A 72,089-nucleotide genomic window follows, 5' to 3' on the forward strand; every position below is an offset into this window, starting at 1 on the left:
ATATAATTCTTCACATAAAGAGAGTTTGAAAAATCTAGTTCAAAGTGTAAAAGAGTATGAAGGAAATATCTCTTCGCCTTCTGACTCAGAAGAAGTGAACAAGTATGTATATGAAAAATAGATAGCAGTTCCAATGGCTCAGATGACAATATAGGAAGGCACTCCTTTTATGGAGGTTATTAGTTGTAAATTGTCATTTTGAACAATGTAAATATATAATTATGGAAGTTTTTTAATCATAAATTATGCATTTTATATATTTTATCACTTTTTAATTAGTAGGATGTTGTGCGACTATTAGTTTTTCGATGTTAGAAATACCTTTTTTCGGGATTACGGTGAAATAGCGAAATGAATGTGATTTCCTAAAAAGGGATGCGATGCTGTTTCCGAATGGGTGAAGGATATGACGAACAATGGGTTGTGGTTGTCATCCACAATCGATCGTGGTTCGCATGCACATTGGATTGTGGTCTTGATGAACAATGTATTAATACTGTACATGGGTTGTATAACGTGGTTGCCAACCCCGATCCATATACCGTGAAAACCAAGATCTATGTAACATGAGAACCACGCTCCATATAAGCGGACAAGCACGACCCGTCTAACGTAACAACCATGACCCATATAACATGACAACCACGACCCAAACGGGTTAGGCCTTGCAATAAGGGTTCTGGTTTGGAATTGGCCTACGAAGGGTAATTTGAAACCCAAGTACCACTCTTATATGACAACCACGACCTTGTCGCGTCATCGTGGTTCACATGCACAATTGAACGTGGTTGTCATGCAATTTGGATCGTGTTTACGATGAACAATGGATCGTAGTTGTTTATGGGAAGTTGATTCATCTAATATATATGTTTAATGGGATTTTGTGAAAAAAGAAGAATGTGGCGCTGTTTCCCGAGGGTGCACTGAATCCGAAGGGAAATGGTCATGGATATGACAAATAATGGGTTGTGGTTATCTTCCACAATCCATCTTCGATAAATCTAAGGTTGGAGAATGAGATGGGTCGTAATTGTCCGTGAATAATTCGAAGTTGTATTGCACTTATGCTCGTGGCTGTCAGCCACGTTTGTTAACATGCACAATGGATCGTTGTTGTACATGTGTAGTTGAACGTGGATGAAAAAAATGATCGATATATCGTGACAACCACGACCCCTGTAACACTAGAACAACAATACATATCATCTTACAACCACGATCTGTCGAACATCATAACCACGACCCGGTTGAGTCGAAAACCACGGTCCATAACAACAGCGCCATAGTCTGTATGACAACCACGAAACTGTTATGTGATCTAATCTCGTGGTTCACGTGCATGTTAGATCGTGGTTATTGTCCACGTAGGTTCTTGGTTCACAACGACGACCCTAATCCGGTCCCCTGAAAAACCTACACGATATGTGTACACGGCATGGCTCATATGGATCGTGCTTATGTGTTTCGTCCATGGCGTACATAATCCATATAACATGATAAACACGACCTATATAACATGACAAACACTACCCATATAACATGACAAACACTACTCATATAACATGGGACTACGACCCAAGCAACCCATGACCCATATAACATGAAAAATCATGAGGCATATAACATAAAACCCATGACCCACTGCTTAGTGACAGGTGTTCTTCTTACAATCACGATCCATGTAACACAATCATGATCACACGGAACAATCATTGTTGTCATACACATTGGGTTGTGATTCCCAATCACTATCGATGTGGAAGATAACCACGACCCTTTGTTCGTCCCATCCACGACCATTCCCTTAGAATTTAGCGCAACCCTCCGGAAATAGTGCCACATTCTTCTTCCTCATGATATCACACTAAAGTCGTTACTTCTCCGTAATCTACTAGGTACCGTGAGTGACCCTTCGTTATCTGTGCGATCGTACCAAATCAGAGCGACCCTTCGAAATCGGCGCCTTGACCATTGAATGGCCAGCCTATAAGAGTGGTACTTTGGTGATACTTCTACAAGCCAATTCATGCATTTCTTTGCTCTGTCATTCAAAATAATGGAGCAGATATTCTTCGAAGGAACCATAAAGCCCCTATTGCGTTCCTCCTTTATTTGTGATCCCTTCTCTTTCCTCAGGGACGTTCACGATCTTCCTAAAGCTCAACAGCCTCCACAGGAAGTGCTGAAGACAATTTCTGAACTCCGCCAAATCGACAATTTCAATGGGTACCCAGCCATCAAAAAAATGTTAATTGGTTCGTGGCTTTTTTTAATGTAGAGAAAGTCAGAACAATGGTGTTATGTTCCTTATTGTATGTTAAATGGGTCGTGGCTTGCATGCTACATGTGGCGCTTACTCCGGATGCTCGCTCTAAATCCAAATGAAAGGGTCGTCGTTTTTAACCACTAAAGATGAGAGTGATTTTTAGTTAAATCAGTCGTGATTGTCTTACAATGTTCGTAGTTTATTTGTTAAATCGGTCATGACTGTCTTACAATGGATCCTGATTTTCAGTTTATATGGTTCGTGGTTTGTAATGTAGTATGAGATGTATTTGTCATGTTAGATCGGTCGTGGCTGTCCTACTATAAACAATTCTCTTCAACGTGCACCCAGTGATGTTTGGTCATGGTTTGCATGGCAGATTGGTCGTAAGGATGACATGGGTCATGTTTCACATGAATAATGGGTCGTTACTGTCACAGCATATGGGTCATTGTTCTCATTTGACAAGAACGATCCACTATTCATTATAACCATGACACAACACAATAGACAATCATCACTCATTATTGATCAAAGTTTCATGGGTCGTGGTATCGTTTGATATGGGTCATTGTTGTAATGTTATATATGTCTTGGTTTTGATGAAATTTAGATCCTGAATGTAAGTATCAGAGGGTCGTGGTTGTCTTCTTATACCGATTATGGTTTTCGTGTAATATGTTTCGTAATTGATGGGAAGCATTGATCGTAGTTGTCATTTGATATGGTAAGATCTTAGTTTCTTGCACTGATTTTTTGCACTACCGATCTACAACCATGATCATTATATCATGAAAACCATGACCTATTGTAGTTGTACACTATTTCCATCTTTGTGTTCGTGGCTTAGATGCATAAAGGCCCGTGATTATCATCCATGTTGGGTCATGGTTGACATGGAACATGGGTCGTGATTGTCATTGGATTGGTCTTGGATGTCATGATACATGGATCTTGAAATGGATTGATACATAGGTCGTTGTTGTCATTTTATTTTATTCGTGTTATACGTGAAACAATGGTGGTAGTTGATCTGGATCATGGTTGTTATGTTAAATTGGTCATGGTTCGCTGTTGTAATTGTTCGTGGTTGTCGTCCATGTTGGATCGTCGCAAACAACAACGATCTTATGAGAAACACGACCCATAGAACACAACAACCACGGTCCACCAGTCATGAGTGACACGACCCGTTGTTAAGCTCACCTTTTCCTCTATGGGTCATGGTTCAAATGCACAATAATTCATGGATCATGATTAACACGGTCCAAGGTTCATGTTTCATGAAGTATGTATATTACAATTCAAATGACAATATCGCAAACAATGTAAAATATAAACTAACATATTAAGTCATCATCAGCCTCAACCTCAGCTAGCAGGGATGAAAGTGCATCGACGCCGATTGTGACCTATTCGTTTGCATCTATAACATTTGGGTGTTGTCCCATCTTCTGTGGGCCGTGGCTGTGAATCATGGTAGTAATGCTATATGGGTCATAGTTATGCTAACATAGATCACAATAACAACCACAATATCGTTGTTGTAATTATTCATCAATATTTTATTTTATTTTGTTAAAAACTGAGTGTAGATATATTGTCATCTTACCCATCATCAAATATTTGGGACTACGATTCCCTAGTTGAATCACCACCATGGTCTGAAAAATCATAGATTAAGCGTGGTTTGTGTGGCGCAAAGTTTGTAAACAATATTAATCGGTTTCGGTTACACTTGTCATGTCGAGGTGGTGATGCAAAACCCTGCCCCAATGCCCACAAGGATGTTTGAAATCTTTTTCAAGCCCTGTTAGATTCGAATAGAAAATCTTCCACTTCATCCAAACCATCTGCTTCTGGATATAGTACACGAATTGCATCCACAAGAGATGCAGAGGAGGATGCCAGATTAAAAGCTTTGGAGGAAGAACAATTCCAACTCGCCTTAAAATGCAGTATGGAAGAAGTTTCTAGACTTCAGCGATATTTGAATCAAAGACAACATGATGTTGACGCCAGATCGAGTACGACAAACAAGAAGAAGAAAAAGAGTAACAAATTCAAATTCCTGACCCGTCTTAATGAATTTTATAGGGCATTGGGTACTACATACAATTCTTTGATAAAGAGAGTTTGAAAAATCTATTTCAAAGTGTAAAAAAGCACGAAGGAAATATCTCTTTGCCTTCTGACTCAGAGGAAGTGAACCAATGTGTAATTGAAAAAATAGATAGCAGTTCCGATGGATCAGATGACAATACAGGAAGGCACTCCTCTTATGGAGGTTATTAGTTGTAATTTGTCAGTTTGAACAATGTAATTATGTAATTATCAAAGTTTTTTAATCATAAATTATGGATTTTATATATTTTATCGCTTTGTTCAACTTCGAATTCTAATTGACAATCGATCGAATTGAAATTCAAATGAATCTCAATTTATAACTCGAACTCAGCTCAAAGCTCGAACCTGTAACTCGTTACTCGGCTCGAAAACCTGCTCGAACTCGGCTCAAATTCGATCATCGTTGGTTTACCTAATGGTTGTTATGTTACATGGATCGTGGTTGTTACGTTATATGAGTCAGGGATGTCATAACATAAAACCACGACACATATAAAGTAACAACCCCAACCCATATAACATGGTTCATGGTTCTCGTGTTATATTGGTCATGGTTAGGATGTCATTTGGGTCGTCATTCAAATTCCTCTTTTCATCAATCTACAACCCAGCGTTGGATGATAACCACGATCCAACGTGGATAAAAACACGATCCAATATGCATGTGAATTACGATATAACATGGAAGATAACCAGGACCAATTATTGGTCATATCCATAACCATTCCCTGCAGATTGAGAGCGATCCTCCGAAAACATCGCCACAGTCTACCTTTTCAGGAGAGGACATTAATTCGTTACTTCCCCGCAATCTACTAGGTACCGAGCGCGATCCTTCGGAATCCCCGCGACCGTTCAGAATCAGTGCGCCCCTTCGGAATCAACACCTTGACTATTGAATGACCACCCTATAAGAGCGGTACTTTTTCCACAAACCAATCCAAATCTTATTGCAACACCTTTCACTTTAATGTATTTTCTTTGCTCTTCCATTCAAAATAATGGAAGAGAAAGTGGAAGAAGACATCAATTCCCTATCGCCTCCTTCCTTCAATGGTGATTTCGTCTCTTTCCACAAGGATTTGATGATTTTCCTACCGCTCAACCGCCTCCATGGGAAGTTCTGAAGACGATCTTCGCAGCTCTTTCAACCCTTTGTAATCAGCGCACCACATGATAATAACTGTTTCCCATACAACATGACACCATGACCGCTATAACATGACAATGAGGACCATAATCACAACATAATAGGAAATACAGTCTCTTCAATGGGACCTAGCCAGTTGAAAAACACTGGCGAGAATGTCTTGTTTAAGCCTGACCTTCTCAACAGAGTTTTAGATCAAGCTAAAACAAGACATTCTCGACAGAGTTTTTCCGTTGGCTTCGTACCCGTTGTAGAGATCTGCTCTTCAGATTATCACTATGAATATAGTCGTGGTTGTCATGTTAAATCTGTCGTGGTTATCATCTTGGAAAGGAAGTAGTCCGATGATTCATTCACCATCGTTGTCATGTTAAATGGGTCGGGGCTTGCTTGTGGCATTTATTGCGAAGGGTCGTGGTGAATCCAAAGGGAATGGTCATGCTGAATCCGAATGGAAAGTCATAGTTATTAACTAGTGATGATAAGAGGAGGAGGATGATAATATCCCCATTTGCAAGCTTAAGTGGGAGAGTCTTGTGCATCACTGAGCTCCTCTTCTGGTAGTAACTGTGTTATATGGATTGTACTTGTCATGGATTGCTGTTTTAATACTATACTGGTCATGATTTTCATGTTATATTGGTCCTTGTTTGTAATTTTACATGGCAGTATACACTAATAATGTTATGAGATTATAAGGATCGTGGTTGTCAGCCGATATTGGTCGTGGTTTGAATGACAAAAGGGTCGTGAAGGTGATATGGGTTGTTGTTGTTTGCTTAATTCGTGTGGTGTGACCAGCCTATATGAGTCATGGTTGATGTGTTATATTGTTCGTGCTTGTCATGTTATGTGGGTCGGGTTTGTTACCCTACATGGCTTATCTCTATCTGCTGATTTCATGTGGTGTGTTACACCTGATATGCTGGTCACACCATAGGAAAATCTGCCGACAACTAAGGAAATGCATCGTACGACTCACATAACATGACAACAACTACCATTTAACACTAGAAAATGACCCATATAACGTAACAAATACGACCCATATAAATGGGTCGTGGTTCTCGTCTTATATGCGTCGTGGTTATCATTCTCCTTTACTCCGATCCACGATCCAGGGTTAGATGACAACCACGATCCAATTGGATAAAACCACGATCCACTATGTATAAAACCACTAACAAAACTTGTCTTATTGCAACACCTAATGCATTTTTTTCGATTGCTTTACTCTTTAAATCGAAATAATGAAGGAGATATTCAAAGAAGGCAACGACTCCATCTCGCTTTCTTCCTTCACGGGTGATCCCTTCCCTTTCGTTAATGATCTCCACGAAGCTCCACTGCCTCCGTAAGAAGTTCTGAAGACAATTTTTGAGCTCCGGCAACATGACAATTTCAATAGGCACCCAGCCAACACGATCCAGTGTGGATGACGACCACGTTTCAACGAGTGTGAAAACCACAGTCCGTTGTTCTTGTGTACCACGCGATCCAACGACAGGGTCGTGGTTGACATACATAATGGATTGTGTTTTCCAACAACTATCCATTATGCATTACATCACCACCCAATGTTCATCACATCCACGAACAATCGAGTTTGTCGTGGTTGGCATGGGTCGTGGTTCTAATGCTACACGGGTCATGGTTGTAATGATATATGGATCGTTCTGGCATTATACATTTAACCACCCATATACAACAACGATCCATTGTGATGTCAACCAACCTGGCTGACAAGCATGATCCAATGTGCATCTGAGTCATGATCACAGAACGGGGTCATTGCTGTCATGCAAACTTGGCGATGGTTTCCAGTGAGGATGGATTGTGGATGTTAATCACGATACATTGGTCGTCATATCCATGACCCATCTCATTCACTGAATTATAATAGAAAATATTTAGAAGAAACATCAAATACACCAATCCATCCAGTATTTAATTATTAACAAAAAATTTGACTCTCTTCGGTGGTCTACACATCGTCTCAGCCGCATTTTCTGACTTCGTGAACTGCAAACAATCGTATGCAATTGTCTTTCGAAATTTAGGAATGTCCTCCTACAGAAAAGGAACGAACTAATATTAAATCAAAGGATAGAGCAATAAAGATTTAATGTAGATGAATACACACACACACACACACACACACCACCCACGACCCACTGTGGCTGGAAACCACGATCCACTAGTGAGCTGGCTCATCCCAGCCTCAACGGTGGAGCTGTTAACCTGTTATAAACATGTATAGTATAAGACATTAGACTCATAGTGACTTGTTAAATATTAATCCAAAGGCAAACCACGTACATATTCTGCATGTGATATCCTATATCGTCAATATTGGATCGTAACGTCAACCACGACCCATATGGACGATAGACACGACCAATCACAAATGATAACAACGATCTGACCTTCACAATGACCACGATCAATCGTGGAACACAACTACCACCAAAATTCAATTTCATATACCTTTATTGCTTACATCTCCTCTTCAATATGCTTCATCTACTCATTTATATACACATTCTCTTCCCTGAGATTGCCCACTGATTGGACATGGGCCTGTCACAACGACCTGCACTGTATCATAACCACGACCCAAAGAGGGACACAACAACAATCACTAAGATTCAGGAAAACTTCAACTTCATATACCTGCATTCCCTGTATCTCCTTTCCAAAATGCTTCATCTGCTCTAGCAGCAAAGCAATCTCTATGCTTGGAGGGCTGGTTGAAGGGACATTGTCCTGTAATAAAATCATACACCGAAATGAGCCAAAACGGGACAGAACAATGACCAAATAAGATTCAGGATAAATTGATAACTTCAATTTCATGTACCCTCATTGCCTGAATCTCCTTCCTAAGTTGTTTCACCTGCTCTTGCAGTGAAGCATTCTCTCCTATGAGAGGGCTGATTGAAGCAAAGAATTTCTATAATGGAGTACTATATTATTATGTATTTCCCTTTAAAGAGTAACCACGACACATAGTTCATAGAAATCACGACCCATCTTACACAGAAACCACGACTCTCGGCTAAATCGTGGTTGCCACCAATGTTGGGTCATGTATCAACCACAACCCAATGTGCATGGTAGCCATGACCTTTACTAGATGGTAACAATGATCATATGTGGATGATAACCATGATCCATTTTTTAATTTACCTTCATTGACTGAAACTCAACTATTAGCTGATTCATCTGCCCCCGTAGTGAAGCAATGTCATCTTTGAGATGGCTCATCCCATCTTCAAAACATTTGAGATGGTCCATCCCATCATCAACAGTTGTTGTTGTTGTTGTTGTGTTGTTGACTTGTATTAAAATCATTATATAAGATAGTACATTCACAGAGACCTATTAACAAATAATAAAACAGGCCAATTTCACGTCTGTATTTTGTATTAATATTGTCTCTCAACGACTTCACTTCTTTGCGTAAAGAAGCATTATTCACCTTGAGGTTCTTTATTTCTCTGCCGAACTTTTCCTTTATTCCTTCCACTTCAGTGATAAGGAACTTAATCCGCTTATTAAATTTCTTTATTACGGATCTTGATTTCTTATTATCTTTCAATACTTTACTAATATATTCTTAGATGGAGGTTCTAACCTCAGCCCCCAATTCATTTCTCATTTTCATGAGGGAGGCTGTAAGATCAGCCTCCACTTTATTTCTTATTTCATCATCCTCCACTGCCGTTGTCACTGTCGTGGGTGCTGACCACTGAGCCTTGTCATTCATATAAGTCTCGTCAATTATACTCCTGACAACCTTGGTCTGTGCTTCTTCGACCGTCAGTTGAAGCTCTGAAGCTAGCATCACTTGCATGGGTAAAATTGATTTATTAATTATAAACATACTACATAATTAAAATATACTGTAGTTTAAATAACTCTTACCAGTACAGCTGTGAAGATGGCGGATAAGGGGCAGTATCTGCCTGCTTTCTTCAGATTCCAATTTAGGATTCGAGGAATCAATGTAGGCAGTCTTTTATCTGCCCATCCAATGTCACCAGTGAGTTTTGGGAACCGTTCGTAGGCCCAGATCTGCTCAAGATCAATTATCATGCATTACATATTGATTGACATGTATGGAGAAAAAAAATTCAAACTTAGATTATGACCCAGGACAACATTAACGTACTTACAGGGCAAACGCGCATCCGCATATGTTATATGATTTGGGGTACTGGCCAGTCACCTGAATAATGCCAAACGCAGCGTTAACCCCTTTCTTCAAATAATCATACCCCACGCTGCCCCAGGGATAGTTATTAAAATAATCCAAGTCATCGACCATGTCGATAAACGTATCAACACAGTTATTCTTTTGCGGAGAGGCAACTAATAGACTCTCAACGCAAATTATTAGAGCCAGCTTTACCGCGTCCATATGTTCATCTTTATTGGTGAGTGACAAATAGGCTTCTTTCAGTTCTTTTTTACTAACACTACTTGCTCTTAGGTAGGCCTCTCTAATACCTCTTCCTCCCTCTACTCTTTCAGCCTCGGCACGATCGTCACCGTCTATCCTAACTGGTCCAAACTTAAGACCCATTATTAAAGCAAAGTCAAGCTCAATAAATTTTATCTTAGTGTCCTGAACATCGAATTTCAGATCACCAACATGCCTTTGCATTAGGCAATGCATGATCTGGGAGTGTGACCTAAACCCAGTCAATGGAAAGTGAAGAAGAAATCCAAAGCAGCTGTCTCTAAATATATTGTCTATCAGGATTCTTCTCCATATCTACCATCATATACTCCAAAAAACTAACGGAGCACTTGGGAGAGACCCGTGCCTCTTCGAAGTCTAAGCATGTGGTCATCCTTGGCTTCCTTCGACCTACATTCCAATATGGTCATTGACTGTTAATCAATCAATAATAAGGTCTTGCAAAATCTAACGCGATCTTAATTGAACTATGTAGTTGATCACTAATGTAACCAATAAAGGGTCGTGGTTATCACGGGTTCTAAAGGATCGGGGTTGTCATGCTACACAGTTCGTTGTTGTCATCTATTCTGAGTCGAGGTCGACAGTCAAGACCACCCACCCATAATGTGATCCATGATCCAATAGGCAAACTAACCACCCACCCACGATCATGTCAACACAATCCATTTGGGCATATTAACCACGATCACAACTCACCATACTCGTGATTGTCATGCTATACATATCGTTGTAGTCATATACATTAGGTCATGGTTCACATCCACTACCGACATAAACTATCCCTGTCAACCACGATCCATTGAGTTGTGGTTCACATCTACGACCCACATAACATGTGAGCCACGATCCACTGGGTGCATCAACAACGATCACAGCCACGAACGTGATTGTCATGCCATACAGATCGTTACTGTCGTCTACATTAAATCGTAACCACGATCATAGTTGTCATGCTATACGGTTTGTTATTGTCATCTATGTGGGCATAACCACGACCCATACAACATGACTACCATGACTCACAGCCCCGACCTAAGTAACATGTGAGCAATGATCCACTGTGCTTGTCAACCATGATCCACTGTGCCTGTCAACCACGATCCATTAGGCATATCAATCACGATCACAAACACGATCGTCGTTGTCATGTTATACATATCGTTGTAATCATATACATCGGGTCGTGGTTGATAGCCACTGCTCACGTAACATGTGAACAACGATATACTGTCACTGTCAACCATTACCTTGCTTTGCCATTTATAAGAACTGAGTTGCACTCAAATTGTATAGATGTACTCGCTGAGTGGCAATGGAGGGGCCCAGTGAAGAATATTCAAAACTAGTAAAAAAAAGGGGGGCGGGGGGTAGGGATAAAAAGTGAAGGGGTCTGAGAGAAGAAGCTCCAAGATAAATATATTTATAAATATATATACAATCGATGTTCCGTACGGGGACAAGCAGTTGCTTTACACTGTATATCTTCCAAGCTTGGACGTTTCTAAGTCACACCAAACTGCCTTCTCTCTTATCCGCACCATCCATTCTCTTTGTAACGACAAGAAACAGAATTACCCAAAGAATGATCAAAATATTTAAATCCAATGGACCACAACGGTTCAAACCAACAGGTTCCATAGAATTACATTATTTGTCATCTTTACGCAGTGTGGGCCATTGATGGCTCGATACATGTTGTTATTAAACTTATCAAAGGAATCCATCAGCCATGAACTATTCCAACGGATTAGATTAGATTTATGATGGGCCCATGGACTTGACCAAGATGATCAACGATTGATGTTATGCATTGGGAATCGTAAGCGAACCTTGCGCCTTTTACACACAATTTTAATGTATGTACATGCGACATATTTTTTCAGTACAAACTAAGATATGTGGGTTGGGGCCCACCGTGATGTTTGTGAGAAATCAACTGTCCATCTGTTTTTTTAGCTCAACCTAGGGCTTGGAACCATAAATGAACCGGATCTGAGACTCAAATGTGCTGAAAACGTGAGGATTGAACGTCCACAGTTGAAATATTTATGGGGCAACCGAAGTGTTGAGTCAGGATAATATTTGTGTTTTCAGTTCATCACACTAGGAATTACGTTATGAACGGTATGGATATATGGCATGTAAACATAACTGTGGACCCTAGGGAAGTTTCAACAGTTTGAATTTCCCTACCCACATTTTCCTTTAATGCTGTCTACCTGAGTCATGGATCTTGCTCACTTTTTGTCTCAAGCCCTATATTAAGTTCAAAAAAATGGATGAACGGGATAGATTTCTCACAAACATCAGGGTTGAGCCCAATTAGGATTCTAGCGAAGGAACTTCCTGTTAAAGGCTTTCGCAGGAAAGCACGCCCACACCGACCTTACCTTTTCATCATTACATCCTTTTTGCGTGTCAAGTGCATATTGGTCTGTAAAATTTAAATACACGATCCATATATCATGACTACAGTGATCCATATACAATGAAAACATGATCTAAATGGTCACGTTAACTACGACCCATTGAACATTAACATCACGACCATATAATATAATAACCATGATACAAAGTTGTGGGTCAAAGAATTGGGCATCAACACGGCCTCTTGAACATGGGTCGTGGTTGTGACGGAATATTGTTCGTGAGTTCTAGTAGACATGGCACATTCATGTCATGTTACATGAGTTGTGGTTTACATGTTAGAAGGGTCGTGATTGTAAGATGACATGGGTCGTGTAACAACCACGAGCTCATTAAGTGATAACCACGACCCATTATCACAACAACCATGAACCCATTAACATGACAACCACGACCCATTAACACGACAACCACGAACTCACTAACATGACAACCACGACCCAAACTTCATCATAAAACGACCGTTTCCCCATACCAAGAATGTTCTAGGAAAAGGAAAACTATTGTTCCCCATACAGAGAATGTAATGTAATATATTTACCAATGGAAAAGGACCATTTCCCTATACGAGGGTGTATCGATTTATCGAACCTTCTTGTAGAAAATTGCTATGAATTGCGAAGATCAAACATGGTATGGTGAGGGCTTTCGCAGTTAAGTGAAGGGAGCTTACTATAGAGCACACCTTAATCAAATTCATCTTAACCTTCCACAACGATAAACATGACCCTTCGTATACGACAACCACGATCCTTCACGTTGTTAACAAACTGTCACGCCCCAAACTCAAAAACCGGGCTCACAAAATTTTCGATCGCCGAATCCGGTGCTGACAGCCTTCGCAGTACCCCATTCTCGGCTCCCAGCATTCATATGCCAAATTCCGATCCTGGGATGCTACAAGGAGAATTTTTTTTTTTTACATTTAACTCATAATAAGCATAACCACAAGCATACCCAAATCACAAAGGCAACATCATCATCATATATCCACTAATATAAACATTTGAATACAATGCTGAAAGGAAAAATACATAAATCGAAAATCAAGCTCCAAAAGACCACTGCGCGCTCCAAGCTCAACACTGCTGCAACCTAACATCACCTTCACGCATCTTTCGTGCATAAGCTTATAGAAAGCTTAGAGGGTGGTGTAAGTGTGTGCATAAGGTAAGTGTCAATTATTCAATACAATGCCATCATCATACAATACCGAAAATACTGGTAATCCATAAATCGTACATTATCAGAATAAGCAGAAAGGCTGACAAGATCATGAATTATCAGAGTAAGTAGAAATACTGACAGGATCATAAATCATAAGATAACAGAGTAAGCAATATAGAACAGCTCTGCAAATAAGGAGTCATAAAAGCCAAATATCAGATGCCGAGGATGCGATGCAATATACAATTCTTGATGAATTCACAAATAGCGTCAACCGTATCTAGACCATATAAATGCAGAAACGCAGTAACCTAAAATGCCGTATGCCGCGAATGTCATGCAATATGCGTTGCAAATAGAATGATCATACTAGAGTGTGAAATCGGGATGATAGTATGTAATATCGCAGGCTATGGGGTTCATTACAAAGGGACTTCTATCCAAATCAGTCCCATACCTAAATTTGGATAGTCACACTCAATGTGGTAAACTCCTGATCTCAGGTTAGTTGCGCGCCTCAACCGAAATCCTGGCCATTGCGAAGGCACACGTAACAAATAGTTGCGCACCACTAACCCAAGTGGATAGTGAATGAATGAATTCATGAATGAGTATGTAACTCCTGCTCACTAAATCCACATATCAGTATAGTTCATCTTTGGGATCATCACCAGGGTTTAGTACACTCTAAATGGCACTGTCTCTCTCCTAGCAGCATAGTCCAAGTGAGCGTAAGAAACCTTACTATCCGCCTGGCCAATAGTCTGCCAATACCTATCTGGCACGTCGATAGCGGACCCATTCACGAGCTGGTCAAACTCAGCCTAGTAATGCCCCCTACCCTCGGGTGGGTAAGGCCACACCCCCTCCCAACCGACCACGACACAGTGGGAGACACGGCCTCCTGGTATTCGACACTCGGGCGCTCATGTATCCACTCGGTCTCGACATTGGGGAGTCTCCTGGCCTCAGAGGTTTAGGGATTTTCACCCAGGGACATCTATGGCGCCCGTATACTAGAACCAAACATTTCCGGTGTCCCATTTGGCCATCCACGATATGCCTGTGGAGGCTACGGCCTCGATGTCGCTAGGGCGTACAGTAATCATAATGCGAGATGCATGAGTCATACAATCCAGTCATGCATCAATCGTGCGCATACCGTGCACTCATGTGAGATAACCTCCGCCTATCAGGGAGTCTCATAACAACCTGCCCAATGACATATGCAATGGTCAACCATTTCTCATAACAAACATTCAGATGATGCGTATGGGCATGTATGATGATGCTATGCTGTCACATACTCATAATCGGTATCAACAACCGGCATCGACAATCGACCTCGACAATGTGGACATTTAACCAAATTGCCCCCAAGGAATGGCCCACATAGAGCCAAACATATAATGGACCCACGGCCTCACACTAAGGCCTGATATACAACACAGTGGGCCTTACTCAAGGCCACATATACATAACAGGTGGGCCCTGCTCATGGGCCTCAAATACATGACATGTGGGCCCTACACATGGGTCTCGAATACGTCAAATGGGTCATGCATCATGGGCCATGAATACATCACAATGGGCCTTTCTCATGAGCCTAACATACATCATAATGGGCTCCATAGCCTAGTCCTCAAATGTATCACAATGGGCCTCATCACATAAGCCTCATGTATATCACACATTGGGCCTTAAACACGGGCTGAATACACGTTACAGTGGGCCTCAAATACGGGCCGCATATACATTACATTGGGCCCTGACAATTGGAATCGGCAATCGGTCACGGTAATCGAAATCGGCAATCGGTCACGATAATCGGCCTCGATCGATAATCAGCTACGACCGATAATCAGTAATCGACCATGACAAATCAGAATCGGTAATCGGCCTGGATCGATAATCAGCTTTGATCGATAATCGGCAATCGGCAATCGGCCACGATAAATTAGAATGGGTAATCGGCCTCGATCGATAATCAGCCTCGATCAATAATCAGCAATCGGCCATGACAAATCAGAATAGGTAATCGGCCTCGATCGATAATCAGCTTCGATCGATAATTGGCAATCGACCACGACATATCAGAATCGGTAATTGGCGTCGATCGATAATCAGCCTCAATCGATAATCAGCCTCGATCGATAATCGGCAATCGGCCACAACAAATCAAATCGGTAATCGGCCTCGATCGATAATCAGCCTCGATCGATAATCGGCAATCGGCCACGACAAATCAGAATCGGTAATCGGCCTCGATCGATAATCAGCTTCGATCGATAATTGACAATCGACAATCGGCCACGATAAATCAGAATCGGTAATTGGCCTCGATCGATAATCGACATCGGTGAGAATGGGCCTAATAAGGCCTAAGGGAAGGTCACAATGTGGACATTAAACCATCATTGTCCATTAATGTGGCCATTTAACCAACATTGCTCCCCAGGGAGTGGCCCACATAGAGCCAAATATAATATATAGTGGGCCTATGGCCTCACACAATGGGCCAATACACATCACTTATGGGCCGCACGTAAATCACAATGAGCCTTGGCACATGGGCCATAAATACATCACTTCGGGCCTCATATACATCAAGTGGGCCGCATCAACGGGTCACACCAATGAGCCTCATAAACATCAAATGGGCCGCATCAACAGGTCGCACCAACGGGCCTCATAAACATCAAATGGGCCGCATCAACGGGTCGCACCAATGGGCCTCATAAACATCAAATGGGCCGCATCAACGGGTCGCACCAATGAGCCTCATAAACATCAAATGGGCCGCATCAATAGGTCGCACCAACGGGCCTCATAAACATCAAATGGGCCGCATCAACGGGTCGCACCAATGGGCCTCATAAACATCAAATGGGCCGCATCAATGGGTCGCACCAATGGGCCTTATAAACAACACGTCGGGCCACACTATTGCTAAAAATGAATCCTATCGCAAGATCATCCGGACCATGCTACAAATGGTAGTGGAGATAATGATTTCTACTGTTGAAATTCCATAAGGCCCACCATCACATTTCTTTCCCATCCAGTCTGTTCATAAGGTCACAAAGACCTGAATTTAGTGGGAAAAACAAATTTCATACTCATCCAAAACTTCTGTACTCCCAAAAAGGGGTTCAATGGTGGGCGTTCAATCTCCACTGGTCTTTGCAGTGTGGTCCACCTGATCAATGGCTGGACTTCATGCACCATCACGGTGTGGCCCGCCGGGATACATTTTGAGATCCAACCTATTCATAAGTTAACATAGTGATAGATGAAGTGAAAACAAATATCAATTTAATTGCAAGCTATTGTGGCCCTTAGAATTTGAATGGTGGATGTCACTGTCCTCACTACTGAAATGGTGGGGTCCACTGTCCAAATCATGATGGGGCACACAGCACCACCCAAACATTGTCCAGCACCATCCAACACTGTCTAGACGGTGTAGATGAAACAAATAAATCATGGTGTGGTGTCCACGGTCCAGATGGAGCCCGCTGAACTTGGTGAGTTCAATGCACCAGCTATATAGCTGACATGGGGCACGTCAGCCAATCAGCTCGGCACACCAAATACATAATATAAATATATTAATATAATACTATTATTATTATTAAAATACTAGGTCCAGTCCAGCGTCCAAACGCTGGACGTTTGGATGGACGGTTTTAAATGTAACAAATACATCAGCGGGCCCTACAAGACTGCTGACGTCATGGGGTCCTGATGGACGGCATGGATGAAGCACATACATCGCGGTGGGGTCCACGTACGTGGCCAGCACTTCAGCTGGGTAGACGGTGTAGGTATAACACATACAGGGTGGGTCTCACCCGTCCAAAATTTTTGGACGACGTGGATACAAACCATACATAACGGTGGCTCATCCAGCAGGTGGGTCCCACTTTCTAGACGATGGGGATGGATGCTAGCCGACCATTTGCACGGTAATACAGAGAAGTTAGGGGGTCCCACCTACTTGCTGACGTCAATACATCAGCCATATAGCTGGTGTATGGACGTCAGCCAATCATCTGCATCGTGGATAGTTACCACGTGGGCCCACAGCAATGTATTTTATTTATTATTTTTTTCATTATATATATATATATTTATTATTATTATTATTATTTTAATAATCAGCAGCATCCAGCGTCCCTGTCCAAGGCTGGACGGACGGCTAGATGTGGCTGGATGTATGCACGTATCATGGTGGGTCCACATGTAGGAGTGGCCCACTATAATGTTTATTAATATAATATATTATAATATATAATATTATATATACATAATATACAATAAATGTACATATGAAAATGTGGGTGTATGAATCTGTGCAACTGGCAGCGTCCATCGTCAGACACTGGACGGCTTGGAAAAAAAAGGGTACACGCCACTTGTAGGCCTCACACTAACGGTTTGGATGGCCATATGAAATAGGGCGGCCCCATGTCAGGTGGGCCACATTCTTGGATCAAGCTAATATTTGTGTTCTCCTTCTTTTGGGCCCATCCAAATGGACTATCATGTGGGCCAATTGGTGGACGGCACGGATAAACTACATACTTCATGGTGGGCCACATACACACACCATCCATACAAGAGAGAGAGAGAGAGAGAGCGAAAGAGAAAGAGAGAGAAACGGTGAGATGGAGGGACCCCACCACTATGGCCCCTCTCTACATTGCATACATCAATGTGGGTCCCACAACAAGTGGGCCCTAAAATTGAAATCGACGGTGGATCACCCACCTATGGCCTCCTTCTTTAGCTCCTTAGACTCCTTGGCTCCTAAGCTCATTCTTTAAGGGAGTGAGATGAATTTTGAAGGGTTGGATGGTTGGATGAGGGGTTAGGAAAATGAGTCCTATCTTGCATTCTTCTTTCCTTAGAGATTTCCTCTCATGGAAGCTTGGAATGGAATGAGATGGAGAGAGAGAGAGTGATGGGATGAAAATGGGTGGGTGGAATGGATGTTGTAAGAAAAGGATATGGATGGTATGGGCTTGTTTGAATTTTGGTAAAAGAGTGATGGGTAGGGAGAGAGAGAGTTTGACTTATGGGAAAAGAGAGAGTGGTCATTTGTACTTAAGATAGAGTGAGGTGGCATGGGGTATGGGTAATGTACTTGACTTGATAGATGTGACATGTTTAAGAGATTCTCTCGAAATTCGCAATGTGCGATGTTTTCCTCAAATTGAACACGAGCCTACATCTCCTGGCCCGGGTATTGCCTCGGCGCGTAATGCGTGACGTCAGAATCGTGGCGACAGCGCGGTCGTAATGGTACAAGTTTCGAGTCGAGCTGACTCCGATATACAAGACACGACTCAGGATCATACGCAAATGCCGATAACAGATCGCGGGTCGTCAGAATTTGACCGGGAGGGCTGCGAAAGCCTAGAGAATGGTATGATCTAAGATACGGGCCTTACACAAATGACCCAGACAAAGGATCGTTGTTGACAGTTTTCCTTTATCATGGTTTTCATGTAAATTTAACCCTGGTTAAGATGATATATGGATCATGGTTGTCAGAGTTACATGGGTCGTGGTGTCGGTTGCTATGGGTCCTAGTTTTCATGTTTTATGGATCGTTGTTGTCGTATTATACGGATCGTTATTGTCATGCTACAAAATAACGAGTTCTTTTATAGAGCTTTGACGTTAGCTTGGAACCCAAAAGAAGCCAGGTTACATCAGCCTGGAATCCCGAAGAAGCCACATTACAGACCAGGTCCACCAACTCTAAGTAGGTGCTCATCTACAAAATATCAATTTCTATTGAAGGGCTTTTACATCAGCCTGGAACTCAGTAAAGCTAAGACAGAAGGATTCCTGTAAATTTAATCGTGGTTGTTATGATATATGGATCGTGGTTGCCTAAGTTACATGGGTTGTGGTGTCGGTTGCTACGGTTCGTGATTTTCATATTTTATGGATCGTTGTTGTCGTATTATATGGATCGTTGTTGTCATGCTAAGTAACCTTCTGGCTTTTACTTTCATAAGAACAATTGAATGTGTTTAAGGACTTTCTACATGTCCACTGCATCCTTTTATAATAATCACTATTACATTAATGTTTTTCAGCTTATTGCATGTTTTGTATTTGCAGGTAGTACGGGGACTATTTCTCGCCTTTGTTGGAGTATCTAGTATCTTTTTTCATACGGACAGAACCCTTGCAAGACCTAGATAGAAATTTTCAAAAGGTTCTCATTCTGTCTCTTGAAAGTGCTTGGATTATTTTTATACACTTTATCTTGCTTGCTAATATGGTGAAAATTTCTCATTCTGTCGTATTATATGGATCGTTGTTGTCAGGCTGGAATCCCGAAGAAGCCATTACACACCAGGTCTGCCAACTCCGAGTAGGTGCCCATCTACAAAATATCAATTTCTTTTGTAGGGCTTTTACATCAGCCTGGAACTCAACAGAACTAAGACGGACGGATTCAAACTATAAGGTCGTGGTGAGACAGAGACAAGCCCTATGATCGCGCTCCAAACACGATATATGGTTCATGACTGTCATGCTACATGGTTCGTTGTTGTCATCTATGCTGGGTTGAAGTCGAAAGTCAAGACCACCCAGCATCTGATCCACGATCCATAAAGATCGTGTTGTTATCTATAGAGATCATTGTTGTTATCTATGTTGAGTTTTATTTCACATCCACGACCCAATGTTCGTTCTATCCACGACCCTTCCCTTCAGAATCAGCGCCACATTCAAATACAGAAAATTGCATCAATGATGATACCTACCCAGAATCCTTCGAAATCAAAGCGACCCTTTGGAATCACCACCCCCACATTAACCACTAGTGGAACAGCCTATAAATATAGTACTTGGGTTACATTTTATCAGAAGCCAATCTGAACCAGAAGTCCTTCTCGCGTTCTTCCTTTATGGGTGATCCCTTCCCTTTCTTCAGGAATGTTGACGATCTTCTTGAAGATCAATGGCCTCCACCTAAAATTTCGAAGACCATTTGGTGCCTGTGGAAGATCAACGACTCCTTCTTAATAGATGTCTTCGGCTCCCCGGGTCTCCTTTGAAGAGAATTGTTCTTCATAATCATGGCTTATAGTTGTTGTCAGTGATTTCGAGATGATCGTGGCTTATAGTTGCCATGGTTATAATGTAATATGGGTCGTTGTTATCATATAATATTGGTCGTGGTGGTAATGTAACATGCATCGTTGTTATCAATGTAATATGGGTCGTGGTTGTAATGTAATATGTATCGTGGTTTTCATGTAATATGGATCGTGATTGTCATGTTAAATGGATCGTGGTTCTAATGTGAAATGGGTCGTAGCCCTAAAATCATAAGACAAACGGAATGGCGACACAGACCCTAATCGTACTTCAATCTGGTTGTCATTTTATGGGTCGTGGTTGTTACATGTCCACTTCTAACAGTGAGTTCCATTGTCCCCATTGTTTTCTATTATGGCCCCAATCACCAGCCATGGTCCCAACCATGACGTATGTGTTACACCCATGCCGTTCATCTGCATCTATAATAAAAGGCACGATCGTTCGTTTATTTTTACAGATCATTTTTAGGCTCGATCCCAATAAAGAAGGTATGTAAAAGGTGCATGTGAAAGGCTACATTCGGCCCTTCCAACACTCATATATTCTTCTGTATAATCAGCGGGATAACGGATTGGATACTCCCCTGTAACCAGCCAAGAGCCCAACCATGACGTGTGTGTTACATCCATTCCGTTCATCTGTATGTACAGTGAAAGGCACGACCGTTCATCTGTTCTTACAGATCATTTTTGGGCTTGATCCCAATAATGAGAGGGATCATTTTAATGGTCTACGATGGTCAATCATCATTGTTCCATGTAATGTTGTCTGCCTGTGAGTGGAGTATCGTTCGTTTTTAGACTCCCACCATTAAATGATCTGGAGAAATATATGGACGGCATGGATGAAACACATACATGGTGGCTGTGAATCATGCATAGTGTCGTCGTGGTTGACATGCACAGTATATCGTTGCTCACATTTCCTGTGGAGGGCGTTGATCTTCAGGAAGATCTTCAACATCCCTGAGGAAAGGGAAGGGATCACACATAAAGGAAGAATGCGAGAAGAAATCGATGGCTCCTTCGAGTATCTCCTCCATATTTTTATTGAAAGAGCAAAGAAATCCATGAATGCTTAAGGTGTCGCAATAGGATCCTGGTTCGGATTGGCTTGTGAAAATAATTTGAAACCCACATACCACTTTTATAAGCTGTTCAAACATTCTGAAGGGTCATGCTGATTTCAAAGGGATTACGGGAAAGTAGCGTAATGTGATTTCCTTAAAAGGAGTGTGGCACTGAGTCTGAAAGGTTGCTCTGATTATGAAGGGAAGGGTCATGGATACGAGGACCCATATAACACGACCCAGTGTGTATGACAACCACAACCCTGTTGTGTAATCGTGGTTAACGTGCACATTGGATTGTGGTTTTTATCCACATTGGATTGTGAATAAAAATATGAGACCAACAACCCATATGACATTAAAACCACGACCCATAAATGAGAACAACAACCCATATAACACCAAAACCATGGTCCATATACCTATTATAACACCATGAATAACAATATACTTGTTAAATTTGTTATGGCTCACAGTTGTCATGGATCGTGGTTCTCGTCCATGTTGGATCGTATACGACAACCACGACCTTATGAGGAACATGACCCATACAACATGGAAACCATGCTAGGTGTCATGAGAACCACGACACATACAACTTGCAGAATCTCGCGCACCACAACCACGATCAAGGCAACATGACAACCATGATCCATATAACATGGAAACTACAACCCATATAACATTACAATCACGACAATATAACATGGAAACATCGACCCTTATAACATTACAACCACGGCCCATATAACATAGTAACTGCCAGAAGTGAAGCTTAGTGATGCACAAGACTCTGCTAGTTTCTTCCACTTAAGTTTACAGTATAACAAGAAAACGCGGTCCTTATAACCACTTTAATGGGTCGTGGTTTCCATGACATGGGGATCGTAGTTGCCATGATATATTGATAGTGGTTTCTATGACATACGGATCGTGTTTCTCTTAGTGTCGTGGTTGTCAATGATGATACAACATGGATGATAACCACGAACGATTACATATGTGAACCACGAAAATATTAACACGACAACAACGACCAATATTAACACGACCAGCGATCCAATAGTTCTTTTTGCAAATCTCCTAAACGACCAATATATATATATATATATATTGGTGTGTGTGTACACACACACACACATTGGATTTTCGATATCTACGTATGCCATGTCTTAACTTTGATAGGCAAATTTCTATACACTTCAACGAGAATAGATTAAAATATTTTCATGGGCAGGTTTCCATACACTTATAGCTCATAAGATAATTTCTCAACCACACCTCTCTATAAATAAATATGACGGTGGGTAGAAAACTCTCCACCCATTCAGAGGGAGAGAGAGAGAAACCTTGATGTGTTATATGGGTTGTATTTGCCATGTTATACGAATTGTGTTTGTCATGTTGCCCGAATTGTTATTGTTGTTTTGACGTGTACGGCATGGAATGGATTATGTACGCCATGGACGAAACACATAAGCACCGAGCCGTCCATGAGCCATGTCATGTACATAATCTGTGGTTGTCCGGTTACATGGGCCGTTGTTGTGACGGTATATGGATCATGGCTTGAAGGCTGTTATGGATCGTCTTTCTCATGTAATATGAGTCGTGGTTTTCATGCTTAGGGGTCATGGTACTGCACTCAGTTCCATTACTTCCCATAATGTACATATATCATGCAGGCTTTTCAGGGGTCCGGATTAGGGTCGTGGTTGTGAACCACGAACAAACATACTTGACAACCACGATCTAACATGGACAGTAATCACGATCTAACATGCATGTGAACCACGGGATTAGATCTCATGACAGTTTTGTGGTTGTCATAGAGACTGTGTCGTTGTTCTTATGAACCGTGGTTATTGTTTTAGACATGTCGTGGTTATGATGTTAGAAGGATCATGGTTGTAACATGATATGTGTCGTGGTTCTAATGTTACAGGGGCCGTGGTTGTCCCCATATATGGATCGTGTTTGGCATGCACCTTCAACCACACATATACAACAATGATCCATTATGCATGTCAACCAACGTGGCTGACAACCAAAGTGCAATACAACTTCGAATTGTTCACGGACAATTATGACCCATCTCATTCACCAACCTATTATAGATCATCATAAGAAGAATAAACATCAAATACACCAATCCATTCATCATTCAACATCAAATCAGTGTTTGACTCTCTTCATTGGTCTACCTGATGCCTTTTCTCCTTATTTTTTTAGGAACGCAGCACCATCTGCTCTTGTCTGCTGTAGACAGTCATATGCGATCGTCTTTCTAAATTTTGGAATTTCCTCCTACAGAATCAGAACGAACTAATCTTAAAATAAAGTACATAGCAGTCAAGATTGAATGTAGATAAATAAATATATACTTACATGCATAAAGTCAATTATACTCATACTGCATAAGAAGCCTATATATTTCAGCATGTATACGCCACAATCGTCCGAATTTTGTTGTGTAGGCCTACTAGCAGATGGCTTCACATTCCACGGCTTCTCCCACTTAACTAATTTTTCATTAAGAACATGGAATAACCACCTCAGTCCATCCGTTACCTGTGCGACGAACAACTCATTTTTCTTTTCCAATTCGGTACTCAAGCTATTGTACAAAGTGACCTCTTTCTTCCTCGGATAAACAGTAGCCATCAACCAGTGCTACCCCCTCACATTAAGAGGGATGTACACCTATGAAGCATAAAAAATACAACAACAGTTAAAGCATTGCCTTTCCAAATATGGATCTAATCATTTATGTCCATGTACATGTGCAAGAAACTAAGATCTTACCACATCATACTTCCATAGAAGTTTCGGTTTATAGTCGACTATTTCTATAAGCAATTCACACAACCTTATAGACTTCATGGTCCCACAATCCTTATGGTTCCCAGCACCATAAGTTCGCAGCAAGTCAAGTTGTTGTTACATGTATTGCTATTGATATGTTAAATATTGTTAGAAATAGAAATGATTAATGACGTTTTAAAGACAACTATGGTCCTCAAATTCACATTACCATAAATAGTGACGAGACGAATGTGCAGTCCTGTCTACCTCGTTGTCGATGGTCCTGACGCGCTGATAGGTATCTTAGGTATAGGTCTATGGCCTATATAACGAGGAAAATGTGTGATGTAACTATAATATTCATAAATTAATATGAAACAATGAAGGAGAAAGGGTAGAAACTTACCTTATAGTCGACCCATGAATTTAGGTCATAGACACTTTTCAACCAGACGAGGGAACCTGACTCTCTGACAACTGTCAACTCATCCTCTTTGGCATCGGTTAGAGCTTGGTGGAGTTCACTGAGCCCCTGACGAGGCTCTATTACAGTTAGAGCTCTGTCTGGATCCGCTGTATCGCAACGTGGTCTCCCTTCCTCACTCAATTGCGGGGTAAAGATGTTGAGCTGTAATAAAATGACATATTATTTATGGAGTTCGTAATATAATGTCCGATTTAAACCACGATCCGAATGTAATTTCACGTACAATTATCTTATTAACTTCATCCTTTAGCAGGTTCATCTCCTGCTTCATTTGCGCCCGTAGCACATCATTCTCATCTTTAAGATGTGTCATCCCAACTTCAAAACTAGAGACCTGGCCCATCCCAGCCTCGAAATTGGATCTGTTGACCTGTTATAAATCATAGAAGACATTATATACATAATGACTTGTTAACTATTAAACCAGAGACAAATCACGTACATATTTTGTATGTATATCGTCGTACGTCTATGCGACCCATGGTGGATGATAACCACGACCAATCACACATGATAACAACGATCCAGCATTGACATTAACCAGGATCCAAGCTGGAACACAACAACGACCAAATTTCCATTTCATATACAGTTATTGCTTCTACCTCCTCTCTAAGCTTCATTCATGTGAGCATTCTTATGCCTGGGAGGACTCATTGAATGGGCAAGGGCATGTAATAGCGACCCTCACTGGATTATGACCAGGACCTAAAAAGGAACACAACAATGACCAAATATGACAAGGGAAAATTTTAATTTTATATACCTTTATTCCTTGTATTTCCTCCCTAAGTTACCTCATCTACTTTAGCAGTGAAGCATTCTCTACGATCAGAGCGCTGGTCGAAGGAACATTGTCCTGTAATGAAATTGTATATCAGAAATGGTTATTATAGCCACTGGAGCCTTGTTGTCGTCCATAATGGGTCGTGGTTCACATCCATGAAGGTTCATGGATGTCAACAATGATCCACTATGTATGATAATCACAATTCACATTGGATGGGAATAACAATCACGACGGATGATAATAACAATCCACACTGAACGATAATCACGATCTACGTCTTGTAGAAACCACGTCCATTGTCCAGATAGAAGACTACCATGCTATATCGATCGCGAATCATCCACGATTCAGTGTGCATGTCAACCACAACTCCTAGTGTATGATAACAACGATTCAAGATAGATTCAACTTCATATACCTTCATTGCCTAGATCTCCTCTCTGAGTTGCTTCACTAGCTCCTGCAGTGAAGAATTGATGTCCTCATTGATTTGCTTCACCTGCTCCTGCAATGAAGCATTGACATCCTCTCTAACTTGCTTCACCTACTCCTATAGTGAAGCATTGATCTCCTCCCTGAGTTGCTTCACCTGATCCTATAGTGAAGCATTGATCTCCTCTTTATGCTGCTTCACCTTCTCCTGCAGTGAAGCATTGATCTCCTCTCTATGTTGCTTCACATGCTCATGCAGTGAAGCATTTTTTGCACTGAGAGGGCTGATTGAAGAGATAATGTTCGTGTAACGACCTTGGAATTTTTGTGTTAATCTTTCCTTAAGTAGTTGTTTTTGGGGTAATTAGCGCTATACTCGATTGCTTGTGAAATTCGCATCAATCACTTTAAATTGTATCTGCATGGCTCTAAATTTGTAGATTAGTTAGCACTACGTTACTCTAAAACCTGGGATCCATCGCTAAATCCAGTTGTTCTGGAGAATTTTTGGAAGATCTGGATCGGACCTGGACCGCGCATCGAAAGTCCGATGGCGATGATCTTAGGCTGTTGCGGTCACCGAGTTGGGCTTGACCATCACCTCGAAAATCAAGTCCATCTGATGTTCTGGGTCGATTTGCTTGAGCTCGGAGTGAAGAGTGTGAGAACGGTTGGAATTTAATAAGCTTTTTATGAAATCTGAGTCGTGTCGCTTGCGCGACGATTTTAAGCTATCTGACCCATAATGTACATATATCATGCAGGCTTTTCAGGGGTCCGGATTAGGGTCGTGGTTGTGAACCACGAACAAACATACTTGACAACCACGATCTAACATGGACAGTAATCACGATCTAACATGCATGTGAACCACGGGATTAGATCTCATGACAGTTTTGTGGTTGTCATAGAGACTGTGTCGTTGTTCTTATGGACCGTGGTTATTGTTTTAGACATGTCGTGGTTATGATGTTAGAAGGATCATGGTTGTAACATGATATGTGTCGTGGTTCTAATGTTACAGGGGCCGTGGTTGTCCCCATATATGGATCGTGTTTGGCATGCACCTTCAACCACACATATACAACAATGATCCATTATGCATGTCAACCAACGTGGCTGACAACCAAAGTGCAATACAACTTCGAATTGTTCACGGACAATTATGACCCATCTCATTCACCAACCTATTATAGATCATCATAAGAAGAATAAACATCAAATACACCAATCCATTCATCATTCAACATCAAATCAGTGTTTGACTCTCTTCATTGGTCTACCTGATGCCTTTTCTCCTTATTTTTTTAGGAACGCAGCACCATCTGCTCTTGTCTGCTGTAGACAGTCATATGCGATCGTCTTTCTAAATTTTGGAATTTCCTCCTACAGAATCAGAACGAACTAATCTTAAAATAAAGTACATAGCAGTCAAGATTGAATGTAGATAAATAAATATATACTTACATGCATAAAGTCAATTATACTCATACTGCATAAGAAGCCTATATATTTCAGCATGTATACGCCACAATCGTCCGAATTTTGTTGTGTAGGCCTACTAGCAGATGGCTTCACATTCCACGGCTTCTCCCACTTAACTAATTTTTCATTAAGAACATGGAATAACCACCTCAGTCCATCCGTTACCTGTGCGACGAACAACTCATTTTTCTTTTCCAATTCGGTACTCAAGCTATTGTACAAAGTGACCTCTTTCTTCCTCGGATAAACAGTAGCCATCAACCAGTGCTACCCCCTCACATTAAGAGGGATGTACACCTATGAAGCATAAAAAATACAACAACAGTTAAAGCATTGCCTTTCCAAATATGGATCTAATCATTTATGTCCATGTACATGTGCAAGAAACTAAGATCTTACCACATCATACTTCCATAGAGGTTTCGGTTTATAGTCGACTATTTCTATAAGCAATTCACACAACCTTATAGACTTCATGGTCCCACAATCCTTATGGTTCCCAGCACCATAAGTTCACAGCAAGTCAAGTTGTTGTTACATGTATTGCTATTGATATGTTAAATATTGTTAGAAATAGAAATGATTAAGGACGTTTTAAAGACAACTATGGTCCTCAAATTCACATTACCATAAATAGTGACGAGACGAATGTGCAGTCCTGTCTACCTCGTTGTCGATGGTCCTGACGCGCTGATAGGTATCTTAGGTATAGGTCTATGGCCTACATAACGAGGAAAATGTGTGATGTAACTATAATATTCATAAATTAATATGAAACAATGAAGGAGAAAGGGTAGAAACTTACCTTATAGTCGACCCATGAATTTAGGTCATAGACACTTTTCAACCAGACGAGGGAACCTGACTCTCTGACAACTCTCAACTCATCCTCTTTGGCATCGGTTAGAGCTTGGTGGAGTTCACTGAGCCCCTGACGAGGCTCTATTACAGTTAGAGCTCTGTCTGGATCCGCTGTATCGCAACGTGGTCTCCCTTCCTCACTCAATTGCGGGGTAAAGATGTTGAGCTGTAATAAAATGACATATTATTTATGGAGTTCGTAATATAATGTCCGATTTAAACCACGATCCGAATGTAATTTCACGTACAATTATCTTATTAACTTCATCCTTTAGCAGGTTCATCTCCTGCTTCATTTGCGCCCGTAGCACATCATTCTCATCTTTAAGATGTGTCATCCCAACTTCAAAACTAGAGACCTGGCCCATCCCAGCCTCGAAATTGGATCTGTTGACCTGTTATAAATCATAGAAGACATTATATACATAATGACTTGTTAACTATTAAACCAGAGACAAATTACGTACATATTTTGTATGTATATCGTCGTACGTCTATGCGACCCATGGTGGATGATACACGATCTACGTCTTGTAGAAACCACGTCCATTGTCCAGATAGAAGACTACCATGCTATATCGATCGCGAATCATCCACGATTCAGTGTGCATGTCAACCACAACTCCTAGTGTATGATAACAACGATTCAGGATAGATTCAACTTCATATACCTTCATTGCCTAGATCTCCTCTCTGAGTTGCTTCACTAGCTCCTGCAGTGAAGAATTGATGTCCTCATTGATTTGCTTCACCTGCTCCTGCAATGAAGCATTGACATCCTCTCTAACTTGCTTCACCTACTCCTGCAGTGAAGCATTGATCTCCTCCCTGAGTTGCTTCACCTGATCCTATAGTGAAGCATTGATCTCCTCTTTATGCTGCTTCACCTTCTCCTGCAGTGAAGCATTGATCTCCTCTCTATGTTGCTTCACATGCTCATGCAGTGAAGCATTTTTTGCACTGAGAGGGCTGATTGAAGAGACAATGTTCGTGTAACGACCTTGGAATTTTTGTGTTAATCTTTCCTTAAGTAGTTGTTTTTGGGGTAATTAGCGCTATACTCGATTGCTTGTGAAATTCGCATCAATCACTTTAAATTGTATCTGCATGGCTCTAAAGTTGTAGATTAGTTAGCACTACGTTACTCTAAAACCTGGGATCCATCGCTAAATCCAGTTGTTCTGGAGAATTTTTGGAAGATCTGGATTGGACCTGGACGGCGCGTAGAAAGTCCGATGGTGATGATCTTAGGCTGTTGCGGTCACCGAGTTGGGCTTGACCATCACCTCGAAAATCAAATCCATCTGATGTTCTGGGTCGATCTGCTTGAGCTCGGAGTGAAGAGTGTGAGAACGGTTGGAATTTAATAAGCTTTTTATGAAATCTGAGTCGTTGTGCGACGATTTTAAGCTATCTGACCGTTGGATTCTGACCCAATTTCACCCTCTGATCAGGGTAGGTGGCCCAGGCATACCCTAGTGCTTGTGGACCTGATCGAGATCCCGTGACCGTTGATTTGAGTGTGGTCCGCCACGGCTGATCTGAAGAGCCGGTCGGTATGAAAACTCAGCTTAACCTAGATCCATGGTCAAGGAGCTTAAGTCCGACCTTTCATGGTTATAGGCCCACCAGAAGTGCTTCGTTGGATCGAGAAAGGCTTACTTTGGTTATAACCTAAGTATACCTTGACGCTGGGGTTATTTTCATCAAGAATAGGCCTATTTATAGTCCTTAAATCCTAGCTCTCTTTTTTCATACGAATTTTCTCTAACCCTAACTTGGAAAGATAGTGGAAAAGAGAGAGATAAGTTGGTGAATCATCTTGGATTCTTCCTTGTTCTTCTTCATCTTTGAACCTTCACTTTGAATCGTTCTTCTGACGGTTCTGAGTTCATTTTGGGGTAAGTCAATCTAACCCTAACCTGTGTTAGAGCTTAGATTAGTTTTGGTGTTGTTGTATCTCATTCCTATCCTTGTTTTAGGGTATTCTATCGCCGTTGACGAAGACAACTCGTCTAAATCAGTTCGGTGGTTCTTTCCTAACTTAAGGTGCGGACTTTAAGTGTATAGGTTATGGTTTTCAAGGCTTTCAACACCAGTTAGTGATTTATTCTTGTTATGGATGAGATTTCACATGCCAAATGTTGCGTTTACATTGCTTTCCTGATATGCATGTGCTATATTGAGATTTGTGTATTCTATGTGTATTTATAAAGTACTGTATACGTATAAAATATGCACTTATGTTTGCCATGATTATTTGTCATGTATGTATGCTAGATGCATGTATGATAACTCCTTGGTAAAGGAATTGTCTAAGTGCATGTATTCCAACATACGTCATGTATGTTGTTCCATGTATGCTAAGTGTTTGTAGAAATGCATGAACGATCTAAAGTGTAACTTATTACACTAGTTGCAGGCGTTGAGAAGTGATTCTCAACACTCCTATTGATGCGCATGATTTCCTTTATGCAAGTTACATTCCATGTTATTTAGATTCAAACATTACCTATGCTTACATTTATGTTAAGTTGATATTCTTCAGATGAGTATGTACCATGATTTGAGTTGTTGTTCCATTACTGTTTTACATTCCACGAGTACCTGTAGTAGTGTAATGTGTTTGGGACTATGCCTTAGTCCAGGAAATTGGTAATTGACTCTATATTTGTGGTTGAGATTGCTTTCGCCACGTAGGACGTATTAGACGAACCCGAGCCGTATTAGAGTTGGCGGCAGTGGTTTGGCCACGCGGAGTGTTTGCGCACTCTATGTCGTTCAATTCAATGTGCGCTCGTGCTAGTCGAGTTCGTCAAGTAACCCGATTGTCTGATGTATGTTCACCATGTATTGATGCTATTGTATTCTAGGGTACCGAACTTACCAGAGAAATCCTATTAACTATGGTACTTGATCCGCTAAGACTCATGGACCGGGTATGGTGTTATGGGACACCGTTCATGGTGCAACAGGTGACGAGCCTCCGTAGTGACTAGTGAGCAACTAAACTCGTGAGCCGATTATGGTGGTATGGGACATCGTGTCGCTTCGGCCTACATTGATTGGTGGTGAGCCCTTTGTAGTGACCTCGAGCATAAGGATACCGCATGGAGGTGACGAGCCGACTGCGGTAGTAAGGGCATGAAAGGCGTGCATTGATTGGTGACGAGCCCTTTGCTTCGACCTCAACTATATGATCGTATGAGATGTCTAGGATTGACGACCCTAGTATGGATCACTGTTTGGATGGTGAAATGAGGAATGTATCTTAGCTTCCCAATCCTCCTGTATGAAATGGACTAATAACAACTTGGTAATCATATCCATGCACCGCATTTGCATGTGCTTTGTAGATGTGGCGCACTTTGAGGCGATGTCATGCGTAACGTAAGATGAAGACGCCGGAGGATGTACGCGTGAGGGCACGCATCATATTGCATACATCCTCGCATTAACAAGAGTACTTAGGATTTATTTAATTGTACGCTTTTTCATTTAGGTTTGATTGAAGGATAACATGTTAACCGAGCCTTATTGTTCCTTAATTATCCTCACTCTGTTTTGGGGTGGTGTTAAACACCCACCGGACTTGGTCTTAGGCTCACGATTTGAAATTGTGGATGCGACTCTAAGGCGAGTTAGAGCCGATGATGATGTAAAACGGCCTTCTCTTATATGCGCGTTGTACGGGTTCTAGCGAGCCTCGTTCTGATGCGCGGATTATTAATTTTGGGAACTTAAATGATGTAACTTGATACCTATAATTTTGTTAAATAACACTTTCATACGATCTGGCTTGTATATGTATTTCAGGGATTTACACTTGTACACATACTTTTCTATAAGTCTTCCGCTTGCTTTATTCACTTATCCCTGAATCATATCTGTGTTTTGGCTTAATCTATTCTATGTTTTATGCACTAATACAGTCAACATACATCCTTCATTAAATATGTTGCATAAGTGATGTTTTGGAACTCGGGAGCTGATTATGCTCGACCCCCGAATTTCAGGGCGTTACAAGTTGGTATCAGAGCATGATCTGGATTAAACTGGACCTGGGTTATGGTCACACACCGCACGTTGTCGCCACTTTAGTGTATTGGGGTGCGGGTCTATCATAGATTTGGTGTTTGTGCTCCGTAGTTTCTATCGGCGAAAGTTTCCTGAAAACCTTCGCCGAGATCGAGTCTGTACTCCTACCTGATCACTCACAGCGACCCGAAACCTTTCCTAGACCCTCTATTAAGGAGTTTAGATGGTCTATCTTCCCTTTTTCACCTGTAAACCTTCAAGAAATCTCTATTTGAATCAGATTTCTGTCAAAATGACCCGATAGGCGTCAAACTACGCAAGGGGCCAATCGGGGCATTGTGGGACCCAGGGGGGACCACATGTTTTAGACCATGGGGGACCAGGAGGGCCTCGCCAAAACAGTGAGGCATCGCCAGGATGTCCAGAGACCGGCGATGCCATCACCGGTTCGACGAGGGATCGCCTGTCAGCGGGCCTGACTGGGCGGGCCGCAGCGGACCGACGCTCTATAGGCCTTGTGTGGCCCACCCCTCCACGGTTTCACCTTTATATCTTATTCTTTTACCTATTTCCTTTACAAAACCCACTCCCAAGCTCTCCTTTTCTTTAAAATCCTCTCCAAATCCTCTCAAATCTCTCCCAAATCTCCTTCTTCTTCCATTTTTCATGCAAACCCATCACCCCATCTCCAAATCTTCCTTCCCATTGCTGATTTCTCTTTCTTTCCTTCTCATTTGAGCCCTTGCATTCCCATTTTGGCTTCTAGTTGTGTGGAAGCTTCACCATCTTCCTATTTCTCTCTTTCTCTCATTTCTCATGGCCCTCTTTGAGATTGTGACGGCCATCTTTTCCATTTCTTCCCTTCTTTCCTTGATGGGGAAGAAGAGAGCGCCCGTGGATGAAGCCGGGCCGAGCCGCCCAACCCTTGCACGGAGGCCGAGAGGTGCCGCCGCTAGCACGTCCGCCACGCGTGAATTCCAGACGAAGCGGGACCTTGATCCTCGAGCTCCCGTTAGTAGGACTTTGTTGGTGGAATTGTCGCATGGAGTCTATGAAGGCCGTAGAGTCTTGTTGATCCGTGGCTCTTTGGTGAGTTTTTCTTGTTGGAGCGCCTAGAAGGGGCTGGTTGGGGTCCCTTGTTCGAAGGCGAGTATCGCGCGAATGCTAGCACTGTTCGGGCCTTTTATGCCAACATTCTGGAGCCTTCGCTGGAGCCTCTGCAGTTCAAGATTCCTTGTGGTAGCGGTCGTGTGGGTATCGTCGATGTTGCTTTGATATCCCGCCTCCTGAGAGTGCCACTTGGTGAAGTGCATGCCAGCGAGAAGAATGTGGACAGTGTGCATGAGAGGGATCGTCGCACCAGATCCTTGTGTGGTCGTCTGGTCGAATGGCAGCCGAATAGGAGTCTTCTGGCTTCCTTCATGACGGACGACTTCCGTTTGCTTCACCACATCTTTACGTTCAATGTATATCCAAGGTGGAGCAACCGCAGCGAGTGTATGCGCTTGATGGTGGATTTTCTGTATCAGGTGGGGCAGGAAGCGAAGTTGTGTGTGCCGACGTACGTCCTGCGCTAGATTATTCTCATCGCTCGTTCGAGTAGAAGGACCGAGTCGCTCCCTTTTGGCCGCCTCATTTGCAGGATTGCACATGAGTTTGGCTATAGGGTTGGAGCTGAGAAGCCGGTTCCTGTTTGTCATATCAATCTGAGGACTCTTAAGCTGATGGAGGTTGGTTCTGGTCGGCTTGCCTCAGAGGGTGAGGCTGAGTCTGAGAGCGGTGATGAAGAGAGTTATGCTGAAGGTGGTGCGGAGTCTGAGGAAGAAACAGAGCAAGACGAGGAAGAGATTGAGGCACAAGATTCGAGTGATAGCTCTCCTCCTGTGGCGCTAGAGCAGGGCGTAAAGCAGACTGCCAGAGATGCCCGTCTTACACGGCTTGAAGAAGGACAGGCTGTTTTACGCCAGGATATGGTTAATCTTCGAGCCCTTGTTAAACATAAGTTTAAGAAGGTATCTCGGACTCTGAAGTCTATCCTGTGTTGCTTGCAGGATAAGGGTGCTCCGCCTCCATCTCCTGATTCCGACGAGTAGCTGTCGTCGTGGCCGTCTTTGCTTTGTTTGGTGTTTTCTTTCTGTGTGTAGCCGTTGTTGGCTTGTAGTTGGAGTGTTGTAGTATTGTAGTTGTGGTAGTTGTTTGTGGTTGTTGTAGTTGTGGTGGTTGTTTGAAGTTGTAGATGTTGTTGTTTACATGCTTTCCTAGTCGTGATTCATGTATTGCTGCACTACTTATATTGTGACGATTTTGATTAATGGAATGCATGTTGTTTGCCTTTAGAGTTGTGCTGTGTTGTTGTGTGGATGTATTATGTGACTTAGAATCTGACAGGTTGCATCCTCTGATTGAATGTAGGGATGCCTTCTAAGGGTTCGAACTCTTCGGCCCGTCTCTCTCTGATTGAGTCGCTTGCTGGGGTTCCTCCCTTGAGCGATAGCCAGTCGGATCCGCAGGCAGGTCCATCTCGTGCCGGTGTTGGGTCGACACCGATGGCTCCTCCAGTCACACCCTCGGTTCCTTAGCCGAGCCGTGCACCTTCATCTACTCCACCTGTTGATAGGTTTGAGCAGATGATGCTGTTGATGCAGCAGCAGCAGATTCAGCAGCAGCAGCAGGAGTTCCTCTCTTCCATGGCTGGCATCTTTGCTCAGTCTGTGGGGGCGACTCCACCTGTTTCACCTATGCCTCCATCTGTGAGCGCCAGTGCCAGCGGCACATTCGAGCGATTCCAGCGCTTACGACCTCCTACTTTTGCGGGTTCTCATAGACCCGAGGAGGCCGAGTATTGGATAGACCGCATCTCTAAGATGCTGAGACCGCTGCACTGCTCTGAGGCCGAGCAGGTTGAGCTTGCCACCTTCATGTTTGAGAAGGAGGCTAATTTGTGGTGGGACAGTGTGCTTCACACTGTCGAGGAGGATTTTGTGTGGTCGTGGCAGGCGTTTGAGGCGCGCTTCCACGAGAAGTATTTTCCGGTGACGTACTGACATGAGAAGGAGAGTGAGTTCCTTCGCCTCCGCCAGGGAGGGTTGTCGGTTACGGAGTATGAGAACCGGTTTACTGAGTTGGGGCGGTATGTTCCTTTGATCCTGGGTGATCAGCCAATGAGGATGCGGCGTTTCTCTGAGGGACTGAGACCTGAGATCCGATCGAAGATTTGCTGTGCTAGCATTTCTTCTTATGCGGAGCTGGTGAGCATGTCCTTGCGAGCAGAGCAGGACGGAGATAGAGCGTCCCGCATGCGAGCACTGATGGTTCCTAGGCCGCGACCGGACTTTCAGGGTGCACCTTTTCTCGGTAAGAGGCCGCGAGTTGATTCTCCTCCGAGGCGTTCAGCGCCGCCCGCTCAGCAGATGAGAGCTGATCTTCGATGTTCCTATTGTGAGAAGGTGGGACACTTGGACCGTTTTTGCTTCTCCCGTATGCGAGCCGGTGGTTTTACTCCACCGCAGAGGGTTAACCGTCCAATGCCTCAGGTTATTTCTCCTCCTCCTCTTCGATCAGCGCCAGCTCATCCATCCTTCAGACCTGCAGTTCCTGGTTTCAGGCCACCTCAGCGGCCCATGGTTCCTCCGCTGAATCGTCAGCAGCAGGCTCGTGTTCTTACGTTTTCAGCTGAAGCGCCTATGTCTGACTTAGTGCCGAGGTCCTTTGAGGTGACAGCGCACATTGAAGGTATTCCCATTTCTGTGTTAGTGGATACAGGGTCCACTACTTCTCTAATATCTTATGCGGCAGTTAGGCGTTTAGGTTTGAGATCTGTTCCTATGCAAGGAGTGACGCTTACTACCGCTACTGGGATGTCCTCTGCCTTGGGCAAGCGTTGTATGGATTGTTTGGTCGATCTGGGAAGTGGATCAATCCGTGTTGATTTGTTAGTCGCACCGCTTTATCACTACGATGTTATTATGGGTATGGATTGGCTCACGAGGATGCGAGCTGAGATTAATTATGAAGCTAGATCAGTGACGATCCATGGACCTGAGGGCGAGACTGTTACTTTCCTAGTTCAGGTCAGTTACCCTCTTCGTATTGATTTTTATTCTTCTCTGTTGGAGAGTTCAGCCGAATCGGCGTTGGTTAGTACGCTGGTAGTTTAGGAGTTTGAAGATGTGTTTGAGTCGATTCCTGGATTACCTCCTCAGCGTGAGATTGATTTTGCTATCGATCTTATGCCTGGTGCGGCGCCCATTTCTTTACCCACCTATTGTATGCCTCCGAGTGAAATGGAGGAGTTGAGGAAGCAGATAGATGGTTTGCTGGAATTGAGTTTTATTCGGCCCAGTGTGTCTCCTTGGGGAGCACCTGTTTTGTTTGTGAAGAAGAAGGATGGTTCCTTGCGATTGTGTATTGATTATCGCAGGTTGAACTTGGTAACTGTGAAGAATAAGTACCCTTTGCCCAGGATTGATGATCTGTTTGATCAGTTGAAGGGGGCACGGTACTTTTCGAAGGTTGATCTGCAGTCAGGGTATCATCAGTTGCGCGTCAAGGATAGGGATGTGCAGAAGACCGCTTTTAGGATCAGCTTCGGTCATTATGAGTTCCTTGTGATGTTGTTCGGTCTGACGAACGCACCGGCCGTGTTCATGGATCTGATGAACAGGGTGTTTCGGCCATTCCTGTTCCGATTCGTCATTGTCTTTATCGATGACATATTGGTTTATTCGACGAGCCGGGTAGAGCACGAGGAGCACTTAAGAGCGGTTTTGGATACTCTTAGGAGGAATCAGTTGTTTGCACAATTCAAGAAGTGTGATTTCCGGAAAGAGGAAGTCAAGTTCTGGGACATGTGGTGTCCAAGGAAGGAATAGCCATCGACCTTGCTAAGGTAGCTGCGGTGGGAGCAGCCTGGTTCGATTACTAAGGTGAGGAGTTTTTGGGTCTTGCAGGCTATTATCGACGCTTTATTCGGGACTTCTCGAAGATTGCCGGACCGTTGTCGCGGTGACACGGAAGGATTTGAAGTTTGCTTGGAATGAGCGGGCGGAGTTAGCTTTTCAGGAGCTGAAGGACAAGTTGACGTCCGCCTCTGTACTAGTATTGCCAGAGCAAGGGGTTAAGTATATTATATATACTGACGCCTCTCGCGTTGGCCAGGGTTGTGTCCTTATGCAGAAGGACAAGGTGATTGCTTATGCTTCGCGTCGATTGAGGAAACATGAAGAGAATTACCCTACGCACGACTTGGAATAACACATGTCATCTTCGCATTAAAGCTTTGGAGACATTACCTCTATGGTGAGGAGTTCGAGCTCTTTTGCGACCACAAGAGCCTTAAGTATATTTTCACGCAGCGTGATTTGAATATGAGGCAGCGCAGGTGGATGGAAACATTGAAGGACTTCAAGTTCGATGCTTCTTACCATCCGGGCAAGGCGAACCTTGTGGCAGATGCGTTGAGTCGCAAGAAGGCTATTGAGTTTGCGGCTCCGCTGATGATAGCAGAGTAGGATATGTTGGAGTTCGTGCACGATTTTGAGCAGAAGCTTACGGTGATTGAGTCGTATGAGGTTATCGCACACATTCGTGTACAGCCCGTTATCGACGAGAGGATCGTTGCAGCTCAGGCAGATGAGGAGCTTTTGGTGAAGATGAGGCAGCGGGTTGGTACAGATGAGAACTCCGACTGGAGTGTTAGTTCTGATGGGGGCCTACGCTTTTGTGGCCGGTTATGTGTTCATGACATCCCTGACTTGAGACGTGAGGTTCTCGAGTTAGCCCATAGTTCTAAACTTGCGATGCATCCAGGTAGCACGAAGATGTATCAGGTTATGAAGAGGTCTTATTGGTGGGACAATATGAAGGTCCAGATTGCTGAATTTGTTTCTCGTTGTCTCATGTGCCAGCAGGTCAAGGCAGAGCATCGCCGACCTCCTGGGTTGTTGCAGCCCATGCCCATAGCTGAATGGAAGTGGGATTTCATCTCTATGGATTTTATTTCTAGGTTGCCGAGGACGAGAAAGGGATTTGACTCTATTTGGGTGATCGTCGATCAATTAACAAAGTCGGTGCATTTCTTACTAATCAGAGTCACTTACTCTGCAGACGAGTTGGCTAGGTTGTATATTAAGGAGATAGTGCGTCTGCATGGAGTTCCCCTGGAGATTGTGTCTGATAGAGACACGCGTTTTACATCTATCTTCTGGACTCATATCCAGGAATCAATGGGTGTGAAATTGAAGTTCAACACCGCGTTTCATCCGCAAACAGAAGGGCAGACGGAGCGCGTGAATCAAGTCCTGGAGGATATGTTGCGAGCTTGTGTTTTGGATTTCAAAGACAGTTGGGATAATTGTCTTCAGTATGCAGAGTTCGCGTATAATAATAGTTTCCAGGCGAGTATCGGTATGGCTCCCTATGAGGCGTTATATGGTCGCCCGTGCAGAGCACCACATTGTTAGGCAGAAATTGGTGAGCGTAGTTTGCTTGGCCCAGAGTTGGTGCAAGTGACTTCAGAGAAGGTTGACATCATTCGACGTCGACTTCTGACAGCGCAGAGCAGGCAGAAGAGTTATGCTGATACGAGGCGTCGACCGCTTGAGTTTGAGGTGGGAGACCATGTTTTTCTGAAGGTCTCTCCTATGAAGGGAGTTCTGCGGTTCGGTAAGAAGGGGAAGCTGACGCCGAGATTTATTGGTCCATTTCAAGTTCTGGATCGAGTGGGAGTGGTAGCATACCGCCTTGCTTTGCCCACACCTCTTGCGGGCGTGCATAACGTATTTCATGTTTCTATGCTAAAGAAGTACGTTCCTGATTCTTCGCATATTATCAGTTGGGAGCAAGTGCAGTTGAGTGAGGATGCCACTTATGTACTGCGACCAACGCGTATTCTCGACAGGAAGGAGCAGGTATTGCATAGCAAGGTTATCCCTCTTGTGAAGGTGCTATGGACGCATCATGGTGTGGAAGAGGCTACTTGGGAATCTGAAGCTGAGGTCAGGAAGACCTACCCTCTGATCCTTGAGGCTTATATGAATGTATGAATTTCGAGGACGAAATTTTCTTTAAGGGGGGTAGATTGTAACGACCTTGGAATTTTTGTGCTAATCTTTCCTTAAGTAGTTGTTTTTGGGGTAATTAGCGCTATACTCGATTGCTTGTGAAATTCGCATCAATCACTTTAAATTGTATCTGCATGGCTCTAAACTTGTAGATTAGTTAGCGTTACGTTACTCTGAAACCTAGGATCCATCGCTAAATCCAGTTATTCTGGGGAATTTTTGGAAGATCTGGATCAGACCTGGACCGCGCGTCGAAAGTCCGATGGCGATGATCTTAGGCTGTTGCGGTCACCGAGTTGGGCTTGACCATCACCTCGAAAATCAAATCCATCTGATGTTCTGGGTCGATCTGCTTGAGCTCGGAGTGAAGAGTGTGAGAACGGTTGGAATTTAATAAGCTTTTTATGAAATCTGAGTCGTGTCGCTTGCGCGACGATTTTAAGCTATCTGACCATTGGATTCTGACCCAATTTCACCCTCTGATCAGGGTAGGTGGCCCAGGCCTACCCTAGTGCTTGTGGACCTGATCGAGATCCCGTGACCGTTGATTTGAGTGCGGTCCGCCACGGCTGATCTGAAGAGCCGGTCGGTATGAAAACTCAGCTTGACCTAGATCCATGGTCAAGGAGCTTAAGTCCGACCTTTCATGGTTATAGGCCCACCAGAAGTGCTTCGTTGCATCGAGAAAGGCTTACTTTGGTTATAACCTAAGTATACCTTGACCCTGGGGTTATTTTCATCAAGAATAGGCCTATTTATAGTCCTTAAACCCTAGCTCTCTTTTCCATACGAATTTTCTCTAACCCTAGCTTGGAAAGAGAGTGGAAAAGAGAGAGATAAGTTGGTGAATCATCTTGGATTCTTCCTTCTTCTTCTTCATCTTTGAACCTTCACTTTGAATCGTTCTTCTGACGGTTCTGAGTTCATTTTGGGATAAGTCAATCTAACCCTAACCTGTGTTAGAGCTTAGATTAGTTTTGGTGTTGTTGTATCTCATTCCTATCCTTGTTTTAGGGTATTCTATCGCCGTTGACGAAGACAACTCGTTTAAATCAGTTCGGTGGTTCTTTCCTAACTTAAGGTGCGGACTTTAAGTGTATAGGTTATGGTTTTCAAGGCTTTCAACACCAGTTAGTGATTTATTCTTGTTATGGATGAGATTTCACATGCCAAATGTTGCGTTTACATTGCTTTCCTGATATGCATGTGCTATATTGAGATTTGTGTATTCTATGTGTATTTATAAAGTACCGTATACGTATAAAATATGCACTTATGTTTGCCATGATTATTTGTCATGTATGTATGCTAGATGCATGTATGACAACTTCTTGGTAAAAGGAATTGTCTAAGTGCATGTATTCTAACATATGTCATGTATGTTGTTCCATGTATGCTAAGTGTTTGTAGAAATGCATGAATGATCTAAAGTGTAACTTATTACACTAGTTGCAGGCGTTGAGAAGTGATTCTCAACACTCCTATTGATGCGCATGATTTCCTTTATGTAAGTTACATTCCATGTTATTTAAATTCAAACATTACCTATGCTTACATTTATGTTAAGTTGATATTCTTCAGATGAGTATGTACCATGATTTAAGTTGTTGTTCCATTACTGTTTTACATTCCACGAGTACCTGTAGTAGTGTAATGTGTTTGGGACTATGCCTTAGTCCAGGAAATCGGTAATTGACTCTATATTCGTGGTTGAGATTGCTTTCGCCACGTAGGACGTATTAGACGAACCCGAGCCGTATTAGAGTTGGCGGCAGTGGTTTGGCCACGCGGAGTGTTTGCGCACTCTATGTCGTTCAATTCAACATGCGCTCATGCTAGTCGAGTTCGTCAAGTAACCCGATTGTCCGATGTATGTTTACCATGTATTGGACGCTACTGTTTGAATCTAGGGTACCGAACTCACCAGTGAAATCCTATTAACTATGGTACTTGATCCGCTAAGACTCATGAGCCGGGCATGGTGGTATGGGACACCGTGGTCGAGCTGTCGGCCTACGCTGGGGTGACGAGCCTCCCCGTAGTGACCAGTGAGCAACTAAACTCGTGAGCCGATTATGGTGGTATGGGACACTATATTCGTGCTGTCGGCCTACATTGATTGGTGACGAGCCCTTTGTAGTGACCTCGAGCATACCTGGATACCGCAAGGAGGTGACGAGCCGAACTGTGGTAGTAAGGGCATGAAAGGCGTGCATTGATTGGTGACGAGCCCTTTGCTACGACCTCAAACATATGATCGTATGAGATGTCTAGGATTGACGACCCTAGTATGGGTCACTGTTTGGATGGTGATATGAGGAAGGTATCTTAGCTTCCCAATCCTGCTGTATGAAATGGACTAATAACAACTTGGTAATCATATCCATGCACCGCATTTGCATGTGCTTTGTAGATGTGGCGCACTTTGAGGCGATGTCATGCGTAACGTAAGATGAAGACGCTGAGGGTGTACGCGTGAGGGCACGCATCATATTGCATACATCCTCGCATTAACAAGAGTACTTAGGATTTATTTAATTATTCTGCTTTATCATTACTGTTTGATTGAACTGATAACATGTTAACCAGTGCCTTATTGTTCCACTGAGTTGATCACTCACTCCCACGTTTCTGGGGCGGTGTTAAACACCCACCAGACTCTGTCTTAGGCTCTGATGTTGCAAATGTGGATGCGACTTCTGAGACAGAGCGGGAGCTGAATGATGATGAGGCTGCCTTCTCTTATATGCAGTTTTCAGACGGGTTCTAGCGAGCCTCGGTCTGATGTGCGGGATCATGGGATTATTTTTGGGAACTTAAATGATGTAACTTGATACCTATAATTTTGTTAAATAACACTTTCATACGATCTGGCTTGTATATGTATTTCAGGGATTTACACTTGTACACATACTTTCCTATAAGTCTTCCACTTGCTTTATTCACTTATCCCTGAATCATATCTGTGTTTTGGCTTAATCTATTCCATGTTTTATGCACTAATACAGTCAACATACATCCTTCATTAAATATGTTGCATAAGTGATGTTTTGGAACTCGGGAGCTGAGTTATGCTCGACCCCCGAATTTCAGGGCGTTACAGTTCGTATTGGGTCATGGTTGAAAGATATGTGGGTGACAGCTACGATCAAGAATAGGGTCGTGGTTATTACGACCAATGGGGCGTGGTTGTCATCCATGTTAGGTTGTAGTTCAACCACACGAACCATCATGGATGAAAACCACGATCTACTGTATGTGATAAGAGCGATCTATATTTCATTTAAACCACTAACCACGTTACACGGAAACCGCGACCCTAGGGCATCAATGTTGGGTCTTGGACCCTAGGTACATGAAAACCACGACCCTTCCTATATGATAATAACGATCCTGTGTGGATGACAACCACGATCCATTTTTCATTTTCCTTTACAGTGAGCTATTAACAAATATGTTAGATGAAGCAAGGAGATTTCACGCATGTGTTTTGTATTCATATCATCTTTCATTGACGTCACTTCTCGTAAAGAAGCATAATCCTCCTTGAGGTGCTTTATTTCTACTCCAAACTCATTAATCCGGTTCAATTCACCCTTTTTTCCTTACATTTCAGTGGCGAGGAAATCAATTTGCTTATTAGATTTCCTTATTACGGATCTTTTTTTTTTTATTATCTTTCAATACATTCCCAAAATGGGCAGATTTCCCATCAAGCTCAGTTGTTTTTTTTCATTTCCAAGAGGGTGGCTGTAAGATTAGCCTCAGCTTTATTTCTTTTGTCATCCTCCATTGTCTCTACCGTGGGTGCTGACCACAGAGCCTTGTCCTTCATATGAATGTCGTCAGTAGTTATACTCCTGACAACCTCGGTCTCTGCTTCTTCGACCGTTGGTCGAAGCTCTAGAGCTAGCACCCACTGCAAGAACAAAATTGATTTATTAATTATAAACATACTGCATGATTCAAATTACAATACTAATTTAAAAAATCTTACTGGCACAGCTGTGAATATGATGGATATGGTTTCATATCTGCCTATTTTCTTTTGACCCCAATTTAGGATTCAAGGAATCCTTATAGGCAGTCTTCTAACGGCCCACCTACGGTCACCAGTGAATTGAGGGAACCGTTCGTAGGCCCAAATCTGTATAAGAACAATTATCATGCATTACATATTGGTTGACATGTATGGAGAAAAAATGGAACAATTCGAACTGAACGTATGAATCAAGACAAGAATGACGTACTTGTAGGGCATACGCGCATCCGCATATGTTGTATGATTTGGGATACTGGCCAGTCGCCCTTTCCCCCTGAATAATACTAGATGCAGCGTTAACCCCATTCTTCAAATAATCATACCCCACACTGCCCCAGGGGTAATTATTAAAATATTCTAAGTCATCAACCATATCGATAAATGTATCAATACAGTTATTCTTTTGCGGAGATCTAACCAATAGACTCTCAACGCAAATTATTAGAGCTAGCTTCACTGCGTTCATATGTTCATCTTTATCGGTGAGTGACAAATAGGCTTCTTTTAGTTTTTGTTTACTAACACCCCCTGCTCTCAGGTATGTCTCCCTAATGCCTTTTCCTGCCTCTACTCTTCTGGCCTCGGCACGACCACTACCATCTATACTAAGTGGTCCAAACTTAAGACCCATTATTAGCACAAAATCGAGCTCCGTAAATCTTATCTTGGTGCCCTGAACATCGAATTTCAAATCACCAACATGCCTTTGCATCAGGCAATGCATGATCTGAGACTGTGTCATCCACTTGGCCAGTGGAAAGTTCAGCAGAAATCCAAAACAGGTGTCTCTAAATAGTTTCTTTCTATCAGGTTTCTTCTCCATATCTTCGACCAAGACTTTCAAAAAACTGACGGAGCACTTGGAAGAGACATGTGCCTTTTCAAAGTCTAAGCATGTGGTCATGGTTGGCTTGTTTCGACTTGCATTCCAATATGGTCGTGGATTGTTAATTAATAATTATAAGATGGTCTTATAAAATCTAACATGGGTCGTAATTGTACTACACAGTGGATCGAGATTGAAATCCACGAAGGGTCGTGTTTATAATGACTTCTAAAGGAATGTGGTTATCATGCTACACGGTTCGTTATTATCATCTACGCTGGATCGAGGTTGTCATTTGTGCTGGGTCGTGGTTGATAGTTGTGCTACAGGGTTCATTGATGTCATCCATGTGCCTGTTGATCTATTAAGCAAACCAACCACGATCGCAACAACAATCGTGTTTGTTATGGCATACAGATCGTTGTTGTCGTCTACATTGAATCGTAGTTCACAGGCACGACCCATAGAAGATATGATCCATAATCTAGTTCAACTATCAACTACGACCATTATGCAACAAACCACGATCACGACAATGATCATGGTTGTCATGCCATACATATCGTTGATTTCATCTACGTTGAGTTGTGGCTTAAACGATGACCCACATAACACATGGGCCATGATACACTGACCCTGTCAACCACAATCCATTCGGCATACCAACACCGATCACAACAACGATTGTGATTGTCATGCTATACATCTCGTTATAGTCATATACATTAGGTCGTCGTTCACAGCCCAGACCCACATAACATAATAACCACCATACACCCTCCCTATCAACCATTACCTTGCTTTGCCATTTATATTAACTGAGTTGCACTGAACTTGTAGATGTACTCGTTGAGTGGCGATGGAGGGGCCCAGTGAAGAAGATTTAAAACCAGTAAAAAAAGGAAAAGGGTTAGGGACAGATAAAAAGTGAAGGGGTCCCAGAGAAGAAGCAACAATATGTATATATATAGTCGGTGTTCCGTATGGGGATAAGAGGTTAAAGTTATGCATTTCAAATCGTAAGCGTCCGTAAAAGCGTCCGTTGATGTTCTGCGTTTGGAATGGAATCGTAAGCGTCCGTAAAAACGTCTGTTAATGTTCTGCATTTGGAATGGAATCGTAAGCATCCGTAAAAGCGTCTGATAATGTTCTGCATTTGGGATGTAATCGTATGCATCCATAAAAGCATCCATGAGTGTCCAAGTTATAGTCGGTGTTCCATAAGTCACATCGAAGTGCCTCTTCTCTGATCCACACCATCCATTTTATTTGTAACATCAAGAAACCCAAAGAATGGTTAAAATATTGGAATCCAATAGACCACAACAGTTCAACCAATAGATTCCCACCTTTAGCACACCATCTTTAGTGTTTGTACATGCGACATATTACTTCCATACAAACAAAGATATATGGGGTCCACAGTGATATATTATATATAAATGTCATCTAAACTGACCATCGTATGTAATGTATGTTTATAAAGGCATATCGTAAAAATAATAATAAGTTTTATTAGGTGGATGTACGGCCCACGTAGTTCTTGACACCTTCTAACCGTTAATTTCGGTGTGATCAACTACGCGATATATATACAATGCCAATTGCGATATATATCGTCATGTCAACTACGACCCATCGCACATTAACACCACAACCCATATAATATTATAACCACGATACAGAGTTGTGGGCCAGAGACTTAGGCTTCAAACTGGATATGGTGAGGGCTTTCGTTGTCACAACTTAATCAAAGTCATCCCTACCTTGCACAATGACAACCACGACACCTCCTAAATGACAACCACGATCCTTCACGTTGTCAATACATGATTGAGGCAAAGGATCATTGTTGACTCTTTCTATTTTTTTTAATCGTGGTTTTCATGTAAAATGTATTGTGGTTGTTATGATATATGGATCATAGGTTGTCAAAGTTACATAAATCGTGGTGTCATTTGTTATAGGTCATGGTCTTCATGTTTTATGGATCGTTGCTATCGTATTTTACGGATCGTTGTTGTCATGTTATATGGATCGTGGTTTTCATGTTTTATGAATCGTTGTTGTCATGTTATATGGATCGCTATTGTCATATTTCAAAATATCGAGTTCGGTTGCCTAGAAACCAGAATAGGACATTTCACATCGGACTGGAATATGGATCGTGGTTGTAATGTTGTATAGGTCGTGATTATCATGAAATATGGATCCTGGTTGTCATGTTATATGGTCCATGGTTGATGTGAAGCATTGATCGTAGTTGTCATTTGATATGGATTGGTGGTTGTCATGTTATATGGGTCGTGATTGTCGTGTTGCATGGATCGTGGTTGATGATTCGCATGCATTGTGGTTGTCATATTTGTAATGGATTGTGGTTGTCATCTGTACCGAATCATTGTTGATAATCACGACACTGAGTAAAGCATGACCGATTATTATGACAACCACGATTCATATATCATGAAAACTATGACCTATGTTATGTACACTATTCCGATCTTTGAGTTCGTGGTTCATATGCATAAAGGCTCTTGATTATCATGTTTCTCATGATACATGGTCTCCACTGTCATTGTATATGGGTAAGGGTTGTGAGGTTGTATAGGTCGTGGTTGTCATGATACATGGACCCTGACTGGAATGATATGTGGGTCGTTGTTGTCATGCTATATGGGTCATGATATACGTGAATCATTGGTCGTAATTGATATGGGACGTGGCTGTAATGTTAAATGGGTCATTGTCATAGTTGTAATGTATCGTGGTTGTCGTCCTTGTTGATCCGACGCTGACAACCACGACCTAATGAGAAAGATGACCCATATAACATTTCAATCACGATCGTATTGTCATGACAACCACGACTAATTGTTAAGTTCACGTTTTCCTATATGGGTCGTGGTTTAAATGCACAATAGATCGTGGTTAGCATACACATTGGAAAGTGGTTAACATGCACCAAAGTTGATGAATCAATAAATAATAAGTATATATATATATTTATTACATTTCAAATTACATTATCACAAACAATGAAAAAAAAGTCATCACTAGCCTCGGCCTCATCCTCAGCTAGCAGGGATGAAGGTGCATCACGCCGATTGTAACCTATTCGTTTGCATCTCGAGTATCTGGGTGCTGGCTAATCTTCTCGCTAGGATGTAATTCAAACCTTTTTGGGTCTCCCATCAGATCTTCTAGTTTCTGGAGGCTTCATATCCTCACATAAAACCTTCACTTCGTCTGAAATGTCTGTTGTGTCTTGTGAAGCATCATGTAAACTGACCGCCCGTACACTTCATTTATCTTAAATTCATTACATCAGTCATTCCCCATGCGGTGATGCACTTCCGAGTTGCATCACTGTACACAACTTTAATTATCAAATCGGATTCAACCGACGTAGTCTTCGTAATCCTAAGGTAATGAAGCACACTGGGTCATAATCTTATGGTAATGAAGCACAGTGGATCATGGTTGTCCTACACGTTGGGTCGTGGTAATGAATCACACTGGGTCGTACTTGTATCCAGTGTCATATCCCTGATGAGCACGACCCATAATAGCTGACAATTGCGGTTGTGACAAGTGGCAGCCACAATCCAAATACCATCACAAACATGATGTCGTGGTTGTCTACCATCCAATGGTGGAGGTTTGATCAAGGTGTGCCCTACATTACACTCCCTTTCACGTAACCACCAAAATACCTCGGCTTCTCGACTCTGTTCTTCCTTTACCTTGGCAAATGCCTACCTATATTTGAAACAAAATAGAATACTAACCTCATAGTGGAAGAGGCTTTAAGACGAGAGAAGCGAAGAGGAGAAACAACGTCGCTCTCTGGTTGTTGGTCCCTAGATCTTGGCTTCTCTAGATAAACAAAAGAAGAAGAAGAAGAAGAGGGTCTTTCAAAGGTAAATAAATGCGACATTTGCCCTTTTCGAAGCTCATGGTGCTAGTGATCATTGGTCTGTGGGCCCCACCATGATGTATGTGCTTCATCCAGGTTGTTCGTCCAGTTTAAAATATCATTTTATGGCTTGTACCAAAAAACGAGAGTGATATAACTCTCCGGTGGACCACATTGCAGGAAGATTATAGTTATTGGATATCCACCATTCAAATCCTCTTAAGGCCCACTGTGATTGGATTATGCTCGTTTTTGGTCTCCTACCATAAAATGATCTGTAGAAATATATGGAGGGCATGGATGACACATGCACGTGGTGGTGGGGCCCATAGAGCACCAAGCACCAGCCATTGGCTGGTGTCCCAGGGAGTAGCCGATCCATCCGTTTCTCAGGGGTTGCAACAGTGGGTGACTTCTCCTTCACTCCATGACTGTACAAGTCCTGAACTAAGGTCAGGGGCATTTTCATCTGAAATAAAGTCCAAAAGCTGTCAGAAGGCCCTTCTGGGAATATATGGAGTGTGGTAGCATTATAGGTAATTTACCCAAACTTTGAGGCAAGTACGGTCAATTTCCCTTTTGCCGCAAGTGGGAAGCACTCCCACCTTCACTACTTCTGCTGACGGACGGACAAACAGGCGTCCATAATTTTCATTCATGGCCCACCATCAAAGATTACCTTAATGATCTGAACCGCCCATATTATGGAGAACCTAAAGTCGCCCAACCCTACCCATTTTCACCCGTTGGATCGCTCAGGTGCACACACAAACGCACGTACAAGATGAATGTGCACAACCACGTTTCCAAAAATGGAAACTGCCAAGCTGGCAATCCGTGTGAGGAGAAATCCTCTGTTCTTAGCCCTCTATTTAGGTGGCTCTCAGTCGTTCGATGCACATGGTTTAGAGTTTTATGAAAGAAAGAGATGGAAGGTGAGAGAAACGATGTGATAGTGCGTTGGCATGATCCCAGCCACCCATCCATTTCAGAAAAACCACCTTGAATCAATCCAGGGCATCCAAATTAGGATATAACATCCCAAGAAAACCTAAAATGCTAGTAACATGAAGGAAATCCGGAGCCGCAATAGGTTCTTCCCGATTTTTACAAAAATCGAGCTGAGAGCTTTCAAGCTCTAACCCACTAGGATAACTTCATTGGACCTTCAATTTTTCTCCTCCACAAGCTCCTTGGAGCTAATCCAGACTATCCCATGCTATCGAAATGAAGAAAGGAGTGGTGAGAGGACATCTGTCATTGACGCCGATGCTCTTCTTCGTCGTTCTATTGCACCAAGTGAAGCGAATTGAGCTAAACACCGAGCTATCCGTGTCTGCTCGACTCGGACCAAGATTTTAGAAGAGAGAGAGGGAGAGGAAGAAGAAAAGAAGAAGAAATGAGGAGAGAAATAAGGAATATGAAGAGAGGAGAGGGCACTTTTCAAGTGACTCGATCTCAGTCTACTTGAACAAGTCGAGTTGGGTCCTGCTGGGTCCAGTTGCTACACGACGAATGTAGAAAGAAGATGAGAGAAGAAGGAGAGAAGGAAAGGAAAGAAAGAATGCAGGGACAAGAATCAAGGCTAGTGCAACTTTGGCTGCTGCCGAATCGGGCTCCCTTGACTCGGTTTGAGTCATAGTTCGAGCTGGGAGTTTTGACCGAGTCCCGTGACCTGTAGAGCCCTGAACGAGTGACAACTCGTCCCACCTCTTTCAGCATTCGAAAACAGCCCCTGCTTCAGATCCAGAGATTAATGGCCGGTTACTTCAGTGGGTAACCTCTCCCAAAAGAGATCCCAACTCAGCTAGTTTTGAGTAAGCATCCCAACCGAGTCGCATCCTCAAGGCTAGCAATCAAACTTGCCGCGAGTCATGCCTCAACCTCCTCCACACCATCAGTTAGAGAGGGCCGCTGTTAGGTATGGAATCAACTTGACTATCTAATTTTCAAATCTCACCCAACTCACTGGTGAGTTGACTTGTCCAGTTTTCTCAATTGGTTCGACTCGATTATGACTCACTGATGCCAGAGTCATCTGGAGACAGATTGCGTTTCATCAGACACATGGGATTGATAATCTTGCATCAAGCCAACTACCTAAGGCCTGCACTTAACTAGTTTAGAGTTGAGGAGTCCAACTGAGTCAACTCAGTCATGACTCACTGGAACTTAGTAACCTCCTATCTAGGGCTGTTTACAAGTGTAATCCTTAAATCTATTTACAAGTGTAATCCTCGAAGGATACTCGCCTTCAATCTATTTCAAATCAACTAAGTAAAAACGATCTCAAATAACCCATAGCCCATTACATGTATAATATTTTATTCTCATTTGCCTTGATTTAGGAGCTCATAAACTTGCATTATAGGAAGGATCAAATCAAGAGGAACCCTCAATCAAGGTGAGGGATATCCCACTTGGCTTCCTCATTTCATGGAATTCTAAAATAGTTTGAACTTAAATGTATAACAACATTGTGATTGTGTGAATAGTAATTATGTCTCTTTTAATTTTAATTGATGATCATGCCCCTAATCCATCTTATAAGAATTGTGTTACACACATTATGCTACACATAGAATTGCTTATATCCATATACACTCCCACTAGTAACATCATGAGATAAGAGATCTCATTTTTATTTGAAAAATGAATTGCTAAATTACCCTTATCCATGTTGGAATAGTCTTAGAATATCAAACATATTAAGTTAGTCCTTAGTTTCTTATTTGGATGAAATATATGTGAACTATTATATTAATTTCTATAATTCATGCCATACAATTGTCCTATAATTAACAACAATGTGTTTAGGAGTAACCTTGCATTCTCTATGTTTCCCTAAGTAATGGTTTGACTTGTACCTAGCCTTGTTAGAGGAGAAAAGTGACATGATACTTCCATTACTTTTATCTTACAAGTTATACAAAGAATGCCAATGGTGGACTACCACCTCACTTAAGAAGGATAGTGGACTTGTTTAGAATGCTTGAAATGTCACACTTGTGGGTCCTCACTTAGGCCTAAAGAAAGCAATCGGATTTATATTGAGCTCATATTTAAATATTAAGTATCTTATTAAAAGACCACAAGTCTTGATCATGCTTATGAGATTAATCTTGTTAATCCTATGGAATATGCATGAGCATCATGGTACATGACATTCATGCATGATATATGAGCTTTTCCAGGTGCCCAATGTAAGCCACACTCTGTTCAATTTACTAAAAGTTCCAACACTTTAGTTTAACTCATAGAACCTGTACATTTGGGTCACTTTAGGTGCTTTCCTTTGCATGAGTCTTTTCCGGGATTAAACACTCCTCGGGCGTACCCTGTGTATTTTTTTCAAGAGATATACTTGTGCACACTCACCTACATGGTCTTTTTCGGGTGGTTAGTTCTCCTTGGACGTACCTATGAGTATTTTTCCGAGTGACTAGTTCGCCTTGGGCAACCCTTTATTTTGACAGCTGGATGTGCATCCCCAGATTGCAACTTGAGCATACATTCATACATCCATAAATTTGCATTTAAGTTCACATTATCCTCAATATAATTGATCACATTTGGTTTAAGCTATTTTGGAATGATATGATATGCACGAATCCTAGTGGAAAATTTCCACTGAGTTTTCACTCACCCAATCATGCGGTTGCACCAAATAGACACAGGTATGATGAACAGGTGAAGACCACTATGATGGGATTCCAGTAAGGGCTGAGGTGGAGTTTGGCGAGGATGAGTTCTATATGAATGTTGTTGAGCCATTGGATCTCTAGGATTTACTTGCTTTTGTACTTTAGATTTTGTATTTTGCTTGAATTGTAATAATAATTCCCTACTGTGAGATTTCATTTTTCTTTCCTTTACTTGTATTAAACTCTCTTGTTGTTACTCTTAATATCCTTAGTTTATGCAATGTTGCCTTAGTCCATGCTATGAAATTTACTGCTATTTAGATGGATGTTAGTCTACTTCATAACGTAATACTTGGGTTCTCAATAAGGAGCGACTATCCTCAGATTTTGAGAACCAGGGTGTTACAGGACCCTTGTGATCATTCCTTTTGTAGGATTGGTCTAAGGTACTTCTCACCCCTTTCAAGTCCTCATAGGAGGTCTCCGACGGGAGTGTATGTGGTGGGTGCTTTGTGTTGACCCTTACTCATGGGAGCATAAACTGGTAGGTTCCTTATATGGATCCTTGGCCTGTGTGGCCTAAAAGTTGGGCGCTATGTGTTGACCCTTGCTCCTGTGTGGGGCATAAACTTGTGTCATGTAGACACATTAGAGTTAGCCTAGAGTAGGTTGTACTTTTTTGAGGTGAACTTGTTTTGAAACCTCCGGTTTGAGGTGAACCTGATGTGAAACCTCCATTAGTGAGATTCAGTACACTTAAGGGTTGAGTGCGTCCACCGAAAGTGGAGTAAATAAGTAGTCGAACCACTATAAAAACAACTGTGTTTGAGATTGCCATTTACTTCTATCTCATGTGTGATTTCTCTGAATGTTCTCATATCCCTTCCATATATGATTATTTGGAACTGAGTAGAATCACATCTCATACATAGTCACATCCATCATAAAGTATATTGTGCATCTTGTTTATCTTTTGAATAGTTTTGTGATTAGATCCTCTATTTGGCTTGGAAGCCATTAGAGTCATTTTAAAGAAATCCTAATACTTGTGTATTTACTCAGGATTGGGTTGATAGGTTTAAAATTCATCATAAAAACTTAAAAAGTCCTATTCACCCCTCCTCTAGGACATCTTGGCATATTTCACTTCAACTAAACCGGTCATTACCGCAATTTCAAGGAAAACTGGGTCTAAGTAGTGTAGAGTAGAGTGGGGGTGCGAGATATTTCATACCTATATAAGTAGAAATGATCTGTATTTATACCTGAGGGTCGCACTGAACGTGTCCGATAATCTCGGTACATTCATCGCCACTAGACGAGGGCTATGTCACGGCCCAAACTCGAAAACTGGGCTCACAAAATTTTTTATTGCTGAATCCGGTGCCGACAGCCTCCATAGTACCCCATTCTCGGCTTCTAATGTCCATACACCAGATTCCGATCCTAGGATCCTAGAAGGAGGATTTTTTTTCAATGTACATTTAGCTCATAATAAGCATAACCACAAGTATACCCAAATCACAAAGGCAACAACATCATCATCACATATCCACTAATATAAACTTTGAATACAATGTTGAAAGGGAAATACATATGTCAAAATAAAATCAAAGCTCCAAAAGACAGTTGCACACTCAAAGCTCAACGCCGTTACGACCAACATTACTTACACGCATCCATCATGCATAAGCTTATAGAAGCTTAGAGGGTAGTGTAAGTGTCTGCACAAGGTAAGTGCCAAGTATTCAATACAATGCCAAAATTATACAATATCGAAAATACTAGTAATCCATAAATCGTACAATATCGGAATAAGCAGAAATATTAACAAGATCATGAATTATCAGAGTAAGTAGAAATACTGATAAGATCATAAATCATACGATAACAAAGTAAGCAGGAATGCTGACAAGTCCATAAATCAATCAATATCAGAATACGCAATATAGAATAGCTATGCAAATGAGGAGTCATAAAGGGCCAAATATCAGATGCCGAGGATGCGATGCAATATACAATTCTTGATGACTTCACGAATAACGTCAGCCATATCTAGACCATATAAATGTAGAAACACAGTAACCCAAAATGCTATATACCGCAGATGTAATGCCATATGCGGTGCGAATGGAACGACCATACTGGAGTGTGAAGTCGGGATGATAGTACGTAGTATCGCAGGCTATGGTGTCCATCACAAGGGACTTATATCCAAACCAGTCCCATACCTAAATTTGGATAGTCAGACTCAATGTGGTAAACTCCTGATCTCAAGTTAGTCACGCGCCTCAACCGAAATCCTAGCCATTGCGAAAGTACACGTAACAAATAGTTACACACCACCAGACCAAGTGGATAGTGAATGAATGAATGAATGAGTATACAACTCCTGCTCAATAAGTCCACATATCAATACTGTTCATCTCTAGGATCATCACCGGGGTTTAGTACACTCCAAATGGCACTGCCCCTTACCCTGCAGCACAGTCCAAGTGAGCGTAAGAAACCTCACTATCCGCCTGGCCAATAGTCTGCCAATACCTATCCGGCACGTCGATAGCGGACCCATTTACGAGCTGGTCAAACTCAGCCTAGCTATGCCCCCTACCCTCGAGCAGGTAAGGTCACACCCCCTCCCAACCGACTACGACACAGTGGGAGACGTGGCCTCCTGGTATTCGGCACTTGGGCGCTCATATATCCACTTGGTCTCGACGTTGGGGCATCCTCTGGTACCAAGAGGGTTTAGGAATTTTCATCCAGGGCCATCTATGGTAGCCCGATGCTAGAGCAAATTTTCGGTGCCCCGTCTGGCCATCTACGATATGCCTGTGGAGGCTACGGCCCTGATGTCGCTAGGGCGTATAGTAATCATAATGCAAGATGCATGAGTCATACAATCCAGTCATACATCAATCCTGTGCATACCGTGCGCTCATGTGAGATAACCTCCGCCTATCAGCGAGTTTCATAACAACATGCTCAATGACATATACAATGATCAACCACATCTCATAACAAACATGCAGATGATGCGCATGGGCATGTATCATGATGCTATGCTGTCACCTACTCATAATCGGTATCAATGATCGGCCTCGACAATGTGAACATTTAACCAACATTGGCCCCAAGGAATGGCCCACATAGAGCCAAACATATAATGGGCCCACGGCCCCACATAAAGGCGTAATATACAACACAATGGGCCTTACTTAAGGGCCACATATACACAATAGGTGGGCCCTGCTCATGGGCCTCAAATACATGACATGTGGGCCCTACACATGGGTCTCGAATACATCAAATGGGTCATGCATCATGGGCCTAATACATATCACAACGGGCCTTGCCCATAGGCCACGAATACATCACAATGGGCCTTGCCCATGGGCCCCAAATTCATCACAATGGGCCTTGCCCATAGGCCTCAAATACATCATAATGGGCCTCAACTGCGGGTCGCATATACATCATATAGGTCTCGACAATTGGCCTCGACAATCGAAATCGGCCTCAACAATCGAAATCGGCCTCAACAATCAGAATTGGCCTCGACAATCGGAATCAACATTGATACTCAGCCTCGATAATCAGAATCGGCCTCGATAATCGGTACCGATAATCAACATCTATAATTAGCACCGACGATCAGCGTCGATAATCGGCACAAACAACCAGCATATATAAACAAGGCGGGGTCCATAAATAGACAACCAATTAACCATAATGTAAAGATCGGCTCTCGGTCGTGGTTATATCAAATCCGATAGCACGAAGCCATCCGTCTATGGCGAATGGGACCCACTTATTTAGGTTAACTCATGAAGAGAATGGGCCTAACAAGGCTTAAGGGAAGGTCACAATGAGGACATCTAACCGTCATTGCCCATCCACGTGGACATTCAACCAACATTGTTCCCAAGCAGTGGCCCATATAGAGTCAAACATAAGGTGGGTCCATGGCCTCACACAAGGGCCTAATGTACATTACGATGGGCCTCACTCATGGGCCTCATATACACAATACGTGGGCCCTGTACATGGGCCTTAGATACATCATACGGGCCACAACCCATGGGCCACATCATAATGGGCCTCATTAAATGGGCCAGAAAATATATCACAATGGGCCAAATGGGTCAGAAATACGTCACAATGGGCCACGACAAATGGGCCGAGTATACATCTCATTGGGTTACGACCCATGGGTCGAGTATGCATCAGAAGGGCCACACGTCATGGGCCTAATACATATCACAATGGGCCTTGCCCATAGGCCTTAGATTCAAGCAGGTGGGCCCCATCATATGGGCCGCACCAATGGGCCAATGTGCATCAAGTGGGTTACATCAATGGGCCGCACAAGTGGGCCATATACACATCAAGTGGGCTACACCAATGGGCCGCACAAGTGGACCATATAAACATTAAGTGGGCTACACCCATGGGCCACACAAGTGGACCATATACACATCAAGTGGGATACACCAATGGGCCGCACAAATGGGCCATATACACATCAAGTGGGCTACACCAATGGGCCACACAAGTGGGCCATATACACATCAAGGGGGCTATACCAATGGCTGCACAAGTGGGCCATATACACATCAAGTGGGCTATACCAATGGGCCACACAAGTGGGCCATATACACATCAAGTGGGCTATACTAATGGGCGGCACAAGTGGGCCATATACCAATCAAGGGGCTATACCAATGGGCTGCACTACTTGGGCTGCACCATCTACACTGTTCGTCTATTTTTAACGATCATTATAGAGTATTAACCAAAAATGAATCATATCCAAAGATCATCCGGACCATTCTACCGATAACAGTGGAGATAATGATTTGCATCGCTTAAAATTTCCAGGGCCTACCATAACGTTTATTTTCCACCCATTCTATTTCATAAGGTCACAAGGACCTGGATTAAGAGGAAAAATAAATTTCATAATGATCCAAAACTCCTGTGACCCAAATGGGTTTCAATGGTGGAAGTTCAATCCTTCACTGATCTACAGTGTGGTCCAACTGATAGATGGCGCAGGTAAAATACTCATACCATGGTGGGGTCCACTGCACAAACGGTGCAAATAAAATACTTATACCATGGTGTGGTCCACTGCACGGACGGTGCAGATAAAATACTTATACCATGGTGGGGTCCACTACACGGATGTATAGCTTGGAATAAAACACATATATCATGATAGGCCCCACATAGCACCATAGATGCACAGAGTGGATACAACACCACATCCAGGTGGGCTTCACGTGCCCTGTGCAGATGGACAGCATGGATACGAGACACATTGTAAGTGCTATAGTTTAAAGCCCCTTTTTGTTGTCAAATTTGTGGTGCTAAAGACACTGTTATGAAGCTTGCATATATGAAGAACAAAGCTCTACTCAAGATTAGCTTTGATTGACAAGCACTGTTCACAAGTCAAGATCTCAAGAAGCTTTCAAGTTCAAGTCAAGATCTCAAGAAGCTTTCAAGTTTGAGCTACATCAAGACTTTAAGCTTCATTACTTTCAAAGGTCACTCGTCTCTAAGTTTCAATGTCCTTACTTCACTATTGAGGTATGACTGACCTTAGGTTGACCTTTAGAGTAGGTCATTCTGGATACATAATTCATATGTTTTATATAAGTGAGTTTAGGCTATTCTAAGACTAGTCCTGGACTTTGTTCGACTAGTCCTAGCACTGCTTCGACCTGTCTAAGAATTTCCTAGATCAGTCGAAAGTTTGTTGCAAAATTCAAAAATTTTCTGTTAGGCTTCGACTAGTCTTAGGGTCTGTTCGACTAGTCGTATAAACAGTGTCGACTGTTGCTTCGACCAGTCGTAGACCTATGATTCAAAGTACAGTATTGAAATTCGGCTAGCTTCGACTAGTCGAAGGAGACCTACGACCAGTCGTAGACTACCTACGACCAATCGTGAAACCACCAGATCTTATCGCGCCCAAATTTTCAAATATCTGTTGGTTCTACGACCAGTCGTAGAGTTCTTTAGACTAGTCGAAGACGTGATTTGCTCACCTATAAATAGAGCACGAATCTCAGAATAAAACATGAAATTCAAGCTAATTTAATTCAGCCTTCTGAGAGATAAGTCTATGCTCCATTTTAAGCTAAGTGTGCATATTTAATATTTTCTTTCTTTAGCTTTTCTTATTTGATTTGGTTCCTATATTCCAATCTTATTTGAAAAGAGGAATTGCTGTATTCCGTCTTCTTAGAATCAAAATCAAATAGAGCTACGCCCCATTTGGTTTAATTTAAAATCTAGTAGAACCTAGAACCATTATAAAGTCAGAAAAATGAGAGTAGTGCCAATGCAAAAGCACTAAATGCAATCACTTGCGCACTATTACCGGATGAGTTCAAAAGAATCATATCCTGTGATACTACAAAGCAAGCCTGAGATATATTAGAAATGACACACGAGGGTACTACAATTGTCAAAAAATCTAAAGTCCAACTCCTCACAACTAAATTTGAAGAAATTCATATGGAGGAAAATGAAATGTTTGTGGACTTTTACACTAGATTAAATGACATTGTAAACTCGATGTGGGGTCTTGGCAATAAAATCCCAGAAAGTAAAGTGTGTGCAAAGATACTACGCTCACTTCCTGAACGGTTCAACTCTAAGGTAACCGCGATCCAGGAACTTCGTGATACGGATAATATGAGGGTAGAAGAACTAGTTGGTTCTTTACAAACCTATGAGTTAAATTTTAAAGCTCCTAAAAGTAAATCTATCGCTCTTAAATCTTCTAAAGACAACTCTGATTCTGAAGATGATATGGCTCTTTTAACGAAAAAGTTTTATAAGATTTCAAGAGTAAAAAGAGGGTTGATTTTGAAAAATCAAATGATAAGAAAAGATTAAAACCTAAATCTAAAGCTTGAAAGTCTTTGAAAGATAGTCAATGTTACAGCTGCCAAGAATATGGGCATTTAGTAAACAAGTGTCCTAAAAAGGACAAACCCAAAAAGAATGGTATGTTAGCTACTTGGGATGAATCATCTGATTCTGAAGCTTCTTCTGAATTAGAAGATTCTGAAACCGAGTCGGGTAGTGAAGTTAAAGCCCTTATGACTTTAGCCAAATTCACTTTTTCGAATCATGATGATTTAACTAGTGAAGAAAATCTGAATAGTGATTATGAAAATGAAGATGATCTTCAAGACGCTTACAATGCCCTATACAAGAAAAGTTGTAAAATTGCTGTGAAATTGAAACTTCAAAAAGAGAAGTTTTCTAAACTCAAAGAAATTTATGAATCTCTTATTTTAGAAAAATTCCAAATTTCAGATTATTTTGAAAAATTAAAATGCGATTTAGAATTCAAAACCTCCCTGATTGAAAATATGAAATCTGAAAATGAGAAACTTAAAAATGATCTTCTCTTCTGAGTTTAAAGGATACATAGAGGTATGCCCAAGGAGACCCAAAGTTAAAAAAACTTTTATTCGGATCTAGAAAATGTGGCGACAGATCTGGGTTGGGCTACGATAAAAATGTTTCTCCTAAACAAAAGTATACTCCTCCTAAGTTTGTGAAAGGAGAGTCCTCTAACTCAAAAGAGAAAAATACTAGTCAAGATTTTTCTAAAAATACAAAAGCTTTTCAAAAACCAAAAAGCAGCTATGTCAACTTCAAAATTCAGAACAGAAACCCACTAGCTGAAAAGATAATTGATTTACTCAAGGAGCTCTTAAAATCTAACTCAGTAGGTCATTCTTATAACAATAGACAGAAGAAGACCAACTATATTTCCAAACCCAAAACAGTTTTGAAATGGGTTCCTAAGGTTGCCTGCTTGGTTGTCCACACTGCTTTCAAAGCTACAAGCCATTTAAAGTGGTACCTAGATAGTGGATGCTCCAAGCATATGACAGGCGACAAGGCTTTATTCACCGATCTTAAAGATATGACTGATGGGTCAGTTACTTTTGGTGATGGAAGCAATTGCAAGATTATGGGCCAAGGTACGATTCAACTCTATAACCTTCCTTTGTTTAAAAATGTTTTATATGTTGAAAGTCTGAAACATAATCTTCTAAGCATATCTCAAATTTGTGATAATAACCATAGTGTACGGTTTTCTAATCAAGGCTGTGAGATTCTAAACAACAAAGATTCAGTAATACTAACTGGACATAGAACATCTGAAAACTGCTATATTATTAGCGAATCTAGCTCATCTAATCAATCGTGTTACATGGTCCATACAGACGAGATTGATTTGTGGCACAAACGTCTTGGACATATATACTACCGAAATCTAAATAGATTGAGCAAACGAGAACTTATAAGAGGTCTACCCAAACTACAAAAATTAGATAAAATATGTGGTGAATGCCAGATTGGCAAACAAACAAGGAACTCACACAAAAAGGTGAATTCCAATACCATATCAAGACCACTTGAGCTTCTCCATATGGATCTTATAAGACCTACCAGGACGGAAAGTCGAGGTGGCAAAAGATATATCTTGGTACTAGTAGATGACTTTACCAGATATACATGGGTTGTCTTCTTAAGGGACAAATCAGAAACCCTTGAAGAAGTGAAAAAGATTCTCGAAAGGATTCAAACTGAAAAAGGTTCTCAAGTCAGTAAGATTCGTAGTGATCATGGATCTGAATTTGAGAATAGCGGTTTTGAGAAGTTCTGTAGCAATCAGGGAATATTACATGAATTCTCAGCACCCAAAACTCCACAACAAAATGGTATAGTTGAAAGGAAAAATAGAGTACTTCAAGAAATGGCTAATGTTATGTTGAATAGTATGAAGCTCTCTAAGAATCTTTGGGCTGAAGCAATCTATACAGCTTGCTATATCATTAATCGGGTTTACACTAGTAAAGGTAATAATAAAACGGCTTATAAAATGTGGTTCGATAAAAAGCCTGCTGTCAAATACTTTCGAGTTTTTAGCAGCATGTGCTATATTTTATGAAATCGTGAAAATCTGGGAAAGTTTGATACGAAGAGTGATGAAGGGATCTTTTTAGGATACTCTTTAAATAGTTGAGCTTATAAGGTTCTGAACAAAAGGACCGGTGTGATTCAAGATTCTATCAATGTAGTCATTGATGATCACTTAAACACACCAGTCTCAAGTTCAGATAATGATGAAGTTCTAGTAATCGATAAATCTGATACTTCATCTAATCAGACTAATTCTGAACTGAGGACTGTTAAAGATCATCCAACTACACAGATTCTTGGAAACCCTCTCACTGGTGTTCATACCCGTAGACAACTTGAGGATATATGTAATTACGTACGTTTTACATCCCAGATAGAACCATCTAACGTAAAAGAAGCTCTTGCTGATGAAAACTGGATTGTTGCGATGCAAGAAGAACTTAACCAATTTATGAGAAATGGTGTTTGGTATCTCGTACCCAGACCTAAAGACAAACACATTATTAGAACCAAATGGATTTTAAAAAATAAGTCTGACGAGCTTGGCAATAAAATTCGAAACAAGGCTAGGCTAGTGGTACAAGGTTACACTCAAATTGAAGGTATTGATGTTGATGAAACCTTCGCACCAGTAGCAAGCTTGAATCAATTAGACTCTTTATATCCATTGCGTGTTTTAGAAAGTTTAAGATTTACCAAATGGATGTGAAAAGTGCATTTTTAAATGGCGATCTGCATGAGGAAGTCTATATTGAACAATGATGGGTTTTAAAGACCCCAAAAATGCTGATCATGTGTATCGCCTTAAAAAGGCACTTTATGGTTTAAAACAAGCTCCTAGGGCATGGTACGAGAAACTAACAAAGTTTCTATTAAGCCATAATTTTCAAATGGGATGTGTTGATAAGACTCTGTTTATTAAAAAACATAATTGTCATGCCCCGAACTCGGAAACTGGGCTCACAAAATTCCCGATCGCCGAATCCGGCGCCGACAGCCTCCGTAGAACCCCATTCTCGGATCCCGGCACCCATTCACCAGGTTCCGATCCTGGGATACTACAAGGAGGGTTTCAAATCATCAGTTTGATTCATAATGAGCATAATAAAAGCATAACCCACAAACAATAACCACAAGAACACCACCATAAAATCCACTATGATCAAAAATTTTTGAGTACAATGCACCTGAAAGGGGAAATACAATGTAACGAAAGAAACAAAACTCCAGAAGCTCAGCTGCACACTCCAACTATGGCGAGACTATGGCTACGACTGCGTCCTGGCGTCACCTGCACGCATCAATCATGCATAAGCTTATAGAAAGCTTAGAGGGTGGTGTAAGTATGTGCACAATATAAGCGTGCTCAAAATGCAAGGTCAGAGTAATGCGGAATCATGGTGATGAGCACATGAATGCAATCAGCCGTACCAAGGCTATGCGGTGCAAGATATGAATGCTATCGGCCATAACACGGCTATGCGATGCGAGATGCAACTCAAGCATGCCAATCCTCATCATGTATCAGTACAGTTCTCATTCTGGATAATCACCGGGGTTCAATACACTCCAAATGGCACTGTCGCTCTCCTAGCCGCATAGTCCAAGTGAGCGTAAGAAACCTCACTCCAATAGTCTGCCAGTACCTATCCGGCACGTTGATAGTGGACCCATTCACGAGCTGGTCAAACTCAGCCTAGTATTGCCCCCTACCCTCGGTCGAGTAAGGCCACACTCCTTTTCAACCGACCACGACACAGTGGGAGACGCGACCTCTTGGTATTCGGCCCTCATGCGCTCATATATCCACTCGGTCTCGACGTTAGAGTCATCCTCTGGTACCATCGGGTTTAGAGATTTTCACCCAGGGACATCTATGGCGCCCGTATGCTAGAACCAAATATTTTCGGTATCCAATCCTGCCATCCACGATGTGTCTGTGAAGGCTATGGCCCTGATGTCGCTAGGGCATACAGTAACTACAATCACACAAATGCAAGTGCATGAATCACACTATCAGTCATGCAACAGTCCCGCGTGTACCATGCACTTATATGGGGTAACTCTGCCTATCAGGGAGCCCATAAACAGTCCGCCCGAAGGCATATGCTATGATCGGTCACTCCTCACATTAGGCATACATATTATGTGTATGATCATGAATCATGGATCTGCATATTATGTGGTGATGGGCTCTGATCAAAATGAAGATGGGCCTAGACGGCCTATATACTACAGGTATGGGCCTATCAGTGGGCCTTAGGGAGAGTTATAATGCGGACATTTAACCAACATTACCCATTCAATGTGGACGTCAAACCAGCATTACTCCTTAGGCGTGGTCCGTTACAAAATCAACACATATACCATGGTGGAATTGCACTACAAGCATAGGCTTATCAGTGGGCCTTATGTATGTCCTATTGGGCCTTGACCTATGGGCCTCCAGTACATCAAATGGGCCTCATACATGGGTCTTGTACATACACATCAAGGTGGGCCTCAATGACGGGCCACAAATGCATCAACATGGGCCTAGTCACATGGCCTTGCATACATCACAGTGGGCCTCATAATATGGGCCCTATATAAATCAAAGTTGGCCTCAACAAGGACCACCAATACATCAAGGTGGGCCTCAACAATAGGCCTTAAATAATCTCCAAAATGATTGGACGGTTGGATAAAACACATGCATCATGATGGAGCCCACACTAATGGAGGGTGTGGATTACAACACATACATCAGTGGGTCCCAAGTGGGGCCCACCTTAACGTTTATTTTCCACCCAGCCCGGGCCCACTGTAGTGTTTATTTTCCATTCAAAATGGGCCCACTGAAGTGTTTATTTTCCATCAAATCGGTTCATATGGTCACGTGGACCTCGGCCCACCGTGATATGTATTGCCATCCAACGTATACATGGGGCCTACTGTGAAATTTATCTGACATTCAACCTGTTTAAAAGGTCACGTGGACCGGGGGCAGGGCCCACGCTAATATTTATTTACCTCCAACCTGCTTACAAGGTCTCGTAGACCAGGGCCCACAGTAATGTTTATTTGCCATTCAACGTTGATGAGGCCACCCAAACCTAGGGCCCACCGTGATGTGGTCCACCGACCTAGCCCACCCATTAGGTGAGTCCCACCTGGCTGACGGTCCAGACCAAGTTTTAGCAACGATCAAAACTCAGGTAGGCCCCACCAACTGATTTTATATGTTTAGGCATGTCTTCACATGATTTTAAATGGTATGGCCCACATGAGTTCCGTATAAGGCTGATTTTTGGTATGGACGGATGGTCCGTGGGGACCCATCAAATGCACGATGTTGATGGTCGAAAGGCACCAAGGTGGGGCCCACAGCTGGGGCCGTGAGCCCAGCCCATCCATCCGTCGTCGGGTGCAGGCAGCGCCTGTGGTACTCTGACAGCAGCAGCAGCGCTGTTGCATGCTGTTTCCTTTTTTTTTAAAGCCGTTTTTCTGTGGTTTTCCACAGGCGGGGCCCACATCAGCAAGATCCACACCAGTCATTGGCCCTTGCGGCTCGATACCAATCTATCGAGACCAATATTGAATAGTTTTCTGATGTACAGCAGCATCGGGGTGTATTTCAATGGTAGGAAATTTGTTTGCTATGCTATGGCCCACCATAAGTTCAGATTGAGATCATTTTTCGGCTCAACGCCTAAAATGATCTGAGGAAGAGGATGGACGGCTTGGATTGGACTTATACATCAAGGTGGGGCTTGCATGAGAGGCCCACCACTTCTTTCTCTCTCTTTTTTTTTAAAGTACACACCCATGCCAGTTAACACTTCACTGTTTGCAACGTCCAGCGTCCAGGGACGCTGGACGACTTACATATTCACATCATTGTGGTGGGTCCCACGTGGACATGGCCCACCAATATATAAACATATACATATAATATATATCTTATATTATATATATATATAAATACATATTATATTATATATTATATACATATATTATATAAAATATAACATATATATATACATATAAAAAGATGCATTGGGCCCATCCAAAAAGTGGATGGTGTGGATCATCACCTGTAATAGAGTGGGCCACACCGTCTGATGTAGATGGACGGGGTAGATGTAACACATATTGGTGGGATCCACACCATTACAAAGAAAGAGAGAGAGAGATATAGAGAGAGAGATATACGGTGAGATAGAGGAACCCCGCCACTATGGGCCCTCTTGATTAAATCACATACATCCAAATGGGTCCCACCAACAAGTGGGCCCTAAAATTTAAAATAATGGCAAATCACCCACCTCGTTGGCCTCCTTCTTGATCCCTTGGCTTCAAATGCACCTTGCCTATGCCTTGGATGGTGGATGATGGGGTTTGGATGGTGTGGATGAGAGATGAGAGGGTGTAGATGGAAGATGAGAAGGTGGACCACACTTGGGAGGGAGAGGAAAGCTTGGACGTGAGAGGCTTGAGTTGCTTGGAGATTTGAGAAATGAGAGAGAGAGAGGTGATATGGATGGGTGAGGTGTGATGGGTGATGGGTTGGGTTGAAAATTTTGAAAAAGGGGTATGGTTGTTGTTGAAATTTGGAAAAAGAGGAATGGTGAGGTGGAAAGAGGGTAGACTTTTGAAAAAGGAGGGAATGGGTTGATGTACTTGAGGTAAGGCTTACATTAATGGTTGATTGATGAGACTAATTGTAGAGATTCCCTCAAAATCCGCAACGTGCGGCGTTTCTTCGAAATAAACGCAGATCGACATCTTCTTGCCTGGGTATCGGTTCGGTGCGCAAGTCACGGCGTTGGAACCGCGGCGACGACGCGGTCGCTATGATACAAGTTTCGGATCGAGCCGACGTCGGTGTGCGGGACCTGGCTTAGGATCACGCGTAAACGTCGGATACGGTGCGAAGGTTGCTAAAATTTGACCGGAAGGACCGCGGAAGCCAACGGAATGGTACGGACTAGGACACGGGTCTTACAATAATGATCACATTCTAATAGTACAGATTTATGTTGATGATATCATTTATGGATCAACCTGTACTGACATGACTATTGAGTTTGCAGATTTGATGAAATCTCAGTTTGAAATGAGCATGGTTGGGGAATTGAATTATTTCCTTGGGTTGCAAGTAAAGCAAAAACCTGATGGAATGTTCATTTCTCAATCTAAATATGCTTTGAATTTGATTAAGAGATTTGGATTTGAGAATAGTAAGAACTCTGATACTCCTATGAGTACAACTTTGAAACTCTCAAAATATTCTATAGGTAAAAATGTGGATCTGAAATTATATCGGAGTATGATTGGTAGTTTACTGTATTTAAGTGCTAGTAGACCCGATATCGCTCTAAGTGTTGGTATTTGCACTAGATATCAGTCTGATCCTAAAGAGTCGTACTTGACTGTTGTCAAGCGGATTATGTGATATGTCGCAAGTACTATTAATCTCGGTCTCTAGTATCCACATGAGACTAGCATTCAATTAGCTAGGTACTCGGATGCTGACTGGGCTGGTAATCTTGATGATAGAAAACCAACCAGTGGTGGTTGCTTTTATATTGAAAACTGTTTAGTTTCTTGGTTAAGCAAGAAACAAAGTGCTATGTCACTTTCAACAGCTGAAGCTGAATATATCGCAGCTGGTAATGCGTGTACACAGCTTGTTTGGATGAAACGTATGCTAAGTGATTATGGAATTAAACAGGATTCTATGTTATTATATTGTGATAATTTCAGTGCCATAAATATTTTGAAAAATCCAATTCAGCATTCTCGTACTAAGCACATTGACATTAGATTTCATTATATTCAAGAATTAGTAGAAGAAAAGGTTATATCTTTAGAATATATCCCTACCGAGAATCAACGTGCTGACATTTTCACTAAACCGCTCAGCAAAAGCAGGTTTAACAAAATGAAATTTGATCTTGGCATGTGTATTTTAAAATGAGTATTTATGCCTATTTGTATCATATTGTATATAATTGCTTGATTAGATTTCAATTTTTGTATATAATGCTGGAAATCAGATTTTTTACTGGTACTCGACCAGTCGTGAGTATACACGACTAGTCGTGTACATCCACGACCAGTCGTGAATCGCATGAATCACTTAAAATTGGGGGAAATGCTTCATCTTCTTCATTTCTTCTTCACTCTCCAACGGGCTGACGCATGACTAGTCGAACCCTTCCTTCAAAATCTTCAAGGTTAGTTCTCCATTTACATTTTTCTTATAGATTTGAGTCTAGATTTCTTCTATTTTTTGCTTGAAGTTATCTATTTCAAATTTCATTGAGATTTGAGATTTTTCTTGAGTAAAATCTGATTTGAGAATACCCATTTCTCAATCCTTTGCCACTCTCTATTTCCTTGAACTCCTTGTTGCAAATGGCATCTAGAGGGAGAAAGACAACATCCCGTGGTCCATCTTCTTCCTCCAGATCGGCCCCTATCACTAAGCGTCATCTTCGAGCTCCCGAGGACGATCCATCTTATGTTCGAGACATCAGATTGTGTAATGTTATTGTTGAACGTCTTGTTGATACTAATCATGTTGCTCCATTTGATATCCTTCATATGCTCCAAGCTGTAGGTTGGGATAACTTATTACATTGGGGTGGGACAACATACCGGTCCATTGCCCAGTCCATGTTCGCATGCATATGTGATTTTTCATTGAAAAATTTATCTTTTAAGATAGCCACAAGAGAAGGACCATTTGACGTTGATCGTCATTTGATTTTAGCTCTTATGGAAATTCCTGTGAATGATGGGGGCATTCCTATCCATACCTTATCTGAAAAGCCCTCAGTATTTGAAAAACGTATGCTCACCAAAGATTTATGCAATTTGAATGTTCAATGGACACATAAAGGGAATGTGCTTTCCTCAAAGTATCTGTTACCCAAATACAGGGTTCTTCACAAAATATTTGTGTCTAACTCGTATCCTCAATCGGGTAATAAATTTGAATTGACTTCCTTCACGGTCTGTGTTCTTCATGCTGTTGCTAGCGGTGCTTATGTTTGTCTACCATCCTTGATTTGTCATTCCATTATTCAGTTTCGACTCCATCCAGGTCACAGTGACATTCCTTTTGGTTATTTGATGAATGTGTTAGCTACACATATGTTAGTTGATATGCCAGTTGGAGAGGCACCTATCCATCATCTGATATTTAACAATTCTAATATCAATAAGATGAAGCTTGATTTCCTTCCTGGACAAGGTGCTGATGTTGGAGATGCTGAAGCTGAATATGAGGAAGAAGCTAATGATCATCCTCCTGCTGATATTAACATGGATGATAGTTTTGACGAACTTGGATCTGACTCTGTAACTAATCCAGATTATGAGCCTTCTGAGTTTGATGCACGTTTGTGTGCATTAGAAGATAAGGTTGAGAATATGAATGTTAAGATGGAAAACATGTCTGTTGCCCATGATTTACAATTCAAGTATATGCGCAAATATCTTAGGTGCTTAAACAAGGGCATGCATCAACTTGATCCTTCCATCCCTGCTCCTTCATCTGGTTCAAATTAGTTTTTTTTTTAAAGTTTGCTAGTATGTTATAACTTTATTATTCTTGCACTAGCTTAACTGGTTTTAAGACTATAACTATCTTTGACTTAGCTCAGCTTATGGATTATGTGAGTTGTTTATGCTGGATACTCATATCTTGTCTTGTTTCTACTCATATATCTCTTTACTTATTTCTCCTCAGCCATCTGTTCTGTCCTTCCTTTGTCTTATTGTGACAAAAAGGGGGAGAATGGATATGGATGTGATGTGTCTAATGATTATGTTATGAGGAGGGAGTAGCATTGCATTTTTTATGTATGTTACTCAGGGGGAGTATGTGCAGTAGTGGACTGTATTTTATGTTGAATATTGATTTACAGGTTTGCAGGATCATGTTAGTATGCCGGTTGGTAACAACTGGTGCATGATATAACAACTGGTGTGTGATTCTTTAATCAGATATTCTGTGTTATGTAACATATCTTGGAAGTGTATTTTGTCACTAATTTGACAAAGGGGGAGATTGTAAGTGCTATAGTTTAAAGCCCCTTTTTGTTGTTAAATTTGTGGTGCCAAAGACACTGTTATGAAGCTTGCATATGTGAAGAACAAAGCTCTACTCAAGATCAGCTTTGATTGACAAGCACTGTTCACAAGTCAAGATCTCAAGAAGCTTTCAAGTTCAAGTCAAGATCTCAAGAAGCTTTCAAGTTTGAGCTACATCAAGACTTCAAGCTTCATTACTTTCAAAGGTCACTCGTCTCTAAGTTTCAATGTCCTTACTTCACTATTGAGGTATGACTGACCTTAGGTTGACCTTTAGACTAGGCCATTCTGGATACATAATTCATATGTTTTATATAAGTGAGTTTAGGCTATTCTAAGACTAGTCCTGGACTTTGTTCGACTAGTCCTAGCACTGCTTCGACCTGTCTAAGAATTTCCTAGATCAGTCGTAAGTTTGTTGCAAAATTTAAAAATTTTCTGTTAGGCTTCGACTAGTCTTAGGGTCTGTTCGACTAGTCGTATGAACAGTGTCGACTGTTGCTTCGACCAGTCGTAGACCTACGACTCAAAGTACAGTATTGAAATTCGGCTAGCTTCGACTAGTCGAAGGAGACCTACGACCAGTCGTAGACTACCTACGACCAGTCATGAAACCACCAGATCTTACCGCGCCCGAATTTTCAAATATCTGTTGGTTCTATGACCAGTCGTAGAGTTCTTTAGACCAGTCGAAGACATGATTTGCTCACCTATAAATAGAGCACGAATCTCAGAATAAAACATGAAATTCAAGCTAATTTAATTCGACCTTCTGAGAGATAAGTCTATGCTCCATTTTAAGCTAAGTGTGCATATTTAATATTCTCTTTCTTTAGCTTTTCTTATTTGATTTTGTTCCTATATTCTAATCTTATTTGAAAAGAAGAATTGCTGTATTCCGTCTTCTTAGAATCAAAATCAAATAGAGCTACGCCCCATTTGGTTTAATTTAAAATCTAGTAGAACCTAGAACCATTATAAAGTGAGTATTGGACATTGAACTTTGACATTCAAATCTTTACTCCAACTTGGTTCTTCTAGGTTGCTACAACGGAGGAGAAAGTTAGGTATTTTACGTTTATATAATTTACTTTTATTTGGTTTTCTTTTGAGATTTGCCAGAAAAATCTCATTGTATTGGTTATCTGAGGAGAGCCAGGAAAACTCAGAAGAGGGGTTTTTTAATTGTGTAAGCCCACAGAGAAAGACACAATTGTGAAGGTTTTGGGTGAACCTGGAAAACCTATCTTTGATAGTGAACGCTGATATCCCCTGTGTGAGGATATTAGGAGTGGAGTAGCTGTGTGGCTGTTTATTAACAGTTGGTGTACACACAGGCGAACCACTATAATCCCTTGTGTTTTGTGGTTGTGTGATTTATATTTCATATCTTTAGTTATTCATTTGTGGGATGTATGTGTGAATGTGAATGATTGTAATCATTTTATTTTAAAGCTCAGTGGGGAATGTTGTAATAGTTTAGATTTATATTTCTGCAATTTATTCCTTGCTATCTCTTTATCAGTTTGAGCTTCAGTTTCTCTAATTGTTCTAGTAAGGTTGCCCTGCCATTTTTATGGTGCATGGTTGTCCTTAGAACAATCAATATTTTGAGATTGCATTCAGCATTGTGTATTGATTTATTTGGCTATTTCACTTTCTTTATTTTCGCTGTATTTATTTTAAATTTGGCATAGTCCTATTCACCCCCCCCCCCCCCCTCCTCTAGGACATATAAGCTTGGCCATTTCACACATATATTAGAGGGGGGTCCCACATGGACGGTGTGTATAAGACACATACACTGCAGTGGAGTCCACATAATGTTATATGGACGCTGTGGATATAAAATAAATGCATCAAGGTGGGTCCCATCTGCCCACATGTGTCACACGTGTGTGGCAAGTCCCATGTCCACAATAGGTGTATGGGGTGGCTATAAAACACATTCATTAAGGTGGATCCTACCCATTCAAAATGTTGGACGGTCTGGATCAGACCCATACATCAAGTGCGTCCCACCATTGGACGAACAGTTGGGATATATACACATGTCTCATGCTGGGACCCACAGAACTTGCTGACGTCAGTGGCAGCAGTGGGTCCCACCATCTCCAAATGGACAGATGGTGTGGATGCAAATGGATGAACAATTGGATATCACGCATACCACATGTGGGTCCCACAAACCCTGTTGACTTCAATACAGGTGGGACCCACAGAACTTGTTGATGTCATGACAGCAGCTATATTGCTGCTGTCAGCGCACCCCAACAAACCTGTTTCTAAATAGAGTGGGATCCCATATAAGGCCCACCTTATATATATAATATATAATATTATTATAATAGATTATTATTATTATTATTATTATAATACTACATCCAGTCCAGTGTCCAGATGTTGGATGGACGGCTCAGATATAAACACATACATAATGCTGGATAAGCCCCACCGTTTGGATGGTCTGGAGAAAACATATACATCACGTGGGGCCCGTGTACGGACGGTCTAGATAGACCACAAACATCAAGGTGACTATTCAAAGCTCCTGCTTGTCCCAGTTAAGTGGAGGGACAGTGTGGTTAAATATATACAGAGGGTGGGTCCCTTGCTGCTGTGACCCAAAAAGGGTTTCAATGATAGACGTTTAATCCCAGCTGCTTCTTGTAGTGGACCACCTGAGTTCTTGGTATGGCTGATTTTTGGAAACACCCCATTTTTAAAAGGGGCCCACCAACTGCACGGTGCATATGTTCAACACACATCAAGGTCGGACCTGAAGTGGGGCCCACTGACTAGCATCCAATTGGGCTGTGGACACTGC

The sequence above is a fragment of the Magnolia sinica genome, chromosome 6 (genome assembly GCF_029962835.1).
Source record: "Magnolia sinica isolate HGM2019 chromosome 6, MsV1, whole genome shotgun sequence".
NCBI classification, from domain to species: domain Eukaryota; kingdom Viridiplantae; phylum Streptophyta; class Magnoliopsida; order Magnoliales; family Magnoliaceae; genus Magnolia; species Magnolia sinica.